The sequence below is a fragment of the Rhincodon typus genome, chromosome 4 (genome assembly GCF_021869965.1).
Source record: "Rhincodon typus isolate 14 chromosome 4, sRhiTyp1.1, whole genome shotgun sequence".
Lineage (NCBI taxonomy): Eukaryota > Metazoa > Chordata > Chondrichthyes > Orectolobiformes > Rhincodontidae > Rhincodon > Rhincodon typus.
Genome location: NC_063335.1, coordinates 86539239 through 86611327, shown reverse-complemented (window position 1 = coordinate 86611327; position 72089 = coordinate 86539239). Strand labels below are relative to the sequence as shown.

The 72089-nt window shown below is 39.8% G+C and overlaps 1 protein-coding gene across 2 annotated transcripts; it reads left to right on the top strand.

The window, feature by feature from the left end:
• The first annotated feature begins 15982 nt into the window (after positions 1-15982).
• Positions 15983-41346, top strand: cfap418 (cilia and flagella associated protein 418). Of its 2 annotated transcripts, XM_020524331.2 has the most exons (7): positions 15983-16118; positions 23758-23860; positions 28279-28346; positions 32758-32823; positions 34370-34465; positions 40013-40209; positions 40751-41346. In XM_020524331.2, the coding sequence occupies exons 1-6, from the start codon at positions 16015-16017 to the stop codon at positions 40164-40166; spliced, it is 591 nt and encodes a 196-aa protein (XP_020379920.1). In that variant the 5' UTR covers positions 15983-16014; the 3' UTR covers positions 40167-40209; positions 40751-41346. The 2 variants fall into 2 exon arrangements, with proteins under 2 accessions (XP_020379920.1, XP_048451803.1); XM_048595846.1 differs by lacking the exon at positions 34370-34465 and having other exon boundaries at positions 40013-41346.
• Positions 41347-72089: the final 30743 nt, after the last annotated feature.

The following is a 72089-nucleotide window of genomic DNA, read 5'->3' as shown; positions in this document are numbered from 1 at the left end:
CCACCACCAACCTCTGCCTCCTACCTTCAAGCCAATTCTGTATCCAAATGGCTAGTTCTCCCTGTATTCCAAGTGATCTATCCTTGCTAACCAGTCTTCCATGCGGAACCTTGTCAAACTCCCTTGCTGAAGTCCATTTAGACAACATCCAACAATCTGCCTTTCTCAATCCTCTTCATTACTTCTTCAAAAATTTAGTCAAGTTAGTGAGACACGATTTTACACACACAAAGCCATGTTGACTATCCCTAATTAGTCCTTGCCTTTGAAAAACGTAAATCCTGTCCCTCAGAATCTGCTCCAACTACTTGCCCACCATCAATGTCAGGCTCACCAGTGTATAGTTCCCTGGCTTTTCCTTACCACCTTTCTTATATAGTGGCACCACATTAACCAACCTCCAGTCTTCCAGCACCTCACCTGTGGCTATCGATGATACAAATAGCTCCGCAAGGGGCCCAGCAATAACTTCCCTAGTTTCCCACAAAGTTCTAGGCCACACCTGATCAGGTCCTAGGGAATTATCCACCTTTATGCTTTTTAAGATGTCCAGCACCTCCTTCTCTGTAATATGTAATTTTTCAAGATGTCGCTATTTATTTCCCCCAGTTCTCCAGCTTTCATATCCTTCTCCACAGTAAATACTGTTGTCAAATACTCATTTAGTATCCCTCCCATCTCCTGCGGTTCCACACATAGGCAGCTTTGCTAATTGTTAAGGGGCCTCAATCTCTCCCTCATTACTCTTTTGTCCCTAAGGTATTCGTAGAAACGAAAAAAATCTTAGAAGGCTCGTCAAATAAAGTTTTCGTCTAGAAATTAAAAGCAGAAAGAGGTCAATCAGTTTTCTTGAAATGTACTATAGAGTCCCAAAGAGTCAGGAAGAGAGAGAAAGACAGGATAGGAGGAAGGCTGGTTTTAATAAAACAGGATCTGGCCAGAGTAGGTGAGATGCAACTACTTGCGAGAAATCTACATCAGGGCAGTGGGAGATGTTCAAAAGGGTAATAGTGAGAAAGCAGGGCCAACATGTTCCCGTAAAGGTGAAAGGTGGGATCAACAAATGAAGGGAACCCTGGGTGTCAAAGGCTGTGCAGAATTGGATAAGGGAAAAAAAGAAAGCCTCTGGTAGATACTAAAGGCTCAAAACAGTGGATGCCCTTCCAGAGTATAAAAAGCGCAGGGTGCTGCTTAAAAAAGAAATTAGGAAAGTGAACAGGAGACATGAGAATATGCTAGTAGATTACATTAAGGAAAATCCAAAAATCTTTTAAGCATATCAGGGTAAGAGAATAACCAGGGAATGAATCAGGCCCATTAAGAATCAAGATGGCAATCTACATATGGAGCCAGAAGACATAGCTGAGGTTTTAAATCAGTATTTTGCATCTGTCTTCACAATAGGGAAGAATTAGTTGGAGGTCAACTTTTCAGTAAAATTGACCTTAGTCAGGCTTATCTCCAGATGAATGTGGATCCTGAGTCATAGAAATACTTGATGATTCTAACACATAAAGGATAATTCAAATGCAAGAATCCTCCATTTGGAATCACATCTGCAGCTGCATTATTACAACAAGCCACCACAGCTCAAATTTTAAATGGATTGGAAGGAGCCTTCTGTGACTTAGCCACATGTTTTAGCCACAGGGAAAAATGAAAAAGAGCATATCTACAAATTAGATATTATTCTGCAGAGACTTGAAGGTTGTGGTCTAAGAGTAAGAGAAGACAAATGTGAATTTTAAGGCTTCCATCAAATATTTAGGCTATGTCATTGATGTGAAGGGACTATATAAGTCACCTTCAAAAGTAAAAACTATAACTAAGGTACAAGAACCTAAAAATGTAAACAAACTGTGATCATTTTTGGGCCTGCCAAATTACTGTGGCAGATTTGGCCCAAATCTTGCAACCATTCTCAAGCAGTTACAAAATTTATTACGTGGAACAAGAATTGGAAGGAGGAAGATCAATATGAAACAGCCTTCGCGCAAGCCAAAGAGGCTTCATTAAAGTCACAACTCCCGACTCACTTTGACCCAAAATTACCATTGCAATTAGCATGCAATGCATCACCATTTGGATTGGGAGCAGTCATTTCTCATGTACTACCCAATGGTGAAGAGAAACCAACAGCTTTTGCATCAAGATCATTAAACAAAGCAGAAATGAGCAGTGCATAGAAAGAGAAAGAAGGTCCAGGTAGTGTTTTTGGCCTTAGTCAATTCCACTAACACTTGTATGGCTTGCTGTTGCCCTATTAACAGATCACAGATTATGGACCACAATATTTGGTCTTCATACAGGAATACCTTCTCCAGTAGAAAGCCATATGTAGAGGAGGGCAGTGTTGCTATTAGCTCACACTTCTATAATTAAGTATCAGCAAATCAACATACATGGAAATGCTGATGAGCAAATAAGTTATCTATATACAGAAAGATATATTTTCTACTTCAAACAAGTAGAGAACACACAGTAATGGCAGGACAAGTTAAGAAGCACACTAGAAATGACCACTACTATCAAGATTGACAGACATAGTATTTCATCGCAAGAACCGCAAAACTGAAGCCATGTCTTGCATGGAAATGAGAACTATCCATACAAGCAGCATGGTGGCTCAATGGTTAGCATTGTTGCCTCATAGTGCCAGGGACCCAAGTTTGATTCCAGCCTTGAATGACTGTCTGTGTGGAGTTTGCACATTCTCCCTGTGTCTGCATGGGTTTCCTCTGGGTGCTCTGGTTTCCTCCCACAGTCCAAAGATCTGCAGGTTAGGTGGATTAGCTATGTTAAATTGCCCATGGGAAATGCAGGGATAGGGTAGGGGGTGGGTCTGGGTGGGATGCTCATTGGAGGGTCGGTGTGGACTTGATGGGCTGAATGGCCTGCTTCCACACTGTAGGGATTCTATGTTCTAAGCAAGTTATGTCCTCTGGCAAATGAGGGTCATCATTCCACCACAGCTAAGGAAATGTGTGTTAAATCAGCTACACAAAGGCATTGTCAGAATGAAGGAGATAGCCAAAAGCTATTTTTGGTGGGCAGGGTGCGACTCCAAAATTGAGGACAAGGCATGCAGGCCATTTCTTGGCAACTAGAATTAATATGCTAATATTAATGATTTTCTGAAGAAGGGTCCCAACCCGAATTGTCAGCTTTCCTGCTCCTCTGATGCTGCCTGGCCTACCATGTTCCTCCAGCTCCACACTGTGTTATCCTCCATAACATGTTACCTACTGACTGTTGCATATGATTGTCAATATTGTGCATGTTTTCATTCCAGGAACTTCTGATGTAAAGGCGTGGGATGTTTTATATTTCTGAAAGTATGGTAGAATGTCACTTTAAAATTCTGATCACGTATTGTAACTATGATATCATTGGCCATTTTGGGCAGGAAACAGCTTAGTCGAATCTCTGCAGACTAAAAATCTCCTTAATAAAGCTCCTGCTATTTACCACTTCAGTCTCCTGGCCCTTCTTGAAACATTACACCTGCCCTACTTCTTCACTATCACTTACTTCCCTCTTGTCAACTACTGAATGGCATGGAATTGTTCTTTGAGGGTCATACTGTGGTTTTCTGCTGCCCAAAATCCCATTCACTTCCACCAGTCAGCTAGCAGTTCCTACCAGGTTATGCCATTTGAGATTGGTAGGACTTATGTCACATTTAACAAAAACAGCTAAGCAGGAGAAAATGTAAATGATATTTTTAGGAGCTGACTGTTATACAACAAGAACTCAGGTTTGCTCTCACGCTTTTTTTGTGGTCTGTGATTGCTCCAATTCTTTCGTGGCAAGTATATATATCTTTGTCAATATAGCAGTACTGTACAGTATACTTATTCATCCAAACCATTTCAACTCATACGAAAGCATCAACAAAACACCTGAAATTGTGTTTTCAGCCAAAAATATGATGGATTCTATTTTTGTATTCCTGATGCACAATAACATAGGTTTTTGGCAATGGACACTAATTCCACAGAGACTTTGTCAACCACCAGTGGACCGTGCACCTAAACACGTTTTCCTCTGCACATTTCAAGTTATCGGTGACAGATTTAGTACAACAGACTTATCACAGACTTCAGTGAGAGGTTCTAGCTTTATCCAGTATCTCTGAGCTGCTGGCTCCCTCCAGTGCTTTAATGCCACTTTAACCATGTGAAATTAATACACTGTAAGAATGGGGTATACGTGTGTTCCTTAGTAATGGCTGCTTAACAAGTGGAAGACAATATTCTTAATGGTGAGTTCCTGCCTTAATTGTATTAGAAATACCAACTCCCAAATTTACTACTTCCTATCACACTATTATTGTACATACATACTTTTAACTGCAGAACAAATTGAACCATAAAATTTATCCTTCACAAAAACTGACAGGCCTAAAATGAATATGCTCTAACTATCATCCACTCATGATAGCAACAACTCATATATAGGGTTCGCACTTCAGGAAGAACATACCAACCTTGGAGTGGCATTAAAAAGTTTACATTTTCATAGAAGCCCTACAGCCCAGAAAGAGGCCATTTAGCACAGTGAATCTGCACCAACCCTCTGAAGAGCATCCACCCAGACCCACCCCTACACCCTAACCCACAGATCTCTGGACAGTACAGGGCAATTTTTAGCATGGCCAATCCACCTAAAATGCACATCTTTGGACAGTGAGAGGAAACTCATGAAGATGCGGGGAGAACATGCAAACTTCACACAGACAGTCACCCAAGGCTAGGATCAAACCCAGGTCCCTGGCACTGTGAGGCAGCAGTGCTAACTACTGTGCTGCCCTGATGACAACTTGAGGAGGCTATCTTGTTATTTCATTGAGCATTGAAAATTGAGGGAGAACCAATTTCAGGTATTTAACATCATTAGAGGAGGCGATAATGTAGAAAGATCATAAAGGTTCTTGTAGTGCAGTGGTTACCCTACCTTTGAGCCAGAAAACCTGGGTTCGAGTCCCACCTGGTCTTGAGCTGTGTAATAACACGTTGATTAACGGAAAAAATATCTGGGGAGAGTTCAGTGCAAGAGCGGAATAACTTTAAAAGTCAGTTATTCAGTGGTAATGTAGGAAGCATTTCTCCACAGGAAGGGAAGTAGAATTCTGAAACTCTCCCTTCCAAAATGTTGTTGACGGTAGGTCAATTGAAAATGTCAGTTATGTTTTTGTTCAGAAAAAAAATGTGACAACACGGAGTAGATGGAATGGAGATAAAGGGTCACTGGCGTAGGGAAATTTTCTAAATTGCGGGACCCATCTTTCTAAAAGACACCTGATGCACACATTTTTTTTTCTTTTTCGGGAGATGAGTTTGCTTGTGGTGGTGATGGATGGATTTAGGCCCTCTGGGTCCAGAAACAGAGGGTTGGCAGCGATTGTGGAGATGAATGCTAATGTGGCTGTTTAGAAGGCCCAGTTTGTGTTTAAGATTTACCCCGACTCCTCACACTTTTCTTAGCCCACCCATTCCCCATGGTCCTTTATATGCTTGATACTAACACATGACCTCACCTGCTTCCCATGGTCCTTCATATCTCCCATGCCAACTCAAGTCCCTTACCAGTCCCATGACCACTTACACCTTCATGCCAACTCATACCTCCCATTAACCCTCCCATGCTTCCATGCTAATTCAATGCTGACTCAAGTTCACAGTGGTTCATCATACCCTCATACTATCCATGCCAGCTCAATGTCAACCCATAGCCTTTTCATGCCAATGCACTCAGTGTGCATTGTGTACAACCCCAATGAGCTACCTAATAACAATGGCAAGTGTGCAGCTTCAGAGAGAAAAAAGAAAGCAAAATGTTATTTATTTAAAATTTTTTCCTCTATTTCTTTATAAGTGTCAAAGAGACAGATATATAAAGTATCAATGATAGAGGCTTCAAACACTTAACATCCTTAATCTTGCCCAAATAAGTATTGAGATATTGACAAAAGAGATCATTGAAATAATGTTTATTATAATTGTGTAAAGATAATCAAGCAAAGTCAACAATGTGAGGCGCTTGTAACACAGTGGTAGTGTCACTACCTCTGAGCCAGAGAGATGGGTCCAAGTTCCACCTGGTCCGGAGGTGTGTCATGGCAAATCTGAACAGGTTGATATAAAGGCATCTAACAGGAAATGATTTAGCTAACCAGACCTGCTAGATTTTTTTTCAGCACTTTATTTCTATTTGTTATTATTACTTGTGGTTCACAACTCATCTGAGGGCTGTGAATCATGAGTCATGTGGAAGCAACTCGGCTAAGTGAAAATTGTGGAAGGCTGGTAGATACATACCTCTGCAATGGAGTTGAGAGTGGCGTGCAGGATGTAGACTCATTATCCACACTCTTATCACAAGCCAATGAAAAGTGGGAATGCCACAAATAGGGACAGCAATCCAAGAATAAGGCCGCTGGAGAAAGTCTGACTTTGCAAAAATCCAGGCCACAGATCAGCTATGCAATAATAGAATGATGCAAAAGGCTTGAAGGGCTAAATGGCTATTCCTATTTCTAAAGTGAAATTTAGATTTTTTTTCCCATCATTTTCAGTTATCAGAGGGCCAGTGTTACTATAGCAGTATACTTCAATGTCATCATGTGGCTCTATGTATTGAGGAACGTCCACTTTGATGCAATAATCTGTAATAAATGAAACAGGAAAGGAACATACTAGTGCTATTTTTGGAAACTGCAGTTGGCATAGCTTATGTTATTGCATCCCAATATGATGTCATATCTGCCTAATTCCAGCAAAGTTAGAATGCAAACCAAACCTCAGCTCTTCTATTGTTAAAAACATTGCTTACTACAAAAAATATATCTATACACGCAACTACCTTTGCTTAAACACTGATACTAAAGGGAGGCAGAATTGGACACAGATATGATACATCCTATAGTAGATTCTTTCATTAGTGCTTACCATCCAAACCCATAAATGAAGTGCATTATGCAGGAGGCTAGAAAAGAGTTAGAGTCCAGTGGAATTCTACATTAGTGATGCCTGGATCAGGCCTTCACCTTGCCTGCCAGGAAAAAAATGGGCAGCTATGGAGCTTTTGGACTTAGGGAAGAAAAACCTACTCATTTATCTGGACAGGGCAACTCAACAAACAGGCTGAGCAGGTTTTCAATGTTATTCCCACTTTTGGTTTGCATACCACCAGTCAAAGACAGGAAATTTGCTGCAGCTATAATTTAAAAGGAATTTGGCTACACAGTCATGGGTGTACAGGGAATACATTTGGGAGCTGACTACCCATCCTTGCAGGGCACCAGTGTTGAGGATTGTAATGGAGGGGGTGCTGTTGTCTATCTTCACTGATTGCAGCCTGTTGATCAGAAAGCTGAGGATCCAGTTGCAGAGGGCAGAGCCAGTCTCGGAGTTTTGAGATTTGTTTGGTTGGGATTATAGTGTTAAAGGCGGAGCTGTCGTCGACAAGTAGGTGCCTGACATAGGTATCCTTCTTGTCCAGATGTTTCAGGGATGAGTGTAGGGCTAGGGAAATGGCATCTGCTGTGGACCTGTTTTGCCAGTAGACAAATTGCAAAGGATGGAGGCAAGCTGGGAGGCTAGAGGTGATGTGGGCCATGACTAACCCCTCGAAGCACTTCATGATTGTGGAGGTCAGAGCCATCGGGTGGATTTCATTGAGGCACATTGTATGTGCTTTCTTTGGTACCGGGATGACGGTGGTCTCCTTGAAGCAGGTGGGGATTTCAGATTGTAGCAAGGAGAAGTTACAGATGTCAGTGAATGCTTCCACCAGCTGGTCCACACAGGATCTAAGTGCACAACCGGGGACTCCATCCGGGCCCATCGCTTTCCTCGCGTTTCCTCTCAAGAAGGTTGATCTAACATCCTCAGCAATGACAGAGGGAACAGGTGTATCCAGGGCTGTCAGAGTAGGTAATACCATGCCACTGGTATTCTTTTCGAACTGAGCATAAAAAGCATTGAGCGCATCAAGGAGGGATGTGTTTTTGTCCGCCATTTTGTTCTGCTTCATTTTGTATCCTGCTATGTTGTGTAGGGCCTTGTCACAGGCAGTGGGTGTCGTGTGGTTAATTTGGGTCTCTAATTTGGTCCAGTACTGCCTCTTGATATCTCTAATGGCTTTGCAGAGGTCATATCTGGATTTCCTGAAAAGGTCTGAGTTGTCCAACTTGAATTTTGGATTTGTTTGAGTTTACTGTGGGTGATACCTAAGTGGTTGACCAGAAAAGCTTTGGGATAATGAACTCTGGAGTAAATGATAGCATGTGTGAGGGTTTCAGCATCAAAAGGATTGAGGGAAGTGTAGAGATTAATACAATTATAAAGGTGTATAAAGTGGTGAAACACATGACCTACAACGCCCCCAGGAGAAGGTAATCACTGTAGAAATCAATTGGATGTTACATCTGCTTCCATATTTTTAATGGCAACCTGTTCAGAGACATTACTGCACACCTCTGGAGCAGGTGGGACTCAAACCCAGGCCTTCCAGGCTCAGAAGTAGGGACGCTACCACGGGGCCACAAGTACCCAACTTACTTCCATTAAACAATTTAAATCTCATTATCTGTTTATATTGCAACCGTTTTGCCTCCTCCCAATTCTTGACAGGAAATTCAAATTGAGTGCAACCATAATGAAGACAAGATGGCACAATAGATAGAATCCCTACAGTGTGAAAACAGACCCTTTGGCTCAACAAGTCCACACCAACCCGCAGAGTATCCCACCCAGACCCATCCCCCTATAACCCACCTAAGCTCCACATCCCTGAACACTACAGGCAATTTAGCATGACCATTCCACGTATACTGCAAATATTTGGACAGTGGGAGGAAACCAGAGCATCCAGAGGAAACCCACATAGACATAGGGGAGAATGTGCAAACCCCAGGGTGGAATCAAACCCAGGTCCCTGGTGCTGCGAGGCAGCAGTGCTAACCACTGTGCCACCATGCTGCCCAAAGAGCTTCCAAAGAAGAAGGAAATAGGCACACCCAGGCACTCAACAGAATAAATCCACACTCCAAATATCATAGTGCTGTTTGCCTATAGAAGACATTCATAAATGCCTCAATACTTTTTTTCCCCTTTTTTGTATCCTTGCTTAATGAAAGTTTGCAGGGTTTAAATTGTTGAGTTCTAATAAATGTGATAAAAGAAAGGCGAAAAAGAAACTAATTTATCAGTGCAATCAATGATTCAATAGGAAAATAAAAGTACTTATAGCTCATTTATGGTAGAGAATGTTCAATTTATCTCTACATAAACTGTTAAAGACAGCAAAAAGAACAGGTCTAATGGAGTTATTTTTTATATATTCCCTGCAATATAAATAAATCCAAAATTTACTGCAACGGAAATGCGTATTTGTACATTCTCACACATGTTCTGTATTTAGATGTTCCATCTGATTTGAAATGTGTTGTGTAATATCATATCTGGCCATTAAAGTATTTGTCCTGTTTATAGCGTTCACAGAAAGACAAATTGTACTTGCTCTCATTTCCACTGAGGTCATCCCTTTAAAATGTACTTTTTGCATTTAATGCTCATGTTTATAGCATACTCTTTTACTAGATTGATTGGTAATACTGGAGTGTTAGATACAATTAAAGCAACAGGGGGCCCATTATGTCTACTGCTGAACCGCACACTGTTAGGGAAATAGGGTCAGACTGCAGGGGAGCAGGAATGCACATCTGAGCTGGCATTGTTCCAAGATCGTGGGCCTGATTGATGAACTGGAATGAATCTCTTCCTCATAAAAGATATATCTGAATTTATAAGTAAGATTAATAACTAAATTATGATTATTGTCACCACAACATAGACTTATCAATATTCTTTAACTTCCTTTATCACTGTATAAATAAATTGTGCTCTATTCAAATATGCCAAAAACACAGTAATTGACTGTACCATGGAAGCAGATCCGTGAGAACTAAAAGGTTTCATAATTTCAAATGAATGAGTCATTAGCCCTTTCAGAGACCTGGGAATAGAAGCTTCTTTCTGAGATTATTAAACCAGCAGGGATGCATAAATGGGTGGCATTCAAGATGGTATTGTTGATTATTTGGATAAAATAACATGCGAGGGTGGTCAAGAGCAGGAGAATGGCACATGGTATTGATGCTCATTTAACAAGCCAGTGCAGGAATGACAAGCTGAATGGTCTCCTTCTGCACCATAACAATTCTGTGATTAGATAATTGCACATTATTCATAAAAAAAAGTAACTTTTTGCCAAGGCTATTCTCTCTTCACACAATTGGGCATCCTTCCAGATACATCTTATACGAGCACCACTGAAAATATGAGCATCTTATTTTTATGGGAATTGAACTACTGTGCCCCAGGAGGTCTTATGGCACTGTGGTACTGTCCCTAATTCTAAACTATAAGCATTGAGTTCAAACCCCACCTTGGGATTCGATAGCCACGGATGGTCTATCATAATGCAGTGGAGAAGTGAGTTTTTTGGTCACTCAGAATCATGTGGTAACTGCAGCTCAACTCTCCTTGTACAGATTCTTCCCATGAGTGAACATCAGCCTTGTTCCAAGGGACTAACATACACAACATTCCATCGAGCCATGTGCAGTAAAGAGCTAAGAATTCTTTGTGATGCATAGAAGAACACCCTTGATCCATTTTATCTCATAAGGAAAGAAAATTAAAACTTACCTCTGCGGCCCTCTTCTGATTCTATTCCACTTTTCACTGAGTTGGCTGGCATTTTTTTAAAATTCATTCATGGGATGTGAGCAATGCCATTTCAGAGCCAATCACATTGCTGCGGATCTGGAGTCACATGTGGGCGACACCAGGTAAGAGTTGTAAATTTCCTTCCTGAAAGAATAGCAGGACATTGATTTTTTTTTGATGTTATTACTGGGACTAGTTTTATATCCTCAAATTAATTAATTGAATTTAAATTCCACCAGCTGCTATGGTAGGAGTTAAAGTCATGCATACAGAGCATTAACACGGACCTCTGGATTACCACTCCAATGATGTTACCATTAAGACACCTTTTCCCCATGCAATTCTTGCTCAAGCCTCCAAGTACAGTTTATAGTTGGGTTCTGTTGGCTTTACAGTCATGGAATCACACAGCATGGAAACAGATCCTTCTGTCCAATCAGTCCATGCCGACCATAATCCCAAACTAAACTACTCCCACCTGCCTGCTCCTGGCCCATATCCCTCAAAACCTTTCCTTTTCATGTACGTATCCAAATGTCTTTTAAATGTTGTAATTGCACCCACATCCACCAATTTCTCAGGAAGTTCATTCCACACGCGAACCACCCTCTGTGTAAAAAATTTGCCTCTTATGTCGTTTTTAGATCTCACTCCTCTCACCTTAAAAAATGTGCCCCCAGTCTCAAAATCCCCCATCCTAGGGAAAAGACAACTACCATCAACTCTATCTATACCTCTCATTATTTTATAAACTCCTATCAGGTTGCCTCCTAACCTCCTAAACTCCGGTGAAAAAAGTCCCCCCTTATCCAGCCTTTCTCTATAACTCAAACCTTCCATACCGGGCAACATCCTGGTAAATCTCTTTTGAACTCTCTCCAGCTTAATAATATCTTTCCTAAAACTGGGCAACCAGAGCTGCACACAGTATTCCAGAAGAGGCCTCACCAATGTCCTGTATAACCTCTGTATGACTTCCCAACTCCTATACTCAAAGGACTGAGCAATGAAGGCAAGCATGCCAAATGCCTTTTTAACCACCCTGTTTACATGTGACGTAAACTTCAAAGAATTATGTACCTGCACCCCACGTCCCGTTGTTCTACAACGCTACCTGAGGCCCCACCATTAATTGTATAAGCCCTACCGTTGTTTGTTGTATCAAAATGCAATACCATGTTACAGTTGTGGGAGCTGTGTATATATTAGTTGCGGCATTTATTAGGATTCAGTGCACATAAGTTACAAAGGACTTTACAGGCATTAAATAGTCACTCTTAAAGTCCATTTATGGCAAACCAGGTTAAAAAAAGGTCAGCTTGTGGTGGCTTAAGGATGCTTAAGTAATTAATTAAGATCTTAACTGTCTCCCTCACCAATTTCTGAGTAACAGTAAGGATAACAGTGGGGAGGTATAAAGGGGAAGTTGTGATGGGATGGATAGCAGGAGACAGGAAATGGCAAACAGATTCATGATATAAAGCCAAGTATATTCTCACATAACAGGTAAAGAAACAGAAGCTATGTCGAGGTGAGTTGGAAATGGCACAGTAGTAGCTATTAAAACTGAAAGCAAAGACATTAAAAATGAAACAAGAAAAAGCGCAAAATACGAAACAAAATGGGGTCCCTGGTGGTCAATGCTTGCAATTCATGGGTGACTTGGCCAGAAAAACTGAAAAACAAGAAGAACAGGATTCTTCACACAATATTCACTGTTACCAAAATGCTTTCAGAAATAGGTGGGTACTGTGGTCTGGAATGCATTATCGCCCTCTCTAACATTATTTTGATTTTGTTCCCTCCCTTGTTTACAGCCACTCCCCACCACCACTTCTTGATTTTTTTTAAGTTATTGTTGCACTGCTCCTGGTGGACAGTGTTTGCAATTTGTTGAGTTTTAATTGTGAGATTGGTTAATTTGGTTTCTAAAGTAAAAAGAAGAGCTGAGTTGCTCTCCGGTGAGGAGTTGGCTTCTGGACAGGGAACATGTTAGGGTTATTGCATTGTGTGGCACTGTCATAGTAGTTTGTGTTAAACTGCAGATTTACTATAAAATTCTGGTAAGATTCCTATAAATTTTTTTTAAAAATCTCTGAAAGTTTTTTTTTGCTGCCTAATTCAACATATAGATATTTGTTTGCTAAATAACTAGAACATCGAAATCCCTCTGAACCTCAGAATTCTGCAGTTCATCTTCCTTTAGGTAATGCTCTGCTTTTTCATTCTTGTTGCCAAAGTCAACAATTATACCTATTATATTCCATCTGCCAGATTTTTGCCAACTCACTCAACCTATCCATATTGATCGAAAATTTCCATATATCTACTTCACAACATAGCTACCATGTCTTTGCTCATCTCTTTTAACCCACTGATGTAGATTGTAAAATATCCCAACACAGGCCCCTGTGGCACTCCACTTCTTTAGCAGATGCATCTGTCTATGACAGCATTGGCAGGAGTGACCACTGCACATTCTGTATGGAAACAAAATCTGTTCTCCACTTTGCGGATACTTTTTTATTGTGTTGAATGGCACTGTCACAATAGTGAATGGGATAGATTCTGAACAGATCTAGCAACACAAGACTAGGCATCCACAAAATGCAATGGGCCATGAACAGCAGAAGAACTGGATTCAAATACAATCTGTAACCTCATGATCTGGCATATCTCTCACTCTACCATTAACGTTAAGCTGGGACGGCAACCCTGGTACAATGAAGAGTGCAGTAGACCATGCCAGAAGCAACACCAAAAGCACCTAAAAATTATGTATCAATATGGTTAAGCTACAACACAGGACTACTTCTACACCAAGCAGCATAAACAGCACACAATGAAAACAGCTAAGTGATTCCATAAACAATGGATCAAATCCAAACTCTGCAATACTGCCACATTTTTTCAAATTTATTTAGGAGATGTAGGTTTCACTGGTTTCGCAAGTATGTCTAATTGCCATTGATAAGGTGGTGGTGAATTGCCTTCTGGAAACGTCGCAGTCCATTTGGTCAAGGTACACCCACAGTGCTGTTGGGGGTGTAGTTCCAAGATTTTGACCCAGCAATACTGAACAGCCGGTGATATATTTCCAAGTCAGGAAGGTGAGTGTCTTCAAGAAGAACTTGCAGGTGGTGGTGTTCCCTTATATCTGCTGCCCTTGTCCTACATGGTAGTGGTTATGAGTTTGGAAGGTGCTACCTAAGGAGCTTTAGTGAATTACTGTGGTGCATCTTGTAGGTGGCATGCACTGCAGCCATTGATCGTCGGTGGCAGAGGAACTGACATCCATCGTGAATATTGATTGGCACTTAAACAATTCATTTGAGAAGGAGACTCAACAAATATTCCCGTGCTCAATGATGGGAAAGGCCAACACATCAGCATAAAACTCAAGGCTGAAACATTTGCAAGCATCTTTAGCCATAAGTGACAAGTGGACAATCCATCTCAGCCTCCTCCTGAGGTCCCAGCAACACCAATGGCAGTGACAACATCCTGGAAATAGTAGTAAAATGTGCTCCAGAACTTGCCGCACCCCTAGAAGAGCTTACAACACTGGCATCTGCCCTGCAATGTGGAAAATTACCCAGTTTGCTCTGTCCACTAAAAGCAGGACAAATCCAACCCAGTCATTTACTACCATATCAGTCTACACTCAATCATCGGCAAAACAACCGAAAAGGTCATTAATGATGTTATGAAGCTGTACTTATTTTGCAATAACATGTTTATTGATGTTCAGTTTAAGTTCCATCACACACACTGAGCTCCTAATCTTATTCACAGTCTTGGTTCAAACATGGATAAAAGTGTGGAACTCTAAACATGGAACTGAAGAGTGACTGCCCTTGACATCAAGGCAGCAACTGACCAAATGTGTCATCAAGAGGCCCTAGCAAAACTGGCATCAACTAGAAAACTCTCCACTGGTTGTGTTATATACTGCACAAAGGAAGATGATTATGGCTGTTGGAGGTCAGTCATTTTAGCTTCAGGACAGCTCTTCAGAAGTTCCTCAGGCCAGTGTCCTAAGCCTAATCATCTTCAGCTGCTTCATCATTATTCTTCCCACCACCACCTACACCCCCATCCCACACCCATTTTAGGCTAAGAGGTGGGCACATTTTCTGATCATTGCATAATGTTCAGCACCATTTGCCATTCCTCAGATAGCAAAGTATGTCCAACTGCAGAAAACCTTGACAATATTCAAGCTTGGGCTTATGAGTTGCAAATAACATTTGCACCACACAAGTTTCAGGCGATAACCATCTGGAGCAAGAGAGAATCCAGCTTTTGCCCCATGACATTTAATGGCATTATGCTTGCTACATTCCTCAACATCTTGAGGTTTAATCCTCGGATGAACTGGAGTAGGCATATAAGTATTGTGGCAGTTCAAAGGCTAGGAATTTTACAGTGAGTAACTCACTTCCTGATTCTCAAAGCTAGCCCACAATCTACAAGGCACAAGTCAGGAGTATGATATCATTCTCTCTACTTGCCTGGGTGATTGCAACTGCATTTATTCTTAAGAGGTTTTACACCTCCCGGGGGCATAGATGCCTCCACCACTGGTGCCCCTTTCGAAAACTTAACATTAACTCCATCCACCATTGATATTCTGTATCAGCATTGTATATTATCTATAAGTTCCAATGCAACTACTCATACTTGGGCAGCCTTCAAAAATTCCCATCGAAGCTACACACCACTCTGGCTGGAAAATATTGCCATTCCTTCACTGTGAATGGGTGAAAAGACTTACATCTGACTCAAAATATTAACATATCTCTCTCCATAGATGCTGTTGAGTTTCTCCAACATTGTCTGTTTTGATTTCAGATTTCCATCAACTGCAATATTTTATTTACATTCTGGATCTCTCTTCCAAACAGCACTGTGCTACTTCCCGATACCCTAAGGACTGCTGCAGTTTTTAGAAGGCAACTCACCATCACTCCAATGTACAGTTAGGGATGGGCAATAAGTACTTGCCCAACCAGCAATGCCCATATCGGTGTTAATGAATAAAACAAAAATGTCTGATCATTAGGTGTGCTTATTTCAGACATTTATGAATTCTTTTCACTTTTGTGTTGAGTTTATTTGTCCCATACACCAATGTGCGCCTACCGCTGCCGGCGTCTCCTGCGTACCCAGACGCGCGCTGCCGACGGCATCGGGCGCGGTTGCGTGCGCGCCCCCGGGACACAGCCCGCCGTTGCGTGCGCGCGCTCGCCGGCTCCAGGCAACAGGCGCTGCTGTCATGGCGGACGATCTGGATGAGCTTCTGGACGAAGTGGAGCTGCGGTTCTGTAGGGACCGGCCGGCGCCGAGCAAGGAGGGAGCGAGCAAGGAGGTGAAAATCAGGTTAAATGGCAGTAATTTGTTTCTTTGAGCTTTAGTGGTGTGTTCCCGGGCGGGTGTGGTAAGGAACCTGGGTGAACAACACTTTACCATCACACATCAGAGCTTCAGCTCGCCTGGAGCAGGACTGTCTGCTCATGGTACAAGACACAACCTGTGGGTCACCAGAGGCTGGGGCTGTTTGTCTCATTTATCCTAAACTCTGAACCTTTCTGTTTATTATTTCTGGTTGAAGAAGATGTAAAGAAATTGCATTTATATAGCGACTTCTCGCACGTCCCAAACCGTTTTACAGTTAATGAAGTATTTTTGATGTAATAGTATTTTCAATAGTTTTCACTTTATCACCAACATGGTGCGTTCTTCTCTGATCGCTGAGTTTACAATGTTTAATACCCAGTATGGGCTTCTCGATGGAGTTATTTCATGTTTGTGCGAACGCCTGATGTTATGGTCAGTTCTAGAGGTATAATGAGAGCAACTGTTCAATGTCAAATCCCATCTTTCCACCTTCCAAAAGTCTAGGCTTTTCATAGGACTGGAAAGGTTTGGACTGGAAATGTTTTATGTTGGCTCTTAAATTTGTGTTAATTTTGTTTTAGTGAAGTAGTGGGTGGTTGATTTGGGGGTTGTGATCCTAAATCAGAGGAATAATGCAGTCCAGGTAACCTTTTAAGCAAACAGAGTATCAAATAGACTCTAGCAATAGAAAATTCAGGAGAAACTCTGCAGGTCTTGAAGCATCTGTAGAGGAAGAAAAAAAGTTAAAGTTTCAAGTCAGAGACAAACTCTTCAAATTTTCTCCATGATATTTTGTTTTTTAAAAAACCTTTAGCCTATGTGGATGTCAGTCTTTATTTTGTTCAGTGTAAAGACTGAGAGCATTTAATTTTAGTATTTTTAATTCTCTGCTTGACTTTCAACACTCTTTAATGTGGTTGATGATTCACTGAAATGTTACAGTACAGAAGGGGGCCATTTGGCAAATTGAGTCTTCACCGGCTTTTCAAGTATTTTGCCTTATTGTCAAGGTCCTGGGTTTTCCCTATAACCCTGCATGTTATTTCTATTTAAATAATTATTTAATGTCATTTGAATGCATCAATTCAACCTGCTTCCGCCGTACTTCAATTCTGTCCCCTAATCATTCACTGTCTGAATTTTTTTTGCACTTTGCATTTGCTTCTTTCGCAAAACACTTTAAAACTGTACCCATGGTTCTCGATCAGCTTATGAGCAGGAACAGTTTCTCTTATGTACTCTGTCAAGAGCTGTTATGATTTTAAAACTTTTATCAAAGCTTTCCCTTAACTTCTTCCTCCCCAAGAAAATCAGTTGCAACTTCTCCAGTCTGTCCTAATAACTGATGTTGTCCAACCCTGGATCATTCTTTTAAACCCTTTGCACTTTTTCCAGTGAGCTCACCTAAAGTGTGATGCCAGCACTGTACACAAAAATGCAGTTGAGGTCTAACTGTCTTGCATAAATTCAGCATAACGTTCTTGCCCTTGTACCAATTAAACCTAGAATACTGTATGCACTATTAACAGCTCTCTCTACTTGGAGCTTGCTCAATTTGATGATGATGTTGCAGATTCAAGTTGGGAATTCTCATATGCATCTCTCATGAAACCCTTTGAAGTGATTGTCGAGCATCTTTGTTTCACAAATGACCACAAAGTCCAAGTTATTGTTTTTATATTGTTATCGTCACTGTTTCATAAGTCCAGCCAGATACATGCTTTTTAAAATAAATATGCATACTGTTTTATGTAACAGCATAAATAGTTACGCTGTGGCATTTTGTATCTTTATGTGCGTGTTACAGATAAGAGCTATTCGACCTTCAAGACTGTTCTGCCATTCTAGGTGAAGGCTGATCGCCTACTTCAATACCCTTTTCCTGCACTATCTCCATAACCCATAAAGAGACCTAAGGGTGCAGATGCGTAGTTCCTTGAAACTGCAGTTGCAGGTAGACAGGGTGGTAAAGAAGGGATTTGGCACGCTTGCCTTCATTGACAGAACATTGGGTATAGTAGTTGGAACGTCATATTGCAGCTGTACAGGACATTGGTGAGGTCACTTTTAGAATACTGCATACGATTCTGGTCGCCCTTCTATAGAAATGATGTTGAACAACTTGGGAGGGTGCAGAAAAGATTTACAAGGATTTTGCCAGGACTACAGGGTTTGAGTCATAGGGAGAGGCTGAATCAGCTGGGGCTTTTTCTTCATGGAGTGTCAGAAGCTGAGGTGTGACCTTACAGAGGTTTGTAAAGTCATAGTAGGTTCGATGGTTAGGGTGAATAGCCAAGGTCTTTCTCCTGGGTAGGGAAGTATAAAACTAGAGGGCATAGGTTTAAGGTTAGAGGGAAAAGATTAAAAAAGGACCTGATGGATAATTTCTTCACTCAGAGGGTGGTGCGTGTATGGAATGAGCTGACCGAGGAAGTGGTGGGGGCAGGTACAATTACAGCATTTAGAAGGCATCTGGATTGGTAGATGAATAGGAAGGGTTTAGAGAGTAATGGGCCAAATGCTGGCAAATGTGCTTAGGTCTGATGCCTAGTCAGCATGGATGAGTTGGATCGAAGAGTCTGTTTCTGAGCAGTGTGACTCTATAACCCTTAGTGTCATTAATATCTAGCAATCTATCTATCTGCCTTAAATAAATTCAACATTAAGCTCCCACAGCCATCTGGGTATAGAATTACAAAGTTATCCCACCCTCTGAGTGAAGAAAATTCTCCTCCTCTCTGTCCTTAAGTGGCTCGTCCCTTAGTCTGAGACCTGGTTCTAGACTTCCCAGCCAGGGAAACATGCTTTTACATCCACCCTGTTGAGCTCTTTAGTAATTATGTAAAGCTCAATGAGATCATCTCACTCAGCTTTAGAGAATATCAGTCCGTTTTCCTCAATATCTCCACGTAGGATTGTCCTGCCATCACAATAATTAATCTGGTGTACATCCACTGCACTGTATGCCTCAGTCACAAGTACTGTTCATCCTTCCTGATGTAAGGAGGCCAAAACTGCATACAGTACTTTGGTGCAGTGTTATCAAGCTTCAATACAATCGAGACAAGACATTTTTACTCATGTTCTTGAATGTAGTGATAAAGGCCAGCATTTTATTCGCTTGCTGCATCTACGTATTAGATGATTCATGAACAAGTACACCCAGATCCTTTTCAATAATACTTCCCCATCTCTTATCACTTAAGAAATATTCTGCACCTCTGTTTCTCCTGCAAAATGGATAATATCTCACTTGCCTACATTATATTCCGTCTGCCATCTCCTTACCAACTCTGTCAACCTGGTCAAATAATGACACAAGACTTTAACACTTCATTTTGAAGAGATTATTCTTAACATTTTCAAAAAGTTGAAACCAACTAATCAACATTGGTCTCAGATTTGTTTTGACACAGGGATGGCAAGCCAAACCAAATCAGCCTCACTGTCACTGGCATCGGACCACATTGAAATTAAAACTGTCAATGACCTTAAAAATTGCTCAATAGTTCCTAACCTGACTTCACAATAACTAATCTCGGACACCAAGTCCATAGCATTAACAATAATTAACAATCTATTACTAATATAACTTTAGCAAAATACAGATGAACAAGGCAATCTAATTAGTATTTGTAATCTAAGCCCAACTTTCTTTTAATATAATCCCCAACACTCACCAACAGATAGTTACAGGATAAATTTTTAAAAAAGCAAAATAAAAGAATTATATTTTACCAGTTTGATAACGGTTTCAACAATGAATGCCAGACCTTCATAAAATCCTTGGACAATGTGCTATTGGCACACAGCTCTGTGTATCTTGCTTGAATTTTCAAAGTCACCACTCAGGGCAAACAGCATCTGCAGACCTGTGAAGACGTTTTACATGTCTGAGTAAACATTGTTTCCAAGATCGGCTTTTTTTTGTATTATAACATATCCGGCTAAAGTTCATTTTAGCCACTATTCTGCTTTTTATATACTTTGGAAGTTAGCAAAATCCTGGTTAATTTAACCATGTTGTTTTCCCTTTTTTGTCACCTTAATGGTGGTTCTCTTGCTGGTTCTAAAATCCTTCATTTTTAGGCTCGCTGTTATTCTTTGCAAAATTATAAGCCTCTTCTTTTAATCTAATACTACCTGTAATTTATCTAGCAAGTAAGATTCAGTAAGTGCTGAATTCTATTTTATAAAGGAGCACATTTTTTGTTGAAAATTTTGAATACATTTCCTAAATGTTTCCCACTATATGTTTGTAACCATTCCTTTAGTTTGCTTACCCAGTTAACCTTAACCAGCTCTCTCTTCACACCAATGTAATTAGCATTGTGTAAATTTAAGATTCTTGTTTGGGGCTGAAGTATATTGCTTTCAGACTGAATATAGAATTCAGTTATATCATCACTTTTTCCCGGGGATCTTTTACTAAGACATCACCGATTGACTCTGCCTCGTTTAATAATGCTATAGCCAAAATTTATCCTTATTTGATCCTACAGTTCTAGAAAGCAGTCATGAATGTGCTGTCCAAAATGATCTTCCAAACTGCCATTGCCAGTTTGATTTGTCCAGTCTACTTGAAGAGTACCTTTGTTTAAAAAAGGTTGTAAGCAGAAACCTGGGAACTATAGACTTGTGAGTCTGACTTCGGTTGTGGATAAATTGTTGCAGGTGATTTTAAAAGATAGGATTTATGGACATTTAGAGAAGCAAAAATTGATTAGGGATAGTCAGCATGGTTTTGTGTGAGGAAAGTTGTATCTCACAAACTTGATTCAGTTTTTTGAGGAAGTTACCAAAAAGATTGTTGAGGACAGAACAGTAGGTGTTGTTTACTAGGACTTTAGTAAAGCCTTCAACAAAGTTCTGCATGGTAGACTAATTATTAAAGTTAGGTCAATGGGATTCAGGGTGAGTTTGCCAAATAGATAGATAAGACTTAACAGCAGGAGACAGAGAGTGGTGGTGGGGGGTCACTTTTCAGACTGGAGGCCAGTCACCAGTGGTGCTCCACGGGGACTAGTTCTGGATCTTCTTTTATTTGTCATTTACATAAATGATTGGGATGAGAATATAGAGGGTGGTGTTAGTAAGTCTGCAGACGACACCAAAATTAGTGGCATTGTAGGCAGTGAAGAAGGTTTTCTAAGATTACAAAAGGGATCTTGTTCAAATGGGTCAATGGTCTGAAAAATGGCAAATAGAGTTTAATCTGGGTAAATGCGTGGTTTTGGATTTTGGTACAACAAACAAGGGTAGGGCTTATACAGTTGGATAGTGTTGTAGAGCAGAGGGATCTAGGTGTTCAGGTACATAATTCTTTGAAGTTTACGTCACATATATTCAAGGTAGTTAAAAAGGCATTTAGCACGCTTGTCTTCATTGCTCAGTCTTTTGAGTAAAGGAATTGGGAAGTCATGTTGAGGTTGTACAGGACCCTGGTGAAGCATCTTCTGGAATACTGTGTCCAGTTCTGGTCACCCAGTTATAGGAAGGATATTATTAAGCTGGAGAGGGTTCAGAAGAGATTTATTAGGTATGGAAGGTTTGAGTTATAAAGAATGGCAGGAAAGGCTGGGACTTTTTTCACTGAAGCATGGGGGGTTAGAGGCAACCTTATAGGAGTTTTTAAAATAATGAGGGATATAAATAGCATTCAGGTAGTTGTGTTTTCCCTAGGATGGGGGATTTCAAGACTAGGGGACACATTTTTAAGGTGAGAGGAGACAGATTTAAAAAAGACACAGGGTAGTTCGCATGTCGAATGAACTTCCTGAGGAAGTGGTGGATGTAGGTAGAATTACAATGTTTAAAAGACATTTGGATAGATACATGAATAGGAAAGGTTTGGAGGGACATGGGCTAGGATGAAGCGGGTAGGACTAGTTTATTTTAGGATTATGCTTGGCATGGACTGATTGGACCGAAGGGTCTGTTTCCATGCAGTATGATTCAATGGTTCTATTAAAGTTCCCATGATTATTACATTGCTTTTGTTACGATGTCAGTTATTTATTTTTTAAGGTTCTGACCAATGGAATAACAATTTTTAGAGACATATAAGCTGCTCTCACTATCATTTACTGATCCTTGTTATTTCTATTTTCTCCACCTGTATTAATTCTACCTCCTGATCCTCTAAGCTACATCCTTTCTTACTACTGTTCTTTGTTATCAGGATCACTGCTCCTCCTTTTCAAAAGGTAGCCAAAGGGGATGTGGAGTAGAAGCCACAATTAAATCAGCTGTAATCTTATTGAATGGTGCAGCAGGCTCGATGGGCCAAATGACCTCTTCCTCCATGTTCGTATCTTCCTATATTCATATCTTTGATACAACTGAGGAGAGAGGAATGCACTGCCTTTCTCTCGTTCTACTACTTCATGGTTCACAGCGTAAATTTATTTATTTTTCCCAGTTCCTGGTTTGGCCAGCTGTATGCTTTTTCTACATTAAACTTGAAATTTAAAGCATCCATCAACCAGGTTTCTTTAATAAATACAAAATTTATTATTTTGCAACAAATCTTATTCCAAGACAACAGAATCAATTAACACAAACAGTACATAATATGAAAATATTAATATTTACCTATCTAAATAACCCCCAACATGCAATACACACACAAACGCACACACACACTCACTTAAAAGAGAACAAAGCAGATTTTTCTCCACAGGGATTCACTTTAGGGAAAATACATTTTTGGTTAATAACTGTTAGTTCTTGCAGAAATAAAAAAGGGACAACATGCAGAATGTTTAGATTGCTGTCAGCCTGGTATTCTGGCACATGTAGATGGGCATTACCAACATAGGCAGTTATCTTTGGGACCTTGGTAGAGACATTTTGTTCAGGAAACACAGCATTAACAAGTCTTTCAGTTGCTCTTTAAGAGGACAATCAGGTTTCACATTGGATTCACCACAAACATGCTTGAAAAACAGGCAACATTTTCTTTCAGCACACTTTTCCACCATTAAAAGTCCAAAACCAGGGGTAATTGAATAGGAAGGGTTTAGGGGGATATGGGCCAAACGCTGGCAAATAGGAATTAGATTAGTTTAGGATATTTGGTTGGCATTGGAGGACTTGGACCAAAGGGTCTGTTTCACATAATTGCCATAAAACACAGTAAAAACAGTTATGTGTTTTCCCTAAAGTGAGTTCTAGCACCCAAGATCACAACTATCTGCAACCACATAGTTTGCAAGAAATGCCTTGTTTTGTTTTAACAGAAAATCCAGATCTCTCCACAATCTTTCAAAGTCAAATTCACAAAATAATCAATCCACAATGCTCCTGGATCTCTGCTATTGTGTTGACTACTATAATAAATTTCCATGGAGCAGCTGCAATTTTTCCTTTGGTACAGACTTTTACGGTGTATTTTCTGCATTTCCTGTTAAAAACAGATGTGTCAATCCAGCTGATTTCAAAAACTACACAATCTGTTTTTTTCCTGTATATTTTAATTGTTTCTGTGTCAGATTTCTGGCATTTTCTGTTCATTTTTCCACTGTTTACCTCCTGTGAAAATTTGGATTTGCAGATTTATCATAGAATCGTATCTAATGCACATACAATATGTTAACAATATTTGTGTTATATTTTTCAGTGCACCTTCAGTCCCATCTAAAGAAATTTCCAAAGAGGAAGATGATTTAAATGATCTTATTGATGACATTTTTCATGATGATCCAAGTTTATCTGATCCTTCTGTAAGTTGAATACTTTCAAAATAATATCCAAAAATAGTTATGTGCGTTTATATGACCTCATCAAACTTTACCAGAAACATCCTTCTCATTCAATTTGAATATATGTTGTACAGTAGTTATTTTAAAATCTCTTGTGTAAATCTAATTTCTGTGCCTCAATTTGCAATTCAGTAACTGATAGATAATGTATTATCAATGATGAGCTCATACTAGAAGAAGGGAAAACTATTTCCACCTGCTGGTTGTTAAGGTTGAAAATGTAGAGAGTTTGGGCATTGTCAAATCAGTTTCTAGTAGATATGGGTCCTCAGCAATAATTAGCATTTTCACATCAAGGTGGCACATGAAAAATTCTTCTCAAGTCTAACCTAATTCATATGCATTGTAAATTGAACAAAAGGTGCCCTTTCCTTATGGAAAGCTTGATGGCTATTATAAAGCGGATGTTGACCCCCCTCCTCCACCCCAATAAGTAAAACCGGAACACCCAAAGAGGCGCACCTTGTCCTATAATCTGTTAAAAGAGCCCCCAATCTATTATAAAGGAGTGGTTAAATAAAATAAACCCCCCAACACTCACTTTATAATCAACAAGTAACAATTTGTTCATCTAACTCTAACAGTGAACAAATCGACTAAACTATTAACAAACCGAATAAATCCCTTCTAACTACTAACTATTCCCGAATAAAACAAGATTCTAATGATATGCTGTTCCAATAAATACAAGCCCCACTTATAAAACGAAATAAGAAAAAATTAGAACTTAGTCTCTCGAAATTACAGCCAGGTTACATGTTCCGGAATGTTCTGTGCGTTTTCTGTCAATCTTCTGTCAGGAACGCCATCTCTGTGAATCCTTCTGTCAGGAGCGCCTTCTCCATTGAATTCTTTTGTCAGGAACAGTAACTAGTTATGCTGTAGGTACCTTTGATTTAGGTGATACTTACCCTGAGGCTTAGAGAATTCTGTGAGAGCCAGTGATTCATTCTTTATAGCGATGGCTATTAACTCTGGCAGATGGTAGTTCGCTCTCCCCCGATTTTCTAAAACCCCTCGTCTTTTATACCCTTGATGACATATCAATGTCTTACAATAGGATTGGTCTTATGTTGTCAAAATCATCAGATTTAAATTTAGAGATAGTAGGAACTGCAGATGCTGGAGAATCTGAGATAACAAGGTATAGAGCTGGATGAACACAGCAGGCCAATCAGCATCAGAGGACCAGGAAGGCTGACGTTTCAGGCCTAGACCCTTCTTCAGATTTAAATTTAATTGGTTTTTAGTATCTAAGGGCCTGGTTTAAATTAATTGGCTAAATTCAAAAACCTGTTGTCTTGGTAAAAATGCTGCTTTGCCTGCTAACAGTACAGCCTTTTGATACATTTCAGTTCAGGTGCTCCGTGCATCTACAAACCCACAAACATCCTTTTTGAAGCTCTAAGCATAGAAAAAACATATCATCATTTAAAGGGACCACTGCTTACCCCATCCCAAGCATTTTATAAACATCAATATTTTACAAACACCAAATTCTAATGTCCTGCCTTTCAATCCAAAAGCACTCTACCCAACTTCGCAACAATGGCCTTGCAATTTTTCTTTAACCAAGGTTTTCTTTGCTGTACAATGTCATACATAAACTCCATAGGTTTTATTGGCATGAAACCACTTTTGCTTTGAAACAATTGATATGCTGATTATCACTGACTCACCTTTACATAAATGATGAATTTAAGAGGAAGCTAAGATGCAGCTAGGGGAAGCTTGTAAATACGAGATGGAACAAGAAATGGAAAATTTTCACATTAGAATGTAAATGAAAAAGAGGGGAGAAATCTTGTGCTGTGGAAAAGCACTAACATGGCTCTGTTGGGAAGATGGCTGTTTCTATTCTCTGTTATAAGTAAGTAATAATATGATTCCTATTGTGGTATAAATTGACAGCATGAGCTAAGAGAATTCACGTTTATAAGTAGAACAAGTACTTAACAATAGTTCACTGTATGAGCATTGCCTTGCAATTTTAAGAAAATTTCACTAAATGGCCAGGCTGTATTTTGCAAGCATGCCACATATGCATAAGACCATAAGATATAGGAGCAGAATTAGGCCATTCAGCCTATCGAGTCTACACCACCATTCGATCAAGGCTGATATGTTTCTCAACTCCATTCTTCTGCTTCTCGCTATAGCCTTGATCCCCTTACTAGTCAAGAACATATCTATCTCTGTCTTAAATACACTCATCGACTTGGCCTTCTGCAGCAAAAACGTCCACAGATTCACCATCCACCAACTGAAGAAATTTCTCTTCATCTCAGTTATAAAGGGTTTTCCCTTCACTAATGTTGTGCTGTTGGCTCAGAGCCTCTCTTACTAGTGGAAACAACTTCTCCACTTGCACTCTATCCAGGCCTCTCAATATTCTATAAGTTTCAATGAGATCCCTGTTATCCTTCTAACCATCGAGCACAGACCCACAGTCGTCAACCAGTCTTCTTATGACAAGCACGTCATCCCTGGGATCATTCTTCTAAACCTCTTTTGGACCCCTCCAATTCCAGCACATCCATCCTTCGATATGGAGCCCCCAAAACTGCTGTCATTATTCTGAAGGTGGTCTGACCAGTGCCTTATATAGCTTTAGCTGTACAACTCTGATTTTGTATTCTAGTCCTGTTGAAATTTCATTAGCCTTTCCAACTGCCAACTGACCCTGCATATTAACCTTAAAAAAATCCTGAACTAGGACTCCTAAGTCCCTTTGTTCTTCAAATTTCTGAAGCATTTCCCCAATTAGAAAATAATCTACACCTCTATTTTTCCTACCAAAGTGCATAATCTCACACTTTCCCATATTTATTCCATCTGCCACTTCTTTGCCTAATCTCCAAGCCTGTCCACATCCTTCTGCAGCCTCCCTGCTTCCTCAACACTACCCATCTCTCCACCTATCTTTGTGTCATCTGCAAACTAAGCAACAATACTCTCAGTTCCTTCATCCAGATCATTAAGGTGTAATGTGAATAGTTGTGGTGCCAACACTGACCCTTACAGAACTCCACTCACCGGCTACCATCTTGAAAATAACCCTTTTATCCCCACAGTCTGCCTTCTGCCAGTCAGCCAATCCTCAACACCAGCCTAGTTAGCAGCCTCCTGTGCAGCACCTTGTCAAAGGCCTTCTGGAAATCCAAATAGGTCGCATCCACTGGCTCACCTTCAACTAACTTGCTCATTACCGCCTCAAAAAATTCTAACAGATTTGTCAGGCATGACCTCCCCTTGACAAAGCTGTGCTGACTCAGCTCTGTTTTACCGTGCACTTCCAAGAACTCTGCAATCTCCCTTAATAATGGACTCTAAAATCTTGCTAACAACAGAGATCAGGCTAACTGGCCTATAGAATCAAAGAATCCCCACAGTGTGGAAGCAGGCTGTTTGGCCCATGGAGTCCACGCCAACCCTCCAAAGAGCAGCCAGACCCACCTCCCTACCCTCTCCCTGTAATCCCACATTTCCCATAGCTAATCCACCTAGTCTGTACATCCCTGGACACTATGGACAATTTAGTATGGCCAGTCAACCTGACCCACACATCTTTGAACTGTGGGAGGAAACCGGAGCACCCAGAGGAAACTCACGCAGACATGGGGAGAGCATGCAAACGCCACACAGTCATCTGAGGGTGAAATCAAACTCGGGTCCCTGGCACTGCGAGGCAGCAGTGCTAATCACTGAGCCACCACGCTGCCCAGTTTACAGTTTTCTGTCTTCTGCCTCCCTCCCTTCTTAAACAGAGATTTAATGTTAGCCATTTTTCAGTCCTCTGGGACTCTCCCTGACTCCAGTGATTCCTGAAAGATCACCAACAGTGCCTCCACAATGTCCTCAGCTTTCTTTTTTGGAACTTTAGTGTGTAGTCCATCTGGTCTGGGTGATTTATCCAGCTTTAGACCTTTCAGCCTCACTGCAACTTGTCCTTAGTGATGGCCATTACACTCATCTCTGCCCCCTGACAGCACTGCAGTAAGATGAAAGCAACGAAACATTGTTGTAAACTGAAAATTTAACCCATTTTTAATGTTGAGCACTTTTGTTTTCTTGAGCACTTTTTTTTTGCTCTGTGCAACGGGTCGTTTAATAGGCTGTTACTATAGAAGTAATAATTAAATGCTAAATCTAAATTTTCATTCTCCACTTGAAAAGCCATTGCATTGCAATAGCAAAACTTCATCTGCCCAGACATGCTTGTTCTGAAAACATCCTCGTGCATTCAGGTCATGCTAGTTTACATATGTCCTAGATTTGAATCTACGTTTAAATAATTGAGATGCTTCTTAAAAAATGAAATGATCAATGCTGTTTCTCAAAGTTCTTATATTATTTCAAGTGCCATTCATTTGTTGCAGAAGTCAAGGCCAGGAGCAGTAACAAATTGTACAGGTCACAAAGCTTTTTCTCAGACCAGGGGAAAAAAGTAAGCTGACGAAATTTTTTGATGTAATTTTGAAGTTACTCACTACATTCGGTTATATTGATATCATTGATATGAAATTTTGCACATTTACAGGCAGCTCTCCTATAACGCGATAGCTGCGTTCTTGTGTGACCTCGCCCTATAGAAAATCGCATTCTAGGGAAATCACTACAGAAAATCACTATACCTGTACAGCAGAAAGTTAGCGTTATCCAAACAGCGTCTGCTATTTATCAATCCCGTTACAGCCAATTTGTGTTAACGAAACACGTGTTATAGCAGAGCTACCTGTAGTTTTATCAAGATTTTAAGTAATACAAAATGATAAATATAAAGCACTCCATCGGTTTTGAACTTGTTTTGTATTTTCTTCAATGTTTTGCCTTTACATGTTTTATTTGTTTACTAATATGCTAAAATGGCATCTTAGAAACAATTTTATGTAAATAGGCTGCTAATAAAACACACTGGAATTTTGGTAATATTTTCTCGACAATTTCTCCACTCATAAAATTAATGGATATAAAGTCACAGCAAGCACACATTCAAATTTACATTGTGAACTCCCCATGGGCAAAGCTACCCACCAGTGTGACTCCATAAAAGTTACTGTATAGGTATATATACCTTAGGAATTTTTTTTTTAAATAGTGTAATTAAAGGATTCCAATGAATTTACTGCTCACTGCAATAAACCATCACCAGAACTAGGAATCTACTTATTGTTTTCTTCTCTCCTGCCTCCTGGATGCTCTCAGAGCCTGTAATTGGTGTTGAGTTCATCTCCTGGCCAACTGTGCTATTTCTGTTTAAAAATAATGCGAAGAGAGAACTCATCTGAAGTTGATTCCTGACCCAGCTTTGAAAACTCAGCATTAACATGTTTCTCATTTGTCATTCCTGCTGTAACTATTTCACTTTATATATAGACTTTCATTCAGCTGCAGTATCCTTATTGTGTTTTGTAACCTGAATCCTGTCTTTATCGTTTTTCTAATCAATAAATTGTATGTTTTACATTTACTTCTGGCTGAGCCGTCCACACTCAGTTATGAGTTTAAAGTCATTCTTACAATCCTGTTTATTATTTCCACTAGAACCAGCTGAGTTTAGGTGCAGACTGTTTAAAGCCCCAGTTCATTCTCAGTGTTACATTAAATGGAACCTGCCTTGCACCATTCATTCATCCATGTGTTCACCTTCCAAATTTTTGTTACTGAGACAGCACATGACGTTGATGATAATTCGGAGATGGTCATCAATGATCACATTGTATGACAGAGCAGACTCAAAGAGCCTACTCCTGTTTCTGTATTCACTGTTTCTATGAGATTACCATCTTTGAGCTTTTTGTTCATTTTAACTCCTGATATTCCCTCAGCAGGACATCTTTTTCCTTTCCTATATCGTTTACCTTGAGATGAATCACTGGAGAGGGTACAGAGGCTGGGCTGGAGAGTTATAAATTTGAAGAGAGATTGGATGAACTGGGGTTGTTTTCCTTGGATCAGAGGAGACTGGGGGTGGAGGGAGCAAAATTGAGATGTATAAAATTATGAGGGTCTACATAGGGTGGAGAGGAAGAAAATTTTCCTCTTAGTTTAGGGATCAATGACCAGGGGCATAGATTTAAAGTTTGAGACACGAAGTTTAGAAGGTATTTGAGGATTGAAATTTTCACGTAGAGGGTGGTGGGAATCTGGAACTCACTGCCTGTAAGGGTGGTAGAGGCAGAAACTCTCATAACATTTAAGAAGTATTTGTGATGCCAGAGCATACAAGTCTACAGGCCAAGTACTGGAAATGGATTAGAATAACTAAGTGGGTGTTTTGACTGGCTCAGACTGATGGACCAAAGGGCCTCTTTCTGTGAAGTAGACCTCTACAGTGTCACCTGGATATTCTTCCTACTTACACCTGTTCAATGGGACCAATGCCTGTGAGACCTGTTCTATATCCCCTTAGTTTGCCCTATCCTCCTAATTGATAGTCTCAGTCTTCCCTTTCTGTACCTGTGCTTTTTCTGAGGAAGTGTTGAGAAAGTTGTGCAGAATTTTTTTCCCATCCTTTATATGTCAGACTGTTTCTATTTCACATTCCCAACTCGAGGACTCTTGAGTTGGCATTTCTTAAGACAGACATTTTGTGCAGATGTGCTAATTAAGGATTTCAAACTCCTTCATTACACGAGGGTACTAATGGAAAATTCGGTGACAAAGTCATTGGTCATCATGGTTAACTTTTCAATAAAATAATTGGGTTATAATTTGGGTCAGTGATTAGCTGTTTCTAAGAATACTGAACTGTTATTGACAATTTTAATAATGAGCCCATTTTTCTTTGTATGTCTAAATTCTACAGAAAACAGCCTAAAATATATAATCTTTCCTCATAACTTAACCCCTGAAGTCCAGATATCATTCTTGTAAACCCAAGTTTTACTCCCTGTAAGGCTGTTATATCCTTCCCAAGGTGTAATGCCCAGATCTGCTCTCAGTACTCCAAATGGGGGCTGCCAGGGTTTTGTATAATTGCAGAAAATCTCTTCATCTTTACAGCAGTCCTGTAGATATAAAGGCCAGCAATCCGTTAACTTTCTTGATTATTTTCTGCACGTGTTTACACCATTTTAAAAATCTATGCACCTATTCCAGGTATCTTTCGACATCCATTGTATTTAACTTCATACCATCTAGAAAGTACTCTGGTCTATCCTTTTTTGGTCCAAAATCGATAACTTCACACTTGCTTACATTGAACTCCACAGTTTTACCCGTTCACCTAGGCTATCAATATCCCTTTGTAATTTTATGCTAACATATACACTGTCTACAATGCCACCCAACTTTTTATCATCAGCAAATTCAGATATATAACTTTCTACGCCATTATCCAAGTCATTAATAAATAATGTGATTAATTGAGGCCCCAGCACAAATCCTTGTGGGACACTACTTGTCACATCCTGCCAATTTGAATACCTATCCATTATCCCTATTTTCTTTCATCTGCCACTCAGCGAATTTCCCAGCCATGTCATTCTTACCCTCAATTTTTCTACCTTAGATATCAGTGTCTTATGTGAGACTTTATCAAGTAAATGCCTTCTGGAAATCAATTTAAACAGCATCCATAGACATTCCTCCGTACACTTCTTCAGTCGCAGCTTTAAAAAATCCACTGTTGTTTGTCAGGCATGATCTATCTGTTATGAATCCATGTTGGCTTTCCCTGACTAACTGAAAATTTTTAAGGTGTTCAGTTACCCCAACCTTGATTATATACGCCAACAGTTTCTCAACCATCATAGATGGTTCCGATGAAGCGTCAACAGACTTGAAACAATAACTCTGCTTTCTTCCCACAGATGCTGCCAAACCTGCCAGCAATTTATGTTTTTGTTTCAGATCTTCAACAATTACAGTACATTATCTATTAACCCCACCATAGATGTTAGGCTAATTGGTCTATAATTTCCTGGTTTTCTTCTTTTGCCCTTCTTGAAAAACGAATGACATGTTCCAAGTTTCAAATCCAGCATGATAACTCCTTTATCTAGGGAATCTGGAGACACCCTAACTATAATCTTCCAATATGGTCCCCTACATCTTTTAACACCATCAGATGGAAACTGTCAGCTCCTGGGAATTTGTCACTCTTTAGTTAATTAATTTCCTCACTATCGATGCTTTACTTAGTTCCTGACTGTCAGTAAGTGTCCTTTAAAGAGCATGTTGAGATCTAATTAATGTTCAAAAGCAACATAAACTTACATCCGCATTGTCAGCGAATACTTAAAGTACTAAAGGTTAACTCCTGTGAGCCAGGAAGTACAAAAGAGATCGATTCAGGCCACATTAGGAAGCCTTTGGTTCAACTATTACCAATTGTGGCCCACATCTTTTGCCACCTTGATCTGGAGGTGTTGGGGGGTTCTTTAACTGTCTACTACCCCATTTGATAGCCCAGAAAAATCTACCCCACTGACTGGTCTATTCCATGAGTCCTCTGCTGTAAGCTTCCTAATGCCACGTTGCTTTCTCCCACCAGCCAGCCAGCTGGCCTGTTGGTCTAGAGTCTGCTGTAAATAATTTAAGGAAAGACCTCCTTAAGATTGGCAAGGCTTCGACATCTCTGGCCTTGATGGATTTTTCACCTGCTGCTCGGCTTGTCTGTGCTTTCCACCCCCACCATTTAATATCATATAATCTGTGCCACTTTTTTTTTTAAATCCTCCTTTTGTCCCTTCTCTGTCCATGCTTTTTTGATATTGCTAATGAGCAGTAAAGATGGCATTGGAGTGATTTGTTGCTGAACTTTGTCAACATGCTAGAAGTATGAATTGCATAGATGGAACATTTTAGATATATTAAGCTGCATACTGCATCTGAAGAGAATGCTTTGTTTTCAGGTGTTGTCCAGTTTATCTCGGTGGCAGTTCTGCACCTCTAGGACTGGGAACAAACACTTCTCAAAGGTATTTTTATTTTCAGATTTATGATGTTCATCCCTAGTTGTAGTCCATGTCAGACAGAATTTTGGGGAGCAAAAGAGAATGGATATGATGCACCTGCTTGTTTGTGTATCATTTTTAAAATATTGAAATATTGTCTTTTTGTAGTATCTATATCCACAACTAACAAGGTACTGATGGCTGACTACATTGTCACCAGTGCATTTCCTCATTATCCGGTTACATCCATCCATTTTCCATGATGCGGAAACTGTTGCATAAGATATAATAGCAGAATTAGGCCATTTGGTCCATCAAGTCTTCACTGCCGTTCAATCATTTGATATATTTCTCAACGCCATTCTCCTGCCTTCTCCCTGTGTGTTATGGACACTCATTGGCTTGGCTTTCTCGGCCTTCTGCAGCAGTGAGTTCCAGAGATTCACCACCCTTTGGTTGAAGGAATTCCTCACCTCAGTAGAAATTCTTCCTCATTTCAGTTGCATCAGCAGTTTTCTTATCTCTACTTCAACTCACTGCTACGTGATAGAAGATTTCTTCATATAAAACTTATATTTAGTGCCCTCATATGTTTGATAAAGCTGGAATTTTAATTTTTACGAGGAGTGAGTAAATTCAAAGCGTGAAATACATGGCTAGAGCAAGCCAATTTGAAATGCAATTCAGCCATGCTGCCTTTTAAACAGATAGCTTTGTCTCGAAATATCACAGGGATCACTCTAGTATAAATTCAGAAGTTAGTACATCACCATTTGACTCTCTGCTTGTGGTTAGAAGATTCTCCACTTTATATTAATAAAGACATTTAAATAACAGCTTTAACATATCATCTTTGAATGTCATGGACCTTTTAACTTCACCTTCAATCACTGACATAGGGGAATATCAGCCCTAGAACTGTACCTTCAACGATGCAGCATTTCCTCACTGGCGTTGAACTAAGTTGTTTGCTTGAGTCCTGGACTGACACAATCCTACTGAACCTAGCTAATGCTAAAGATCATTTTCCCGGCATGCCCTTCTAGTACTACTTGGAGTACACATTTAGAACACTCTTCACTATAATTTTCAATGGGACCTTCTGATTTCCCTTTTTTTAAAACATTTCCCAGAGCACCATGTGTAACCTGGTCAGTGTTAGTGATGGAGGTGTGTTTGATCTCCTTATTCACGTTAGCCCTTGTTTTAACATTGAGATAATATGGTTAATCTCGTGTTCCATATTTGAAGAATGAAACCTTGTGCTGCTGGTTCCTCGTTATTGAATCTGAATCTGAACGATACCGAGAAGAAAATTGAAAATTAGTGAGCAAGTAAACACTGAAAGCAGTCCTTCACAATTATAAAACAATAGTTGAGCTTTACAGAAACTTCTAAGAAATAATTGTATTGGTTTTATTTTATGAAAGGTTAGTTTTAATGATGTCAACACAAGTGTTGGCAGACTGAGAGCTTGGTTTGCCAATTCCACTGTTTTAATATGGTTATATAATTTAGTTTGTGAACGATATACTTTATGATGCCAAAATATTTGTTTTCTAATAAACAGAACATGTGACCAACTCCGCTGTACTACCTGTGACTTTAGAGTAATTGCACTTGATGATTATGAATGGAACAAGTCATGTGACTACTTTTTTTTCAGGTATGCAAGACTATGTACAGATATGACAGTCCAGTATGAAACTAGAAAATTTAGAATGTTCCAAACAAACTCTTGTGTAATATTGGGTTTTCACTTAACATTCACGTAGTCCCAAATGTTGCTGTAAAATTAATGATAAGATACGTACATTTGTACAAATGCTATAGGCAAGTGACGGATTTTCGCTGAACTGAAATGCAATAATTGCCATCTAATTTGCAATACTGCAACATTAGCTTTGTAAAAGCAGCAATTCACTATCCAGCCTATTGTTTAAATGCATTGCATGAAGTTGCATGGTTTATATGGACCAAACTTGCTCCAGAAAGTTAAGTGTAGCACATTTCAGTCGAAGTGCCCACTTAACATTGCAGTAAGTTTTTAACTGCTGCCACTCAACCCCTCTGGGGCTGCAAATTCACAACCTACAAGTATGAAGACCCATTCCTTCAAGTTTTCAGTGTTGGAGAGTTTAAAACTCTCTCCTCTTCTTTCTATCTTAACAGAATCTTTTGTTCCCTCTCCATTTCTTTGTACTCGCTTTGACATTGAATTCTAAATTCATAAAATTAGGTGGTAAACATTCTGTACTGTTCAAAACTATTGTGTTACAATTCTTTTGCTTTTCTAACAAAGGTTTTATCAACTCATCAAGAACAAAGAAAAGTTGGCAATCAGTTTTTTTCTGAAGGTTCCTTATTATATCCTTGTTTTTGTACTCTATGCCTCTAAGGATAAAGTCCAGGACCCTATGTCATTTTAATCATTTTCTTGACCTACCCTGCCACCTTCAGCAATTTGTACAAAAATATACCCAGATCTCTAACTCTACATAGCCTTTATTGTGTATTTCATCGTGTATTGTTTCCCTTCACTGTTCCTACATAAATGTATCACTCTTCTGTCTTTCAATTTTATCTGCTATCTGTCTACTCACTCCACTACTGTAGCGTGCCACTACACACCCCCTGTTGTTAGTCACTAACAGTCCCCATTAACAACTATTCATCCTCCCAGCCTGATTGTTAGCAACTCCTTTGTCTGTCCAACTGTCTTTCTCTCTCTTTGGGCTCTATCTTATCGTTTACTCCCTACCCCACCCACCTCCCTATTTTCTGCATATAAACAGCCACCATCAGTTCTGAGGAAGGGTCACCGGACCCGAAACATTAACTCTGTTTTCTCCTCCACAGATGCTGCCATACCTGCTGAGCTTTTTCAGCAACTTTGTTTTTGTTCCTGATTTACAGCATCCGCAGTTCTTTTGGTTTTAACTCCCTCCGCCAGCCTATACTCTTGATGCCCATCACTTGCTCCTCACAGTTCACAATGCTGCTAAACTGTGTCATTTGCAATTTTTTTTAAAAACAGTACCCCTCACACTTGAGTCTAAGTCATTATTTTTGTTCAAGGAAAGCAACAACCCTATTATCGACTCCTGAGGAAACTTGTCATATTCCTTAGTTCAATCTTATAAAGAACCGTTCACCATTACTCACTGTTTTCTGTCACTTAGCTAACTTTACACCCGTGCTGCCATGTCCTGTTTTATTTCATATGCTTTAATATTGCTGGCAAATTGATAATGTGACATAAAAACAGAAAATGCAAGAAATACTCAGCAGGTCAGGCAGCATCTTTCCATGAGAAAAGATTTAACATTTCAGGTTATGTTTTCATTTCAGTTTTTAAACATTGCAACACTTTGCTTTTTGTTATAGGCACATTGTCGAACACCTTTTGAAAGCACGCGTACACCACATCAATTGCATTACTCTCATCAACCTTTCCTACCACTACTGTTAAAGTTCCTGGCCTGCAGTTCCTGATTTTAGACTTGTACTCTTTTGGAACAAGCACTTGGCATTGTAATTCTCCAGTCTTCTGCTACCACCCTGTATTTAAAGAAGATTGGAAAAGTATGACCAGTACCTCTGCAAATAAAAATTAAAAGCTGCACACATATTAAGTTGCTTGCAGGGCAAATTCTGCAAGTTGTAAACAGCTTTGTGCAGTGCTGTTTACATAGGGGATATCTGGTCTTACTACTGGAATAAACTATATAACAATTTGTGTGAAGGTGGGAAGACAGAAATCATCCAACACTGTCAGTTAGCAGAATGTCAACATGGGGAACATGGAACTGGGTGTTATTTGTGACAATGAGGAGGGTCCTAAGTTAGATACATGTAGAATTAAGGAGATAAAAGCGCATTCAAACATATAATCACAGAACGATTACAGCATGGAAGGAGGGCCACTTAGCCTATTATATCTGTATGGACTTTTTGAAGGAGCAGTTTATCTAATGCTATTCCCCAGCCTTCTCTTCATAGCCCTGCTATTTTAACATAATAATCCAATTCCTTTTTGAATGCCTTGGTTGAACCTGCCTTCACCAGACTCTCAGGCAGTGCATTACAGATCGTAGTCAATAAAGATGTTTTTACTCCTGTCGCCATTGCTTTGTTTAGCCAATTACCTTAAATCTTTTCCTTCTTGATCTTTCCACAATGGGAGCATTTTTTTGTCTCTGACCAGCCCCTTTATGATTTTGAGTGCTTCTAATAAATCTCCTGTCAAGTTGAAGTTCATCATCCCCGAAACCATTTTTATGAATCTTTCCTGCAAGCTCTCTAATGCCTTCACATCTTTCCTAAAGTATGGCTCCAGAAATGGAGATAATATTCCAGCTGAGATAACTAGTTCTCTACACAAGTGTAATATAATTTCCTTGATCCTGTACTCAATTAATGGTCCTCATTACTAAAACATAGCATGCTGTTTATTTTGTGAACCACTTTTTGCACCTGCCCTTTCACTTTTATATACACAATCATTCTGTTCCTCGGTTCCTATATCCTGTTTAGAATTGCTCCTTTTATTTTGCATTGTCTCTCCAAGTTCTTGTTACCAAAATGAATCACTTTACAGTTCTCAGCATTAAATTCATGGTCCTTTGAAGTTCAACGCTCTTCTCACTATTCACGATGCTTCCACATTTCATATTCATAAATTTTGAATTTTTTACACTGTATAACATGGCCTCGATCATATCAAACTGCAGAAAGTTCAAGAAGAAATACCCAGTCGTTACACAGAATTTCACACTGTTATCTCTTCAGCTTCCAAGGCCATAAATTCAAATTCCCGCATGAAAGAAACCCGTCTGCTTCTGTGGTTCCTTTAAGACAATCCTCAAAACCTAACTCTTTGACTAAGCTTCTGCTCATATATTGTAGCATTTACTAATATTCTGTTCCCTTGTCTAAATCATTGTATATTGGCCTTGGAGGGAATATAATATCAGTTTACAAGAATGATACCCGGACTTCAGTGGCTGCGTTGTGAGGAAAGATTATACAAATTAGTCATGCTTTCTCTAGGTTTAAGGTTAAGGGGTGATATAATCGAAGTCTTTAATATATTACAGCATTAGATTAGGTAGATAAAGATAAACTGTTTCCACTGGTTGGAAATTCTGGAACTTATTAAGGGGCATAATTTGAGAAGTAAGGCCAAACCATTCAGGAGAAATGTTAGGAAGCACTCCTATACACAAAGGCTGGTAGATGTTTGGAACTCTTTTCTACAAAGGGCAGTGGACGCTGGATCAGTTGTTAATTTTAAATCTGAGGTACATAACTTTTTGTTAAGAAGAGGTATTAAGGGATATAGACCAAAGGCAGATATATGGAGTTAGGCTACAGATCAACCATGATCTCATTAAAGGGTGAACAGGCTCGAGGAGCTGAACAGGCTACTCTTGTTTCCTATGTTCCTATGATGTAGATTGCAAATAGCTGTTGTCCAAGCATAGTAGTTACATCATGCCATCTCAAAAAAGACATTTCCGTCCTTATTTTCTGGTTAACTGTCTGTTAATCAATTCTTAATCAATTCTAGTAGATTATCCCCAATCAGTTGAGATTTTGTGTAACAGCCTTTTTTTTGTACTTCTGTTAAATAAATGCCTTCTGATAATTCAAATACAGTACTTCTCCACTATTATGTACCTAGTTAGGCTTTCAAAAACACTAATACATTTGTCAAACATGGTCTCCCTTTCATGGAATAACAGTGCAAAACATACCAGGAAGATGTAACAGACAAGCTTCTCGCATGAACGCAGTTGCTGATTTGGTGTTTCACCAGAGTTTGATCATTAGTGTTAGTTATTTTAGGAAAGCAGGGAAGAAATAATCAAAGAACCTCTAGAAACAAAAGTATAAAAGTGAATAGTCAGCATGGATTTCAAAAATGAAGATCTTCTTTCAGCAACTTTTTTGATTTTTTTTTAAAACATGTAACTGGGACAGAAAATGGATAATAGAGCAGACACAGGTAATACTGTCAGTGTAATTTATCTTGTATTTCAAAAGGCATTTCATTGGATGCCAATGAATAAGGTTAGAGAATATGGAATTAGGGAACAAGTGACAGAGTAGATTGCTATCTGGCTTCAAGATAGAAAGCGGAGGGTGGGAGTAAAGACTAGTTATTCAGTGCCAGAAGATGCCAAGTGGTGTCCTACAAGGATCAGTACTGGAACCATTGCTGTTCATAATTTACATTAGTGAATTAAGCTTTGCAAACCAATTTAAACAATTTATAAATTTGCGTATAGCAACAAATTTGGTGAAGGGATAGTCAATATTGAGGGGGACTGCATCATATTGTTGGAGAACATTTAATAATTTTGAAAAATGAGCAAATAATCTCACAAATAACATTCAACACAGAGAAAGAGGAGGGAGTATATTTTAGCAGGAATAGAAAGGTCACTTATTATTTGGAAGGTGCAAGCGTAGATAGGGTAACGCAGGGAAGTGGGACTAGTTTAGTTTGGGAACATGGTCAGCCTGGACTAGTTGAACCGAAGGGTCTGTTTCCATGTCGTATGACTCTATCCCAGAGCACAAAGACATAAGTTATGAACCATTGTCACAGGTTAACAAACCCCATTTTAAAAAGGGCAAACCAAACTCTAGGCTTTATTTCTGCAGCAATATGACTGAAAAGTAGGGAAGGCTATCCTAAACCTGAATGGAACTTGGTTTAAAATATTGCGTGCAGTTAAGGTGGCCACATTATAAAAAATTATATAGAGATATTGGATTCACAGACTGGGCCTCTTTTCACAGAAAAAGGATGAGGATAACCTAATGGAGATCTTTGAAGGGTTTTGGTAGAGTGAATACAGAGAATATTTCTGCTCGTGGGGATAAGTACATTTGGAGACCCTCAATATATGATAGTCATCATGAAATCCAATAGGAAATTCAGAATAGAATTCTTTGCCCAAAAACTGGAACTCTGTATTGCAGGGAATACTTGGAATGATACAGATTAATTTAAGCTGATGAGAGAGGTGGAACTGAGAATTATGATGGTAGGTTTAGATAAGGAAAGATGGAAGAAAATATTATCACTTTGTTAATAAATTCAGTACAGATTTTTCCAGTAGTTTTAATTGCAAACAATAAATGTAATGTTAAACCATATTTAAAATGATACACATCTATACTTTCTTGCTTTCACCAACAGAAACAACATGCCTGACTTAAATAAGCTGAAAGCGAAGACATTGAGTCGGAGAGGTGTCCGAGCATATGCCTGTCAGTGCAGCTGGAGGTCAATCCAGGACCTGACGGACCTCAAGGAAGAACAGGAACTTCGATGGGTGTGTGGAAAACATTGAAAACATTCAAAGCACACTTGTCTCTTCCAGTCACCATTAGATGGTTGGTCCACTGTATTATCTAATATTGTAGATTTATTTTTAAATACAAGGTGAGCTGCAGCAATTTAATTTATTTTTCTATACTTCTTGATTAAAATATTCTTTATTGCCGCTCCAATTCAATAATGTGGTTTAATAAATGTATGTCACCAACACTAATTAGAATTCAGTTTTCCCTATATTGTGGAAAATATAACTGACAATAGACTTTACCTTGCAGATTCTGTAGTGAAAAGCATATTGTGCAGGCAAGACCAAACTAAACCAAGTTTGATATAAAAATCCACATGTAAAGTATGTTTAAGATTTACTTCAACCTGGCTTTCCCATTGGCACTAGGGTTTTAGACACAAGGATTTATTTTCAGTGTTACTCAATCAAACAATTTTGACTGTGCACAAGGAGTTATTAGGTAACTTGCTATAGAATGGAAAATGTTTTTCATAGATCATAATTACTTAGGTTTCAAAAACATTTGCAATGGAAGCGGGTCATTGTGTTAACTCCTTGTGTTTACTACAAAAGTTTTTTTTTCTGACAAGTTTTGAATGATGTGAAGATCACTTTTTTAAAATGGTTTGAAGAATTCACCTGACCAGATTTCCCAAAGCGAATCGCATTCGTTACAGCTGGAAAAGTGCACTGAACGTCCAGAAGCATGGAATTTGTAGCACAAATCTAAATATGCATGCATTACATCCAAACTCAAGCCTCAGAAATGGCAAATATCCCAAAGAAGAAACAAAGACAATTTTAAAGCAATCTTGGAGGTCACAATACCTTCAAGCAGGAAGAAACCTACTGAGTTTATTAAATTGTCTGTATTAGAATTTCTAAAATGAAAAAAGCTATACACTGGATAAACCAAGGCCAATTACACCTGGGCACAATGATTGTTTGTTATGCTTTTTAGAAGAGTGTTAGATCCATTTGTCGCTGTGGCAAGTATTTGGTCAAAAATGTAAATAAAGTTTTGGAATATTAGCATGTAATTGTTGTGGTTTGACTTGAACATTTTTATGTAATTGCTTCAAACTTCACTGTTAGGGATTGCAAATGTGAAGTTCTGCTTTTAAAGATTTATACATAGTGTAAGTTTTAAACTTGCTGAAATACCAATAAATTATATACTTTGAAATCAGTGGCCCAGATGAAATTGCATTTGATCTTCAGTATCCACCAGATATTTTTGATCCATCCTCTCATTATGCTGTCTTTTCCATTTGTTTCCAAGATATGTTAGACTACAGAAAAGCTTAAAAAATTCAGTGCTGCTCCTCAGGCATATTTTAGCAAAACTAATTTCTGGAGCAAACCACACTAGAATCTTAATTTTATTTTGCCACATTCGTGACTTCTGGCAGACTTTTTTTTTTGTCAAATTAAATCTAATGTTTTGATGTACTTTTATGAAAATATAAAACCCACAATTATTTTTGAAGGTACATTTTGTAACACAAATTCTTGGTTGTGTACAATATGCTACTGAAAATATTTGAAAAATTGAGATCTGTTTGGCTGAAAAAAAAATTCTTCAGCTTGATTGTACAGCAAATTTAATCTAGCTATACGGTTTTTTTTCTTCATTCATTCTCTTGCATACCTTGAGGTTTGTACAGTTGTCCTGAAGAAGGGTAATACTGTGGGGGTCGGGGGAGCTGCAGGTAAAGAGGAGGGGGGAGGGATTAGCAGAATGGTGGTGATAGGTGGACACCGGTAGTAGGTACAACCAACCAGGTTCTGAAGAAGGGTAATACCTGAAACATTGACTTCTCCTTTCCTCCAGATGCTGCTTAGCTTGCTGTGTTCTTCCAGCATCCTGTATAGTCTACCTTGGATTCCAGCATCTGCAGTATTTTTTTTGTCTCTAATTTTCTGGCAACATGAGTTTGAATCCCATCATTGCAGGTGGTGAAATTTGAATTAAAAAGGGGCTGTCATGGTACAATGGTAGTGTCCCTGTCTCTGGGCCAGGAGGTCAAGGTTCAAGTCCCACCTGCTCCGGAGGTGTGTCATAAAGTCTCTAGGTTGATGAGAAGATATCTAGATACAGGCAATCTCCAGGTTCCGTTCTTGAGTCCGTTCACAAGTCATTTCATACGCGGTTTGGAGCATAATGCAAATCAATCTAAAGTAACGTTCATAACACGAAATGTTCATACGTCGGATCTTTAAAATCACCCCCTTGTACGGGATCCAATTCGTAAGTACAAAACTTCAGCGATATACTACTTAAAAGAAAGCAAAGTTCTAAGATACTAGAGCCACCATTCTCTGTGCTCCCAATCCTAGAGCTGATGGTATTGCGGTAATGTCGCTGGGCTAACAATTTAAGAGCCACAGGGTGTTGCTGAGGGAACATAAGTAAAAACTCACTCGAACAACTGTTGGAATTTGAATCCAATTAATCAATCTGGACCTGATCTGAAAAAGCTGGCCTCGTTAATTATGATCATAAAACAATCATTGACTTGTAAAATTTCTTCTAGTTCACTAATGTCCTCTAGAGAAGGAAATCTGCCATCTTTCCCTTGTCTGGCTTATATGTGACGCTAGACTCTGAGCAATGTGGTTGAGTCTAATAAAAACCAAAAGAACTGCAGATGCTGTAAATCAGGAACAAAAACAAGGTTGCTGGAAAAGCTCAGCAGGTCTGGCAGTATCTGTGAAGGAGTTCTGAGGAAGGGTCACCGGACCCGAAACGTTAACTCTGTTTTCTCCTTCACAGATGCTGCCAGAACTGCTGAGCTTTTCCAGCAACTTTGTTTTTGTTGTGGTTGACTGTAAAATGGCCTTGCAAGCAATTCAATCCAGGCGTTGTTAAAAATGGGTAATAAATGCTGGCCTTGCCAGCAACATCCACATCCTAAGAAGAATTAAAAAAAAACTTCTCCAAATTTATTTCTGTGCCATAATGTCCTGTGTAATACTATTTCTTTCCTCCAATTAAACTGAGAATTACCCTGCAGTGGAGAATATGCTGAGAATAGGTTATTCATTTTGAACAGGGCAAATTGTACTGCTGGCTACAAAAGACTTCTAAACCCATCCAGTACTGTGGTTGTAGTTCCTACCACATTTGACTGTTTCATGTACAATCCTGCATATTTATTCTCACTTTCCAGCACAAAATTTCTTTAACAATATGCACATTTGTGTGGTCAATTGCTCAAATGACTCCCATTCATTTCACCTCGTCAACACTATTTCCAAACCTTGCCAAACCAATCACTACCCACATTGTAAATTTAGTTAACTGTCACTTTAATGCAAAGTCAAACTGTGTAATGACTGGTGTCCATGTATCCCCTTAGAGTATATCACCAGTTAAACTGGTGTGATGGTCATTGTTGCAAGCAACTGAATCCTAAATTTGTCCTACTGCTTGAAATTCTTCCCATCATTTCCACCTCAAGTGCAGGGATTTGAGAGAGCTCTGGGAGGCCATAATTGTGTTGATATCCTGAGAGGAAATGCCCTAATGCAAGCATATTCTGCCAAATTACTGATCCAAATGACCTCACCAGGGCCCCACCAAAGAGTTGTGTCAGCCACATTTATGGTAATGGTATCAATGCCTCTTACAGTTTCAGTCCTATCTCCAGTGGGTGTCAGTTCAGTTGTCATCGCAATTCTTAAAAATTTGATTCCACAGATAAATATTTGCTCGTTGCTTTATTATGATATACAATATCATACATGGGAAAACTACCAGCTGCAAATTCCCCTCAGAGCCACTCACCATCCTGACTTGGAAATATATCGCTGTTCCTTCACCAGGTTGAATCCCAGAACTCCCTTCCTAATGGCACATGCTGGGTGTACTTGCAGCACAGGGACTGCAGCGGTTCAAGAAGACAGCTCACCACTGCCTTCTCAAGGGCAACTAGGGATAGGCGATAAATGCTGGCCTAGCCACCAACACCCAGGTCCCACACTTTTTTATAAAAGAAAATAGATTTTCTGTAAATAAATCAATTCTGTGGACTTGTCTTACCTGATCTAGTAAGACACCAGTCTAAACTGTTCTTTTTGCCTACATCTACATCCAAATAGAATGTGCCAGTAAATAAATTTTCTCATGTAACTAACAATTCTATTAATTATTCATTAACTGACAGATACTGCATTATATTAAGATGCTACTTGTCCTACATGATGTGCTATAAAAGCACTTCAATTTAATTAGTTAGATCCTCAATGTTGCATAGACGTAATTGATAATTGATAAATCTTGATACTTGAGGGAAAAGATGCAATCATTATATTGAAATAGATCCTTGGGTTAATCAATCATGTTTCAGTCGATGACTGCTGCCCAACGTTTTAATCAGCTGCTAAAATGAATCACATCAGAAGGTGGCGCTGTCTATAAGAAAGAAGGAGGAATACAATGGCTCATTCAAACAAGTAGAGGGGTTAACCAGATAAATTAATGTAGCTCTGGAGCTTAAAACAGGATGAAGGTACCAGAGCACAGAACTGTATTATTATCTGGAAAGGAAACTTTTGCAAGCCTATGGGGTAAATATGGTGCCAGTGGCACTGGGTCAATTGCTTCTTCAGAGGGTCAACACACATTAAACAGGCACCTTGGGCTGTAACCATGTTCAGATTCCCTCATCTGTAATCTACAGTGAATGTTGAGTGTTCTCTCTATCTCTCCCAGTGGTGAGGTCGATATTCAGATTAAGGAATGGTGTGAGGCCTTGAAAAGTATGGCTAGGAAATGACCATGGGGAGACTCCTGAGGAACAACATGAGAGAGAGTAGGGTCCAGCCATCGAGATTTGGTGTGGAACACCCAGGAGGTGGGAGGTCCTGATGGAGGAAGGATATAAGAGATGGTGGGAAGCAAAATAAAGGAAGAGCAATTTTCCAATTTGCATTTCTGTGTCAGCTATGGCTCAGCTCTAGCACTCTCCAGCCTGAGTCAGCAGACAATAGGTACAAATCCCACTCCAGGACTTGAGCACAAAACGTTAAAGTCAACATTCCAGTCTAGCACTGAAGTCAGGAGCGCTATCTTTTTATTAAGACATTAAACCAAGGCTGTGCCTGCCCTTTTAGGTGAATTTAAAAGATCCCACAATATGAAATCAAAGAATTCTCCCCAGTGTCCTGGCCAATATTTCTGTTTCTCAGGCAGTCCCTCAACACTGAAAGTAATTGTCTTCCACTCCAGAGTTGTGTCCCCTGAGATGACTAAACAATCATTGTCATCGTCTACCCCTTCACAGAATGTTGAATGAGCGGGCAAATGCATGGCAGATGAAGTACAGTGTGAATAAATGTGAGGTTATCCACTTTAGTTCCAAAACAGGAAGGCAAATTATTATCTGAATGATGATAGATGTGGAAGCAGAATGTGCAATGACACCTGGGAGTCCTTGAACATCAGCAGCTGAAAGTGAGCATGCAGATGCAGCAGGCAGTGAAGAAGGCAAGAGGATTCAAGTACAGGAGCAGGGATGTCTTGATGCAATTGTGCAGGGCCTTGGTGATACCATACCTGTAGTATTGTGTGCAATTTTGTTCTCTTTATCAAAGGAAGGATGTTTTTGCTATAGAGGAAGTGCAGTGAAGGTTTAGCAGACTTATTCCTGAGATGGCAGAACTGACATATGAGGATAGACCGAATCGGTTAGGATTATATTCACATGAGTTTGGAATAATGAGGGGGAATCTCGTAGAAACCTATAAAATTCTAACAGACCAAACTTAGTAAATGCAAGAAAGATGTTTCGGATGACTGGGGAGTCCAGAACCAGGGGTCACAACCTAGGGTATGGGGTAGGCCATTTAAGATGAGGAGAAATTTATTCACCCAGACAAAGGTGAACTTGTGGAATTCTCTACTACAGAAAGCAGTTGAGGCCAATACATTGAATGTTTTCAAGAAAGAGGTAAATATAGTTCTTAGGGCTAAAGGGGTCAAAGGGTGTGGGGTGAAAGCGGAAACACGGTACTGAATTGGATGAGTGGCCATGATCATATTGAATGGCAGAGCAGGCTTGAAGGGCCAGTGGCTTACTTCTCCTCTTGTTTTCTATGTTTTTATGAAACTCCCAAGGTATGATGATTGATCCAGGTTGTCCTATGATTCATCATAGATCTTAATAGTCAGGTAATAGTGTTTCATTGTGAGAGCATGACAGTAGAGGATCTATGTCATCCAAACATTTAGCCTAAGGCTCATCCTCTCTTATGCTTCTGTGAATGCATTGATGATAGTTGAGCTCAGCCTCTGAGCGTATGTACACACGAGCATCATCAGTATTCTGCAGCTTGACGACAGAGGTTAGGGTGGTCTTGATTCTGGACTGAAGATGATTCAGGTTTGACACTTTGCTCTTCATTCTGTAAAACAAAAAGTACCACTCCAGCGGGAAGTTTCACAGACATGGGGTGGAGTGTGTTTCAGTGAGGAAGGTGGAGAAGAGTGTTGGTGCAATGATACAGCCTTGTTTGATCCCAAGTTGCACAAATATTGGCTTTGTGGTTAATCCATTGGTGAGGATCACAGCTTGCATGTTGTCATGCAACAGTCGGAGGATGGTGACAAATTTGTTTGGGCAGCCAAGAGGACACTCTATAATCCCTCCCTGAAAGACAGAGTCAAAGGATTTTGTGAGATTGAAGAAGGCCACATAAAGAGGTTACTACTGCTCTCTGAATTTTTCTTGACATGTCTTTATGTGAAGGTCATGACCAGGTGCTTCTTGATGGACACAAACTGCACTGTGACTGCAATAAAAGTTCACCAGCTGCTGAACCGAGGCCATGAGAAGGATTTTTACAATAACCTTTCCAGTGGTGGACAGAAGGGTAACCCCTCTGTAGTTACTTTAATTGATCTTTTCTGGTTTTTTGAAAATAATTACAGTGTTTCGGAGATTCCCCGTCTTGCTTCATGATGAGTGAGATGAGGTTATATTTCATGCCGTGAGTGCTTTTCCACCATATTTCAGTATTTTGTCCAGGATTTCAACTGCTCCAGTGGCCTTGAAATACTGCGCTGTTATCATTGAACTTTTTATTGGGATCTTTGTGAATTTCAATAGATCAGCACCAAAACTTGTTTTTATTACACTGCTGATCGTGGCAACAATCATAATGTTCATTGCTGATGTTACTGTCTAGAAGTAACTTAAACAAACATTTCTGTAGTCCTCAACTCTCTGACATATGGTGGTGCTCCGTGTTCATTTAATGAACCAGTTATAATACTGATTTTTTTTTAACTGGATCATCTATTTTCTTCTGGTTTCTTGATTGATTCCTTCACTTTGTATTTGGATAGCTGTTTTCCAGCCATTCACGGCTCATCCAGACACAATTCTGTACTCTTTTGGTGCCATGAAAGCTTTAGTCATTGAATCCTTCCTTCTGTCCATTCATCCCTTTTGTTCTTCTTGCCCGCCTCCACCCCTTTCACTAGCTCAAAACCGATTACATTTCTTGTTTCCCTCCATTCCAATGAAAGGTCATCAAACTGAAAGATTGAGCAGAATCTTCTGTTCTGAAGGGAGCACCACTTTTACTCAAGGTTGGGAAGCCTTTATACACAATTAATTAGGTACCCATGCACAAGGAGTGTGCTGAGTGTTGCAACTTGAAGCCAAGAAGTGGGCACCTGTGCCATTTCCTTATGGTGTCAAAGCTCTAGTCCTGATATTGAAAGGAAACCTAGACAGGCATTAATTCTGTGCAAGCCTCACAGGACATCTGTTGTGTTTGATCATGCAGCAGGATAGGTTCTCCCTTCACCTGCTCTGCCTTTTTGGATTCCGTCTCCACTTGTCAGCTTCCGATACCCAGGTGGAATGTCAGACCCCAGGCAGAGAAAGGACCCAAAGTTCAATGAACACCTCACCACAGACCCTCCTCCAGGCCAGCTACTCAAGGTGAGAGTGGTGTCAGCAGGAGGCCTTCCTCTCTGACCTAAGGCAGCCCATGGACAGAGGAGGAAGCACATGCTAGTGGCCATGAGGACCTCTGAAAACCTGGGTGCAATGCAGGAAAAGGATGAATGATCTGCTGCATGCCACAACGTGGAAGTGATACTTAATTTTCATTGAAACTGGCACTCAAAAGGACAGCAAGTGATATAGATGCGTGAGTGCGGAAGGATGTCAGAAAACAGCAAAGGTGGCAGACCCCCAGCAACAGAGAGGAAAAGTGGACTCAATGTGATGCACTTGATACATTGCCAAGTATCCCGGTTCCAGCACACTACATGTATTTGGAGCACTTTCTAGAGTGGGCACAGGAGGCCACATGACATAGGCACACATGCTCATTTACCAGTTACAGATCCTCTTAGGATAACATTCAGTTCTTCCACAGAAGAAAAGAGCTCTCAATCGCATGAGCAAGAGACAATCGGTGGAGGGATCCCTGATCTCAGAGTCCTCTGAGGAGCTGGTGGTGGGGAGGAGCCATGGCTGAAAGTGTCCCCATCTGCACCCCCACCCCACCCCCGATGGAAAGCCAGTTTCTCCGCACAGCCCAGAAAGGATGCCCCCAGCATTGTGCTGACCAATGCACAGGATTAAGCCTATTGAAACTCAAGCGGGCAAAGGGATTGTCCTTACTGTGGACAATGATGCTGAATCCTCAGAGGATGAACCAGCACAGAGACATTCCCCTGCACCCTCCACCAGCACAGCAATCCCCTGCACCCTCCACCAGCACAGAGACATTCCCCTGCACCCTCCACCAGCACAGAGACATTCCCCTGCACCCTCCACCAGCACAGAGACATTCCCCTCGGCAGGCCCCCCATTCTATATTAGATCATTATTTGGGGTGCACATCCCAGACACATGCCCACACTGACAGAAGATGCGAGAGCCACTGGTACTCGGAGACTTGCTGGAGACATGGCCCCTGCTGAACTCCAAGCAGACGACAAGCCTCTGGGTTTGGCAATATGTGACTGTTAGAGATTTAGGGACAGGCAGGGCAACATTCGGCAAAAATACTGAGGCCGTGCAAAGACATTATGAATAATTTATTTTTTGTTTTACATTACTCAGTTTAAACTTTATTCATTGAAACTTTACATTTAATACATATTTACTGTCACTGCACTTAACTGTCACCAAAATTTGCATGTCATAAACAGATTCTGACAATGAGTTTCAAGTTGTTGGTTTATTAATCAAACCACTGTTATCTGTGATAACAGAGTACTTGGAAACTATCAATTTCTGCTTTAATATCAGTAACAGTCACCATAAAAGTCTTCACCATGAAGGTGACATACTTGTATATCAGACCAGTCCACATCGTTATACAAAATAAACGTTATGAATAATGTCATGGCTCTGACATGCAAGTGCCTGGTTTCATCTACAGGGAAGGTAGCAACCCTGGTGTGCCAGTGAATTCGCAAAGGTAGAAGAGTTGTTAGGGACTGTAATTAAACATGGATAAGCTGAAAAGCAGACAGAACCACAATCAATGACCATATATGACAACAATATTCAGTTCTTTTAAATTCAATGCAATTGAAGATCAGGCAAGCATTTAACAAGCAACTGACATGATACCACATGATTTGCATCTCTGCTAATTTCCAATTTTAGACCCTATCCACAGGACCACAGGAGATCAGAAGTGAAGAAATAATGGCTATGGGCTAATTTTTAATTCAAATGATATTGCTAGACTTGGCTGGGAACTCAAATCTTTGCACTAGGCTCAGATCCACTGACTCAAACCAGAGTCCCACAAAGTGAGATTTTAGGAATAAAATGGCAATTTAAAATGACTTGAAACAAAATTGAATAAAGAAGAAAAGCTCTAATTTTCTGCAGATTGGAACAATGTACCTCAGGTAATCAGCATTTTATCAATCGCCATTCTGTTGCACACAGTAAAACAAATTACGTTTAGATTAATAACTTATTATGAAAAGTTGTATAGATAAGGTTTGTATTTTTGGGTATACATGCATGTTCCCATAAAGGACAAGAAATTACTTCTCAGTTTCCAGTTTTGTTATCTGCAAACTTCTTTTGCTGAAAAAAAAAAGAGGAAATGAGACTTTAACTCTGGTTTTATTTTTCAGTTTCTTGAACAGAAACCAGGCCTGCTCTGATGTTTGTCATTACATATTTACCAGTCTGTTTCAGCTCATTAAGAGCAGGTGGCTGTCTTCAATTTGGTGGAGTTTCCTCTCAGCAAATGGAGACTTTGGTCCAGGCTAGCATTTTTTTAAAACAGGATTAAATCATATAAGTGTAAATTAGAGAGGAACTCAGGCTAAGGAGCAAACAAGAGAAACAGGGAGGAAGTAACAACAAGTAGCACTGTTGTTAACAAAGCTGAACTACATTCAGATCCTGGTTTCATCTACTAAAACTTGCCATTGTTTCAATTTCACCATGGAATGTAAAATAAACTCCTTTTTTTTCTTCACTACAACACTCTTCTAAATTTCTCTTCCCTGTCTTTTCCATTCTTACCTCCAACAAGGAGCTAAAGGACTTGTTTATCATTAATATTGAGGCCATCTGATCAACAGCTTCTGTCATTTCCCCCTTCCACTAACCTACTAGGCCAAACTTCCTCTAAAGCTCCCTCAAGTTTACTCTTGCACTCATAGCTTTCTGTACATTTTTCCTATCGCCCCTCATGTCCTATTATTCTGCTCATAAGACACATCTTCACCCTAACCATATTCCCACTGAATTACAGAATGCACAACCTCCCTTTATGGTCTCCATGATTGGAAATGGTTCTCTCCTTTACATCTGCAGTCATCACTTCCCTTCAAAAAAAACTAATATCCTACAAAGTAATTCCCATATCCAAACTCCCTTTCTTCTCCAAAATCCTCAAAAGTGCCATTGTCTCCCAAATACATGCCCACTTTTCTCAGAAATTCATATTGAATCCCTGCGGTTAGTTTCTGACACTTCAACGGTACCAAAATATAGAAACATAGGAACAGGAGGAGGCCATTCAGCCCCTGAAACCTGCTCCACCATTCTAGATCACAGTTGATCATCTATGCCATTTTCTCATGCTATCCCTTGATGTCAATAATATCAATCATTTGAATGTTTCATTCTTTCAATGTAATCATAGCTACCTTATCCTTACAATGGTTTCTGTTCCCACACTGTACTGCTTTCTCTGGTATCCCCAGAAGATATATCATTTACGGACAAATAGCACAGATGTATTTGAGGGGAAGCTAGATAAGAATATAACAGAGAAAGAGATGTTAGGATATATTATAAAATCTGATAATTATGGAAAATCTCAGTATGTATGGCAGCATTTGAGGTAATAGAAACAGAGTTGACATTTCAAGTTTGTTATGATCCCAAATTATATAACAATCCCAAACAAGATTGCGAAATTCATGTTTCACTCTAGTTAGAGAACAGTAACAATTTTGTTTAAAATAGGAAAAGTTTGAAATCTTAAGTACCTACTAAGAGAACAAAGATTGCATAGTTTGAAAAGAATGTAAATTTTGTTGTGCAATGTCAGATAAGTAAACAATCCATAATATCTATCTTATACTCTAACATCCGGAATTAACACAAAGTTAATATGAATTAACAGGCAAACTGTGGCAGAATGTACCACACTGCACATTAAATAGTGCATGTGACCAAGACTGATCCCATAGCCTTGTCAAGCAGCTCGCCCAGATGTCAGTAATCAATGTGAGTCACAGAATCCCAGTAACATTCTGTATTCCCATTGAGGGATTTCAACCCTTGATGTCTGAAGAACCAGCCTCTGAAGTTCTCTCAAAAGCTGCTTAAATTCTGACTGTCCCTATGCCTGCTCACCTCCCAGTGGATCAGTCACTTCTCCTGAAACTGCATTTGCTAAAGTGCCAATTCTGGACCAACTTCTAGGTGTCTCCCAGTTCTCTAGCCACTGTGATCAGAACACCACTCCTTAAAAAGTTTACCTTTGCCTCATCAACCAGCAGCATGGAGCCGACGACCATCTATTACATTCTTAGCTCCTGAGTTGATCCTCAATTGCAATAAACCTCTCCCTGCTTCTGCTAAGCCCTTTCCTCAACACCTGACTGTGCCTGATGATACCCAGGTCTTTTCTGAGCCTGCCTGCCTAAAGTCTCCAAATAGCAGCTATTATTGGAATGGGGCCACTTCCACTGGTCTTTTCCAAGTGGATTTCTCCTGGTGGCCTCTACCGGTCTTCTCTGCTGCTTTACGGCACAGGACACTCTCTTTATACTGCCACATTAGATTTCATTAGATTTCATAATCTTTGCTTTTTCACACCACTCTGTGATGTGGGCCACTATTTCCTTCAAATGACTGGGTCCTTCAACTACACAAAAGACCTTAAATGGAATATGTGCAGCCTATGACTTTGCTGCATTTTGCATGTCCTCTGGAACTTGTTGGACGGTTGGGAAATGGCATTCTCACTGAAGCCAAAAGCAAACAAACTTAATAAGTGCAGCATGAATCTTCTTCTGAATTGGGTTGTAAACTGAGCTGGGTGGAGCATGGTGGTAGAAGGCGAGGGTGGAGAATAAATACTGACCTTGGCTTATTTGTATTTTGTAAAATTTCTGTAAATCCATGTGATTGTTGATGTTGCCACTTTCAGAAGATGGCAAAGAATGTTAGCCTATACATTTCTATTATAACCTACAGGTCACACATTGTATTGGCTGCTTTTGCATGTAACAAATCAAGGAAGAGAATATATCCTGAAGCATGTGTTCGGCAGTATATTTTAAAACTTGGATTAAAGGCATTGTGTTAGTTCTTAGAGGTCTGCTATATTCATGTGACAAAAGTCTGTATATATTTTTTAATATAATTTATTTTTCATCTTGCATTATTGAATTTAAATTAGCTGCGTATGTGTTTTCTGTGTGTCTGAAGAGTTTACATGATTAATTTGAAGGATTTTCTGTAGCCATTGTGATTTCTTTAAAACAGTGTGAGAGAAAGACATCCTGGAGATTAATAGGCCTTTGATTACATTAGGATAATTTTATGAGCAAACAAGGTAAACAGTCATGCATTAGGCTCCAGTTTGGAAGGATAGGAATTCTTTTTTTCTTTTAATTAGGGGAAACATCTATAGCTTGGAGAAAAGCTTTCAGTTTCACTTTGGCAGTCCTTGACTGGTATGTATAATACAGTTGCTGCTGAGAGAGGGATTTAACAATCCAATAGCTTTAGATTGTTAACAACAGGCTATGTCAATGTAAGGAGTTTAGTAAATGCTCCAGAGCAGAGGTATTTGGTTAAGATGCTGAAAAGGTTTTTTGAACTTGACAATATTAAGCTTAGTTGTATGAAAGCTCCAGAAAGAGGCTTTCAGATTCGCAATTCTGGGTGTTGAAACCACAGTTAAATTAAGCCCAGAAAGGATGTTAGAGAAGGGAATTTTCTCTGGTGTGAGTACTGTAAAGGGTTGCTGTTGGGGTTAATGGGATTATGTTTTTACTGTGTTTTAAAATCTTTAAATTTGTGATATATGTAAAATAAATTTATTCTGATTTATGTTCACTTCTTTTGCAAACTAAACTTCTGTTTTATTGTCAAAACCAAATCTCTAATGTTGCATTTCAGTGACAGTCTACGTTACAACTGTTGTTAGAACCAAAAATAAACAAAATTAAATCTATCAAGCTAGATTTTAGTCTGGGGTCTGACTTATCCAATATCCAATATTGATATCAGCCCGGATCATAACAGTTCAAAACAATGCTACTCTCCCACTCAGCAACCAGCTGTTTACATTTTGGTGTTGCTGATGTACTTCGCCACAGGCTTTCGATTCAGTGGGCCCAAAATTGAATGGTCCCCTAAAATAGATGCATTTCTTTTTAGGGTAGGCGGCAATTAAATAATTCCTCTGTGTGTTTGAGTAGCTGCATTCCTGAGGTTGTGTTGCAAAATCATGAGAAACTTGCACAAATTCAATATAGTTTGCACCACTTAAAAAGGGGAATGTATTTTGACTGGAGAGATGTTACATCTTTCTCAGAGTAAGTCTGAACTGGAGAAAACACAATTTGGTAGTGAGCTTGCTACATAACTCTCTGACATAGCCCTGGAGGCCTTGACTCAGGAGTGGATGGGTCCTTTATAAGACCAGGAGGCTCTCCAGATAAATGTTCTGAAGTGGAAGCAGGAATACTTGCATTGCAGCTCAATTCACCACTACTCAATTTACCACTGTCCCTTCTGTCATTTACCAACAAACCCAACACAGGCACCCTTGCATTCAAAGATTCACACCTCACCATCAGGCATGTCACTTTGCCACAAGCCTTGCACCCATTTACATTTCACAGTTTGCACATACTTTCAGTTATTCAATTGTTTTAACCACATCACTTAAAAATGTTGCACCACACTCACTTCCCACTTTCTTGCAGGACAAGTTGGCACATAACATAGACAGCTGCACACAGCTACACCAAATCAACAGAGGACAGGCACGGTTTTGTATGTTCACTCTGATGGAGATGACATTTCTTACCATTAGTGGCGAGGCCAGGACTGAGGTCATAGTTAAGAATTAGAATGCTATGATATGCTCATGCCTAATTCTCCTTCTTGCATACCACTTAATCCCTTCTATAATCTCTTCTGAGTAACACAATGGACTATGTAAGCATGTACTTCTTGGACTCCCCATTTCCAATATCACTCTATGTCCTTCTACTTTCAGACAAGCACACAGTAGTGTAGGAACTAGAATTGGAGGAGAAAGTCTGGCCTACATATGACTCCATACCCACAGCAATGCAGTTAACTGTTAACTGCCCTCCAGATGACACCCACACCCATGAACAAATTACTTGAATGAAGGAATAGAAGGTATAGTTGCCAAATTTGCTAATGACACAAATATATGTAGGAAAGTTATGAAGTGTACAAAAAGATAAAGAATGGTTACATGACCAGGCAAAAATCTGGCAAATAAAATATAATAGAAAAACGTTATATTATCCAGGGGGCAGCACAGTGCCTCAATGATAAGCACTGCTGCCTCACAGCACCAAGGACCCAGGTTCGATTCCAATCTTGGGCAACTGTCTGTGTAGAGTTTGCACATTCTCCCAGTGTGTGCTGTTTCCCCCCACATTCCAAAGATGTGCATTGGAAATGCAGGGTTACAGGGAAAAGGTAAGGGGTGTGGGTCTGGTTGAGATGTTCTTTGGAGAGTCAATGTTGACTTGATGGGCAGAATGGCCTGCTTCCACACTGTAGGGATTCTATGATTCTATGAAGAATATTATCTAAATGTTGAGCAATTGTAGAGTCCTGAGATGCAGAAGGATCGGGTAACCTAGGGTAGGAACTGATAAAAACAAGCTTGCAATTTGGAATTAGAAAATTAGGTACAATTGGGAACTAGAAAAACAGATATAATGTTATCATTTATTGTGAGGGGAATTGTAAAGTAGGGAGATTATCCTTCAGTTATACCTGGCACTAATGAGATCACATCTGGACTATTGTGTACAGTATTGGTCACCTTATTTAAGGAAAAATGTAAATATAAGTTCAGAGATGGTTCACCAGTCTAATACCTGGAATTAGCAAATTGTCTTATGCAGAAAGACTAGACCTCTATTGAAGTTTGGAAGTGTAAGAGATGATTGATTGAAGCATGAAAGATTTTTTGGGGACTTTACAAGGTGGATATGGATGAAATATTTCCTCTGGTGGGAGAATTTGGAAATAGTGGGCAGGGGATGGTGCAGGGGTGTGTGGAGAGCTGGTCACTGTTTAAAAATAAGGCATTATCCGTTTAAGACATAGATTGTTTTTCTCTAAGAGAGAGTCTTTGGAACTCTCTGCCTGAGAAGGTAGTGCAAGTTAAGTAAGAACATTTTTAAGGCAAAGGTGGATAGATTCTTACTAAGCAAAGTGGTGAAAGGTGATCATGAGTAAGAGGGAACATGGGATTGAGGTTAGAGTCAGATCAGCTATAATCTCCTTAAATGGTGGGAAAGGCTCAAGGATCAAGTAGTCTAACCTTACTCCTGATTCATACGGTTGTATGTATGCATAGAGTCATAGAGTAATACAGCACGGAAACAGACACTTCTGTCCAACTCATCCATGCTGACCAGGTATCCTAAACTGATCTAGGCTCATTTGCAAGCATTTGGCCCATATCCCTCAAAACCATTCCTATTCATATACCCATCCAGATACCTTTTAAATGTTGTAACTGTACCAGCCCCACTGCTTCCTCAGGCAGAGAGTTCTACATTTGCACCACCCGTTGTGTGAAAAAGTTGCCTCTCAATCCTTTTTAAGTCTTTCCTTCTCACCTTAAACCTGTGCCCTCTAGTTTTAAACTCCCCTCCCCTGGGAAAAAGACCTTGGCTATTCACTCTATCCATGACCCTCATGATTTTATAAGTCTCTATAATGTCACCCCTCAGCCTCCGATGTTCCAGGGAAAATAGCCCCAGCCTATTCAGCCTCTCCCTATAGCTCAAACCCTCCAATCCCATCAACATCTTTGTAAATCTTTTATGAACGCTTTCAAGTTTAATAACATCTTTCTTGTATCAGAGAGACCAGAGTTGAATGCAGTATTCTAAAAGTGAGCTAAACAATGTCCTGTACAGCCACAACATAACATCCCTATTCCAATACTAAAAGCTGACCAATGATGGCAAGTGTGCCAAAAGCCTTCTTCACCTTGCCAACTACCTGCAACTCCACTTTCAAGGAACAATGCATCTGCACTCCTAGGTCTTTGTTCAGCAACACTCCCCAGGACCTTACCATTAAGTGTATAAGTCCTGCCCTGATTTGCCTTACTAAAATGCAACACCTCAGATTTATCTAAATTATACTCCATCTGCCATTCCTTTGCCCATTGGTCCATCTGATCAAGGTGCCATTGTACTCTGAGGTAACTACACCACCAATTTTGGTGTCATCTGTGAACTTATTAACCATACCTTCTAGATTCACATCCCAGTCATTTATATAAATGATGAAAAGCAGTGGACCCGACATCAATCTTTACGGCACACTACTGGTCACAGGCCTCTATTCTGACAAACAACCTTCCACCAACACCCTCTGCCTCCTACCTCAAACCAATTTTGTATCCAATTGGCTAGCTCCCCCTAGATTCCATGTGATCTAACCTTGCTAACCCGTCTCCCATGCAGGACCTGGTTGAAAGCATTACTGAAGTCCATATAGACAGTGTCCATTGCTCTGCCTTCATCAATCTTCCTTGTCTCTGCTTCAAAAAACTCAATCAAGTTATTGAGACACAACTTAGAATCCCTACAATGTGGAAGCAGGCCATTTGAGCATCTCACCCTGACTCACTCCCCTACTCTATCCCCTTAATCCTGCACTTCCCATGGCTAACCCACATTGCCTGCACATCCCTGGACACTGTGGGCAATTTAGCATAGCCAAAAAACCTAACCTGCACACTTTTGGACTGTGGGAGGGAACCAGAGCACCCAGAGGAAACCCATGCAGACATGGGGACAACATGCAAACTCCGCAAAGCCATGTTAACTATTACTAATCAGTTCTTGCCTTTTCCAATGCATGTAAATTCTGTCCATCAGAAATCCCTTCCAACAATTTACCCACCACCTATATCAGGCTAAGGTGTCTATAGTTCCCTAGCGTTTCTTTATCGCTTTTCTTAAATAATGACATCACATTAGCCAACCTCCAGTCTTCTGTCACTTCACCGTGGCAATCAATGATACAGATACCTCAGCAAGGGGCCCAGCAATCTCTTCCTTAGCTTCCCACAAAGTTCTGGGATACACCTGATCAGGTCCTGGAGATTTCTCCATCTTTATGCGAATTAAGCTGTCCAGCACCCCCTCTTCTGTAATATGGACAATTTCCAAGATATGACTATTTATTTCTCCAAATTCTCTAGCTTTCATGTCTTTCTCACAGTAAATACTAATGCAAAATACTCATTTAGTATCTTACTCATCCCTTGTGGTTCCACGCCTAGACGGCCTTGTAGATCTTTAAGGGGCCTATTCTCTCTCTAGTTACTCTTTTGCCCATAATGTATTTGTAGAATCCCTTTGGATTCTCTTTAACCCCATTTGCCAAAGCTATTTCATGTCCCCTTCTTGCCCTCCTGATTTCCCTCTTAAGTATACTTGTACTGCCTATTTACTCCTTGAAGGATTCACTCAATACCAGCCTCTATACCTGACCTATGCTTCCTACTTTTTCTTGACCAGAGCCTCAATTTCTCTAGTCATTCAGCATTCCCTACACCTACCAGCCTTGCCCTTCACACTAACAGGAACATACCCTCTCTCAACTCTCTTATCTTATTTTTGAAAGTCTCCAATTTTCCAACAGTCCTTTTACCTATGAATAAACCAATAAACTTTTGAAAGTTCTTGCCTAATGTCATTAAATTGGCCTTACTCCAAATTAGAATTTTAACTTTTAGATCAGGTCTATCATTTTCCATAGCTAATTTAAAAGTAATAGAATTATGATCACTGGCCCCAAAGTGCTTCCCCACTGACACCTCAGTCACTTGCCCTGCCTTGCTTCCCAAGAGAAGATCAAGTTTTGCTCCTTCTCTAGTAGGTATATCCACCTATTGAATAAGAAAATTTTCTTGTACACACTTAACAAATTCTTCTCCATATAATCCTTCCAAATTATGGCAGTCCCAGTTTATGTTTGGAAAGTTAAAATCCCTACTGTTACAATCTTGTTATTCTTACAGATATCTGAGATGTCTGTACATATTTGCTTCTCAACTTCCTGCTGGCTATTGGGGGGAGGAGTCTATAGTACAATCCCAATAAGGTGATCATCCCTTTCTTATTTCTCAGTTTCACCCTTATAACTTCACTGGATGTTCTCCCAGGAATATCCTCCTTAACTACAGCCTCTCTTGCCCTCCTTTCTATCCTTCTTATAGCATCCAAACCCTGGAACATTAAGCTGCCAGTCCTACCCCTCCCTAAGCCATGTTTCTGTAATAGATATATCCCAGTCTCATGTTTCCAACCATGCCCTGAGTTCACCTGCCTTACCTGTCGGGCCTCTTGCATTGAAATAAATGTTCACTCACTTCCCATATCTCACAGAAATATGAACAAAGGACTCATCTGAGCAGACAAAAATCCCACAAGTTATAGTGAAAATTGAGTACCATTTATAAAGGAAAAGAGTGTGAAAAAAGGCTATGGCTGTAACAAATCTTAACTTACATTTCTTCAGTTCTCCTCAACATAAAACGAAGCATCTCAGAGCACTTTACAAGGTAAAGCGGGAGAAAATGCCAAATAGGAGAAGAAATTAAAATGAATGTTGAGTTGGCGGTGAAAGCAAGCGTGAGGTGAAAGGGAAGCTAATTTTCACTTTGACATGTATGGAAAACTAGTGGTTGTGGATTGCCAACCAGCACAGTTTTCCTTTCCATGTGCGTCAATGTAATTCACAAACTTCAGTTTCCCATGTGGGCCAAAGGGAAAATTACCTCCATGAGCTTCTGATAGGATTAGGCTGCTGATAGGATTAATTTGGTAGAGTGGACTGATCTCAAATTACACAGAGCATGAAAACTATCCCTGTGGTAGTTTGATTTGAATTGGGACCAATTCTAAAACTTTAATTCATGGCCCTTCGGGTCAGTAAATACCATTACAAGGAGATTAGATTTCTACAGGTTTGGGATGGTATGAATGATATTTAATGTACCATACCAAAGAACAATTTCCGGAAGCATTTTCATTACAGGATGGTTTCTATGGCAGCTGAGCTGACTTTAAAACACTGCATGGGAAACCTTTATAAAGGGCTGAATACTATCAAAAATTGGCTGTCAGTTACTAGTGGTGTACCTCAAGGATCTGTTTTGGGGCCACTGCTGTTTGTCATTTTTATAAATGACCTGGATGAGGGCATAGAAGGATGGGTTAGTAAATTTGCGGATGACACCAAAGTCGGTGGAGTTGTGGATAGTGCGGAAGGATGTTGCAGGTTACAGAGGGACATAGATAAGCTGCAGAGCTGGGCTGAGAGGTGGCAAATGGAGTTTATTGCGGAAAAGTGTGAGGTGATTCACTTTGGAAGGAGTAACAGGAATAGAGAGTACTGGGCTAATGGTAAGATTCTTGGTAGTGTGGATGAACAGAGAGATCTCGGTGTCCATGTGCATAGATCCCTGAAAGTTGCCACCCAGGTTGATAGGGTTGTTAAGAAGCAGTATGGTGTGTTAGGTTTTATTGGTAGAGGGATTGAGTCTTGGAGCCATGAGGTCATGTTGCAGCTGTACAAAACTCTGGTGCGGCCGCACTTGGAGTATTGCGTACAGTTCTGGTCATCGCATTATAGGAAGGATGTGGAAGCATTAGAAAAGGTGCAGAGGAGATTTACCAGGATGTTGCCTGGTATGGAGGGAAGGTCTTATGCGGAAAGGCTGAGGGACTTGAGGCTGTTTTCGTTAGAGAAAAGAAGGTTAAGAGGTGACTTAATAGAGACATACAAGATGATCAGAGGATTAGATAGGGTGGACAAGGGGAGCCTTTTTCCTCGGATGGTGGTGGCTAGCACGAGGGGACATAGCTTTAAATTGAGGGGTGATAGATATAGGACAGATGTCAGAGGTAGGTTCTTTACTCAGAGAGTAGTAAGGGTGTGGAATGCCCTGCCTGCAAAAGTAGTAGACTCGCCAACTTTAAGGGCATTTAAATGGTCATTGGATAAACATATGGATGATAATGGAATAGTTTAGGTTAGATGGGCTTCAGATTGGTTTCACAGGTCGGCGCAACATCAAGGGCCGAAGGACCTGTACTGCGCTGTTATGTCCTATGTTCTATGTTCTATGTTCTAGTTTCATCGAAGTTTTCTCCCCATAAACCCTAGTGAGTTTTCTTACACTAACTTCCCAACTCACCATATTACCTCACTCTCAGTCAAATGCCAACAGTCTACAGCTGACCTGCACTATCTGTTACCCCAGTTAAAGGGTAATTGGTACCCAACTCTGCCAACTGGGACCTGGAGACCCTGGTAGATGGGAAGGTGCAAAATGGTTACTGCCCACGGATTGTGCCCTGAGATGTTGGTGTCTGGTGTTCAAGATGGAGGACCAGAGGAGCAAGCAGTGAGCTGGAGTTGCCAGGTTATATTTATGTCAGGAATTCTCTCTGTCTAGTTTCTAACGTGGGTGGGAGATTGGGAAATTGCACATCAATGAGGTGAGATTGCATAATAATGAAACATTGATGTATGCGTTACAGGCATCCTAACACCTACTAGCTGGAATCTCGCCTCGTCATTTTACACTTGGTTGGATATTCAAACATTTTGCTCTCGATAATGCGAATCTCCATACTACTGATATTATGCAATTCTCCCAATTTTCTCACCAATGTTCACATCATGCAATGGCTGGTAAAATTCTGCTCACCTTCTCCACTTCCAATTACTTTATTTTGCAGCTTCTGTATCTCCCTCCATAGCTCGGGAACAGACAGTTGATGAATCTGTTCCACTGCTTGTATGAAAGAAGGTGGAAATGTATAAGACCCTTGTTAGATCTCAGGTGGGAAATTGTATACAGTTCTGGGCATCACATTATAGGAAGGATGTGTGCACATTGTAGAGAGAGCAGAAGCGGTTTGCAAGAATGTTTTCAGCAATGAGGAACTTCAGTTTTGAGGATAGATGTGAGAAGTTGGGACTGCTCTCCTTAGAGAGAAGAGGCTAAAAGGAGATTTCATAGAGCTTTACAAAATCATGACTAGATAGGGAGAAACCATTCTACTCGTAAACAGAACAAAAACAGGAGGACACAGAATTACAGTGATTCGCAAAAAAAGCAAGAGTGAAATAAAGAAAATTTTTTTCACTCTGTGTAGTTAGGATATAGAATGTACTGCTTGGCAGTATGGTGCAGAAAGGTGCAATTGAGGCATTCAAGAGAGCATTGGGTGGTTATTTGGATAATCACAGAACAGTTCTGAGGAAGGGTAACCGGACCTGAAACGTTAACTCTGTTTTTTCCTTCACAGATGCTGCCAGACCTGCTGAGCTTTTCCAGCAACTTTGTTTTTGTTCCATTCAAGAAGTACTGATTAGAAATAAAACACTGTAGATGCTGAAGATCTGAAATAAAAACAGAGAATGCTGAAGAAATGCAGTTTGTCTACAGCATTTGTGGGGAGAGAAAGTTCTAGACTCAAAACATTAACTCGGTTTCTCAGAGATGCTGCCAGACCTGCTGCACTTTCTGTTTTTATCCCAAAATAGAGAATGCTCAAGAGAGGAAAGAAAAAAAAGTGCTGAATCAAATTCTAAGTTGAATTTAATCTAGGAGGTTAAATGAAGCGAAATATTTATAAATGATCAGCTTTGTAAATTGTCCTTATACAACAAGCTAACAGCTGCAATGAAATGGCTAATAAAGTGCATTGGCTGTGTATATAGTTTCACACTTAGTTTCATAACTCTGTTTGTTTTTAATATCATGAAATCAGTGGACACTTTTATTAAGCCTTCAACTTAAAGCAGTGTGCTAAATAAGGCCATAAGAAATAAGATTTGTGATAGGCCATTCAGTCCCTCGAGCTTGGTTGGCCATTAAATAGGAACATGGCTGATCCGAGGGCAATCAATACTTCAAAGCATTAGAGAAATAAAAAATGTTCACTATGTTTGGCAAAACTATAAACTCCTTTTCTCAATAACACATTTACAGTTTGCCTATATATACAGCTCAGAGATAATATTTCCTTTCTGTATTAAATTAAAACATTTTTTTTGCCTGAGATTTTCATGCCTTTGTCATCTGCCTCTGCCACAGTCAACAAAGCATGGCTACCTTTTCACCTTCCACTTACCAGATATATAAGACAGGTCTCAGCCTTTCATCATCCATGCCATTGGATTCAAGTTGACACCTAATCCTTCAATACTTCAAATGGCATGCATTGATGGCCAGAATGTGATGCAAAGAGTATTTTACAGATTTCAAAATATAATTTTTTCTCGTTTGTTTTCAATGTGCATCCTGAAGGCCAGTTGATCATTGGCTGAGAGACGCAAGATCTCCCATACTCCTGTTTCACACAATGTAACTCAATCATCCTGCAATATCACCAGGACAAGGAAATCCTCCTCATGGAGAAGGTATAAAGTTAGACAGCACTGGGTGAAACACAACACAAGTGAGAAGGGATAAAAGTTTAGGTGGTAGTGAAAAGCAGGGAAAAGCCAACTAAAAGGCTAGCCTTCAAACACTGAGTTCTGGAATTTGCACCAGTCTATAAAGCAAGTTTGTTTTCTGAGTACCATCAATCTTTTGAAAGTGTACTAAAAACAGTAGGCGTAGAATGAAGATTGGTATCAAAAAGTACATTAACTGCATCTGTGCAATGACATGTGACTGCCATCAACTGCTGTCCTCTAGGGGCAACTAGAGGGCTGCCCCTTTAGCCAACATCCTAAGCACAGCTGTGGCCTCTATCAGAACTTGTGTGAATATATGTTACAAAGACCTCGAACTTTAAACTTTGTGGCTCAGTTCTTACAAAATTCTGCTCTAGGAGATTGCCCAGACAAGACTTTGTCACAGATTTCGAAAACCTCATGTCAGCACAGCGATCTGCCCCATAAAGATGGCCAGACTGATTAAAGGAAAGTCCAGTAGCAGGGGTTTTGTAATTGGAGGGGAGAATGAGGAAAATGTCTCTCAGGACAAGTCATCTCTCAAACCTACTCAGCCATCTATTCAAAGGACTCGTGAAGCACTAGGAAATGAGTAGGTGTAAACATAGTGCAGAAAGAGATGAATGAACCACACATCCTAGGAAATGCTTGGAGAATCCAGCAGCTAGTCACTTCACCTCTTCCTCCCATTAGAATAGGAACATTAGATGAATTAGTAAGTGACTGCCACCAAAGTGAAACAGGTAAAGAAGCAATAATTGCACATGAGAAATAACTGTATTTTTAAAATTAAAATTTAACAATGCTTTTCATGAACTCCAAATTTCTCATATAAAACATAACAGTGTCGAAAATGCTGAAGCTTAATTGCAGCAAACTTGTAGACTGCTTCAGGCATCTGAATCTTTCTTTTGAGTTTTCTCATTGCATTATCTTTGTAAAATTGTTTCCCTGGATATTTTGTAACTGCTGAAGTTCTAAGATTCTGTTTGGCGCACCAGAAGGGTATCATTTATCCCTCAGTCAAAATCCATCCATTTAGATTAGATTAACTTTGAAATTTGAGAAGTATTGTGGATGGTGCTATAAATGTATAGCATAGAAACAGGCCTTTTGCAGTAAATGGTCCTTCCTGATGTTTGTCCTCCATAAGAACCTCTTCCCACGATTCTTGATATAACCAAATCTTCCCCTCACTTATTTTGCACATTTTTTTAAATGTTTCAAGACTACTTACATCAACTACTGCTTGTGGTAGTGAGTTCCACATTCTCTGGTAAAGATGTTCTTCATTTCTCTGTGGGAGCTTGCTGGGAACAAATTGGTTGCTATGCTTTCCTACACGACAACAGTAGAAGCCATCCAATTTTTATTCTGTCCACTCCAGTAAAGACGTTAACAAGGAAGATTAGACAAAGAAAAAAGAACACAGATAAATATAAAATAAATTAAAGCTGCACAACAGGGACCTAACTTTTATGTCCTTCCCACCAAAGATAGCGGATTCACAATCTGAGACAGCACATCAACAACTTTCCAAACAATTTCTCAGCTGCAGAAACAATACATCACTATGGATAATTCTCCTAAAATTGCAATTAAATCAGATTTTTAATGATTGGTATTTATGCTTTGCACCAAACTAGCAATGTTAACCATATCATTGGGCCGACAACCACACAGCTTGTGCTACTGACAAATGGCAGGTAACATTCATGCCACATAAATTCCAGGCAATGAACATCTGTAGTAAAAGAGAATCTGACCATTATACATTTTTCAGTCAATGGTGTTACCATCACTAAATCCCCCACTTTCAACATCCTAGAAGTTACTGTTGACTTGAAAAGGAATTGGACTAGTCACATAAACAAAATAGCTACAAGAGCAGGTCAGAGAATAGGAATCCTGTGGTGAGTAATTCGCCTCCTGACTGCCCAAAGCCACCATCAACAAGGCACAAATCAGTAGAGTGATAGAATACTTCTCCCTTTCCTGGATGAGTACAGTTCCAACAATATCCAAGAAGCATGACAAAATCCATGACAAAGCAGCTGGCTTTACTGACACCACCTTGATGCTCAGTAGCAGTAGTGAGTACTATCTGCAAGATGCATAGCAGAAATTCACCAAAGATCTTTAAAGAGCACCTTCCAAATCCACAACCAGTTCAGTCCAGAAGGACAAGGGCAGCAAAAACATGAGAACTCCACTACCTGCAAGTTCCCCTCCAAGGCACTCACCATCCTGACTTGGAAAAATATAACCACTGTCGCTGGATCAAAATTCTGGAATTCCCTGCTGAATGGCATTATGGGTGCTCTTGCACAAAATGAACTGCAGCATTTCAAGAAGGCAATGCACCACTACCTTCTCATGGGTACCAAGGACTTGGCAATAACTTCTGCCTTAGCTAGCAATGCCACATCCTATGAGTGAACAAAATAGCTACAGAATAAAACACCATATATTTCAGCATAATACGTAACACATTTTTTTAAAAGGAAATCAAATGTTAGGGCTCGCTTTAATTACTGGTGTTGAAGTATGGAGTTCAGACATAATTGAGCTAAATCTGTTTATGGGCGGAGGCAGGAAATGGATATGTATTTTCCTGTATGATTGTGATCTCAGTGATTAACAGTCTAGGCATTAAGGGAAAATTTAATTCAAGAAAGGCAAAAAAGAACATGTTTTCACTAGTAACAAATCATAAAGTGAACACAGTACAAGCAACAAGCAAAGTAAGCATTTTACATTCAAATGAGAATTAACCAGGTGCAATCAACAATTCCTCCTATTACTTCCTAACACCTGGCATTGCAATCTTGTTGGGACATGCCTTTCTATCTCTCATTCCAATACTCTGTCCAACAGTGCCCTTTCAACCTGAGCAATGGGAAACAATGGGGTCCTGATGCTCAGCTGAACGATTATGGGAATAAGGACCATTCATTAAGTGAGGAGATTCTGGGCAGTCAGGCTTGCCTGTATGATTCTACTGGCAAGGTATTCTGGGAGAGAAGGTCTTCATTAGTCCTAATTTATGTGGCCATTTGTAAGACACCATTACGACACACTTAGACTGCAATCTCTGCCCTTCAACTTGGATTGGGATTGCAGGCATCAGTTGGAAGGCTGGTGCAATGATGGCTAGTAAAGCATGGATGCCCAAGTTACAGATTTAACAAGGGACTGGAAAGTACGTTTAAAAATCTCTTCAAGTTTCAGATTAATTTACCACAGATTTAGCTGCTTGTATCTTTGGAGGTCAAAGTGCTAAGTTCCTGGCAGCCTCTTATCTAAGAATCTACTGTAGTCTTCAATACAACTGCTTGTTGCTCTATCAGTTCCTCCTGAACAGACAACACTTCCATAATGTTGACACTAATTAAAGTTGTGAGGCCCATCTGTAACTTGCTGCAAATCACAAGAGCCACCCAAGCCATTAACATGTCTTTCATCTGGCACCTACACATAATTTTTGATGTAAGCTCTATGAAGTCTGGGCTCAGGACTCTCAGATCCTTGACCTTTCCATCAGGTCAGGATCTGAAGAGAAACGGCCACATCATTCCCTTACTTTCCTGTGCCCTTAGATTTATAGTTAAGTTGCTAATAATCCTTTACAAGTACATTTCTGACTATTAAAGACACAATCAACATGGCCATATGCACTCAAAAACAGAGGCCTGAAGATCACTAGAAATTGGTCCTCATGTCTCACTTACATACATATGTGAACTATCAGCATCAATCAAAAACAGAGGGGTTTCAAGCCAAAAACAGAGGGGTTTCAAGCCAAAAACCTTGTTAACAGCAAACTTCAGATTGCTCCTAAAGCATTTGAAAAAGTCTTTCATAGAAGGCTGGTCCAGAAGATTAAGTTACATGGGATCCACAGTGAGATGCTAAGTTGGCTTGGTCATAGAACACAGATGAGTTGTTGTGGAGGGGTGTTTTTCTAACTGGATGTCTGTAACCAGTGGTGTTCAGTAATGATCAGTGCTGGGACCTCTGATGTTTGTAATGTACATAAATGATTTGGATGAAAATTCAGGTAGTCTGATCAGTAAGTTTGCAGACAGCACAAAGTTGGTGTAGTTGTGGATAGTGAGGAAAGTTCTCAAAAGATACAGCAGCATATAGATCAGTTGGAAAGTTGGGCAGAGAAATGGCAGATGGAGTTTAATCCAGACAAATGTGAGGTGATACATTTTGGGAAGCCAAATGCAAGAGGAAAGTATGCAGTAAATGGCAGAACTCATAGGAGCACTGATATACAGATGGATCTTGGGATCTAAGTCCATAGCACTCTAAAAGTGGCAACACAGGGGGATAAGGTGATAAAGCAGGCATGTGGACTGCTTGCCTGCTTGGGGTGAGCATTGAGTTTAAAAGTTGGGAAGTCATGCTGCAGCCGTATAAAACTTTCATTAGGGTGCATTTGGAATATTGTGTGCACTTCTGGTTGCAGTCCTGATCTAAAACAATGAATAAACCATTCATGATGGTTGTGATCAGCTCTTGCCCCACCCTCTTGGGACTTGGAAAAAAACTCAACACAGGAACAGGCCGTTCGCAGCCCCCACCCTCCAACTCCACCCCCCATGTCTGTGCCATTCTAAACTAACCCCAACTATCATGAACAGTTATTGCAACTATTTTGGTGGTGCCGCTAGCTAGACTGCATCCGCATGGAGATAGTCCAAAACAATACACCAAATTTCTGGATGCAATCCTTAAAACAGATGTTACATCCTGTTATCGTATGGTACAGCTGAACAATTGCTTTAGGCAGCCATCCATCTTCATTTTTGTTGAGACGTTTTACGGATATCATTAGGAGACTGTGTTCTAAAATTAGTGAGGTGTAAAGTGACAGTAAGGATCAATTGTTATAGCACTTGACTTGACTAACTGAAACATTACGCCAAAAACAAGAATTAGTGAAGCACACAAAGAGAACACTACAGTGGAGCAACAGCCCACAATAACAGGCCACAAGATCATGCAATATCTCCATCCTATCCAACTTCCTGGTTTGTGAGACCACATCTTAACTCTTCAGTTTCAACATCAATTGATTTTGTTACAGCAATGCCTGAAAGCTGGGAGGAGTCTGCTAACAGCAGTACTTGAGATTTGACAAATGCATCATTTATACACTGTATTCAGTGCAGGCCCACAAGGAGAACTAATCTGTTTCAGCAGCAAAGTGTGCTTGTCATCAGGAGAAATCCCAACCAGAGAATTGCTGGTCATTCCAAGACAAGCTTTCCATAGAATACCCACACAGCCTCAATGTTACACTCCATTAGTATGTGCTAATATCAATATGTCTTTGCTTTTCATGTACTTATGGATGGAACAATGAGTTTCTTAGCATAACGTCAGAAGGAGCGAACCAGTTGGACTACAAATTAGGCCAAGACCTAGGTGTACCAGAATGTCACTCATTAAAACCGACCTGTTGGGGGTACAGCCTCTGTCAGCCATCAACACATCCGCAAATTCTGCGTCCCTCCAATTAACTGTAACCTCTGGTGCATCCCCAATTTCCTTTGCCCTACTATTGACAGCCATGTCTTCTGCTGCCTAATCCCTAGACTCAGGAATTTTCTCCCTAACATTTCCATCTCTCTAACTCTGCCTTCTGTTTTCAAGTGCTCCTAATCTCACCTCTCTTCAGTCCGAATATTACTTAATGTGGTTCAGTGTCAAACTTTATCCAGTTAAGTTCCTATAAAGAACTTTGAGAGATTTTGAGACATTAAATGTGCTAGAAATTCAAGCTGTTGCTAAAATTGGTACCTTTAGGTCAAGATGTGTAAACCTATAAGGATTCTATGTGCACTGCAACAATTTAAAAACTGGCGGCAAATTATGATAACAAATCCGATGAGAATCAATTGGAGGTCTTAAAATACAGAGCCTCAAAAAACCCTAATCCATTAATATTAATTACTTTTATGTAAAATAATACTAGGATGGATTGTAGGAGAGATACCTAGAATAAAATAGGGCCTCATGAAATGATATCTCACAGGACTGTAAATGCCTAACAACAACAAATGTAAACCTGCAGCACTCAGATCACACGATTCCACAGGAGCACTGCTTACCACCGTTTATTTAAAATTAAACATAGCTTTCAAGAGTAAACTTTGTTAAATGGCTGAAAGAATCCAGTTTACAGAATTGTTGAATTGGATATGTCCCAGTGGATGCAGCATTCAAATCTGACGTCACATGCTATTTCGGTCTGGATACTGTTTGAAACCATCATCTCAAGTTATAAATATTTTATTATATCAGTCAATGCTCTTTTTGAAAGACTGTATTTAATTCAGTGATTTAGCTGACTAGACATCACATCAATAGCAGACATTAGATCACTGTGTGGCAGCATGTGTGAAGAAAAAAACCAGAGTTAACGTTTCACATTCCTCAGAACTGAGGAAGGGTCACCGGACACGAAACGTTAACTCCGACTTTTTTCTTCACAGATGCTGCCAGACCTGCTGAGCTGTTCCAGCAACGTCTGTTTTTGTTCCTGATTTACAGCATCTGCAGTTCTTTTGGTTTTTATTGGATCACAGTGTGATCTTTGGGAACCTATTCATAGATTACATCTTGTGCTGTCATATGAACTGTAAATAGAGACATGGCAAAGGATCAAAACTGACAAAGGTAGGACTGAAATAAAAAATAGCAAAGAAAATAAACAAATATTTCACATCAGTATTTACTGGGGAGAAAGATATGGAAGCTGGAGAATTTGGAGAAATAAATAGTGATACCTTGAGAAGTGTTCATATTCACAGAGGTGTTGGTGCTGGACATCTTAAAACTCATAAAGGTGCATAAATCCCCAGGACCCAATCAAGTGTATCCTGGAACTTTTTGGGAGGCTAGGAAAGTGATTGTTGGGCCCCTTTCTAGGACATTTGTATCATGGGTGAGGTGCTAGAAGACTGGAGGGTGGCCCATGTAGTGCTATTATTTAAAAAAGGTGGTAACGAAAAGTTAGGGAACTACAGACTGGTGAGCCTGTCATCAGTGGCAGGTAAGTTGTTGGAGGGACAGGATTTACATTTATTTGGATTAGGGAAAGTCAACATGGCATTGTGCATGGGAAATCTTGGCTCACTAACTCGCTTGAGTTTTTTTGAAGAAGTGACAAAGAAGATTGTTGAAGGCAGTGCAGTATTTGTTGTCTATGGACTTCAGCAAGGTGGGTTTGACAAGGTTCTGCATTCTAGTCTGAGGTTAGATCACATGGAGTCATGCGTTGAGGCTTTCCAATATATTGAATGCGTATCTGCTATGGCAAAATATATCTGGATAATCATCAAATATTCAGACCACATCATGTTGTCAAAAATCAGGTGTATAGCTTAGAAAGTTCTGGACGCTGAACTACAATAGAATCATTGAGGAACATTGTCATAGAAACTTTCTGGTGTTGCAATATGAAACATAAATGCCAAGATGCACAAAGTATCAAAAACAGACAAAAGTCAGAAAAAAATGAAGTATTATAGAAAATAATGCTGGAAAATTGAAGAGCAATATGTTTGTTAAATGAAACAATAAAGGAGAAGAGACTTCAATTCCTCAAACAACTATGTTTTATGCTCATGTTCTCACAACTGCTGGAATATAGGCAGGACGTAAGCGTATTTGTTTTGTTTTAAGAGCAATGCGAGATGATCTGTTTGACCAGTTGTTTCTAGAAAAAGCCTGCCCACAACCTTCAGAAGTGAACCTCTAGTGATGAACCACCAATACATCAACCAAACTAAAGTAAGGCACTTTGTCTCTAAAGTAGCATGTACAGCGGGCATGAACACTTCTTCTGCAAACTGCACCAAACACAATTATTGCCAGGGCATTAGCACAGGGTGTATGGAATTCTCACAGAAATTTACAGAATAAGCAGACTGTGACATAAATTGGATATCTAACACTGATTTGACGTCAATGTGGCACTTTGAGCCCTAATGCTCCAGCAAACAGCATTTTTTAGACACACAAAACTGAACACATGTTCAGCAGCAGGAAAGACCAGACTGACCCATTCTATCCAACCATGACTGTTCAAATAAATCGCCAACTACTTGTAGCTTAGTTACTGATTGATTTCTCGTGGCTTGTAGAAGTGGTTTCTAGAATTATTTAATGGTGCTAAAGACTTCAGACATTGTCAGATGCTAAAGCGCTTCTTCTTGACTTCAAGGATTCTGCACTATATGGTCCCAGACATAGGTGCAGAAGGAAGCAATATAAGTTGTTGTTGCTTCCATGGTCATATGTGATCAAAGCAGTATTTATTAAGAAGCAACATATGATATTTTACATCAAATTTAATGTACTGAAAATAGATCCAGCATATAACAAGTGGTGAGTACCAGTACATAAGAGGCATCATGACTGTTGTATGCAAATAACTCTTCTTTCTTCTTCATTCTCTGTGCCTAGCATTTTCATAATTTCTCAAATTATGCACCAGTATTAGAATGGAGCTACAGATAAGATTTTCCTTCCATCACCTACTGCATTTAGGCTTCCCAGAGTTACATTATACCTTTTTCAGGAGTGGCCCATTTTGGATGTGCTGTAGAAAGAACCATCACTGATTAATTGTTGGGGTTGACTGCTGCCAACAATCTTCCTTTCT

Bases quoted from the DNA above. Each gene is read 5' to 3' on its own strand.
- cfap418 (XM_020524331.2), top strand. From the start codon at position 16,015: ATGGCGGACGATCTGGATGAGCTTCTGGACGAAGTGGAGCTGCGGTTC. The intron at 23,861-28,278 runs GTAAGTTGAATA...CATTTGTTGCAG, and splicing joins CAAGTTTATCTGATCCTTCT to AAGTCAAGGCCAGGAGCAGT. The intron at 32,824-34,369 runs GTATTTTTATTT...TCTAATAAACAG, and splicing joins GGAACAAACACTTCTCAAAG to AACATGTGACCAACTCCGCT.